The sequence below is a fragment of the Mytilus trossulus genome, chromosome 3 (genome assembly GCF_036588685.1).
Source record: "Mytilus trossulus isolate FHL-02 chromosome 3, PNRI_Mtr1.1.1.hap1, whole genome shotgun sequence".
Taxonomy (NCBI): Eukaryota; Metazoa; Mollusca; class Bivalvia; order Mytilida; family Mytilidae; genus Mytilus; species Mytilus trossulus.
This window is the reverse complement of record NC_086375.1, coordinates 46,138,677-46,210,765: the sequence shown is the minus strand read 5'-3', so window position 1 is coordinate 46,210,765 and position 72,089 is coordinate 46,138,677. Positions and strand designations below refer to the sequence as shown.

At 32.2% G+C, this 72,089-nt stretch overlaps 3 protein-coding genes across 11 annotated transcripts in view; all 3 read left to right on the top strand.

The window, feature by feature from the left end:
- The window catches only part of LOC134711629 (monocarboxylate transporter 12-like), an 11,891-nt gene extending 6,488 nt beyond the window's left edge, over positions 1 to 5,403 (top strand). For 7 of the 8 annotated variants that reach the window (XM_063572355.1, XM_063572357.1, XM_063572351.1 and 4 more), the window contains 3 exons: positions 1,692 to 1,835; positions 2,641 to 3,507; positions 4,097 to 5,403. In XM_063572355.1, the coding sequence (XP_063428425.1) occupies positions 1,692 to 1,835; positions 2,641 to 3,507; positions 4,097 to 4,602 (1,517 nt within the window). In that variant the 3' untranslated portion in view covers positions 4,603 to 5,403. Of the gene's footprint in view, positions 1 to 240; positions 273 to 1,691; positions 1,836 to 2,640; positions 3,508 to 4,096 lie in introns of all 8 variants that reach the window. The other variant, XM_063572359.1, reaches the window with a different exon arrangement.
- Positions 5,404 to 18,578: 13,175 nt separating this feature from the next.
- On the top strand, positions 18,579 to 36,726 carry LOC134709475 (monocarboxylate transporter 9-like). Of its 2 annotated transcripts, none has more exons than XM_063569632.1 (4): positions 18,579 to 18,839; positions 30,513 to 30,656; positions 31,967 to 32,797; positions 34,081 to 36,726. In XM_063569632.1, exons 1-4 carry the CDS (start codon positions 18,647 to 18,649, stop codon positions 34,356 to 34,358), a joined length of 1,446 nt encoding a protein of 481 aa, XP_063425702.1. In that variant the 5' UTR covers positions 18,579 to 18,646; the 3' UTR covers positions 34,359 to 36,726. The 2 variants fall into 2 exon arrangements, with proteins under 2 accessions (XP_063425702.1, XP_063425703.1); XM_063569633.1 differs by lacking the exon at positions 18,579 to 18,839 and adding an exon at positions 21,687 to 21,810.
- Positions 36,727 to 68,360: 31,634 nt separating this feature from the next.
- Positions 68,361 to 72,089, top strand: part of LOC134710823 (monocarboxylate transporter 9-like) — a 15,529-nt gene continuing 11,800 nt past the window's right edge. Inside the window, exon 1 of the mRNA XM_063571220.1 lies at positions 68,361 to 68,553. Coding sequence (XP_063427290.1) covers positions 68,361 to 68,553 — 193 coding nt within the window. The remainder of the gene's footprint in view (positions 68,554 to 72,089) is intronic.

The following is a 72,089-nucleotide window of genomic DNA, read 5'->3' as shown; positions in this document are numbered from 1 at the left end:
ACCACTACAAGAAGAAGACATTTACGGATGTTATAAATCAATACTTATTCTTGTTCGTTCTTACCATGGATTTATTTTTGGGGTCGAAACCGCTTCGAATGAATAAACAAATCTAAGTGCTAGTGATTTTCTATTACTTGTTTTTTCAAAATTTATTTTAAAATTTTGACATCCTAAATTTTTCGCTTGACTATATTTGATGAATCAAACTCATCTTTGCCTGTCAATATTTTGTTTCAGTTGATAAATACGATGGTATAAGATCCGACAAGGTGAGTCAAATATAGGCTTATTTTTCATTATCTTGACTTGTATCATTTCGATGAAAAAGGTATACATAGATAATTCATTTCTTTTTACGGTTGTCTGATTTTCTTTAAAGAAATTATCCATAAAATGTATATAAATAGTCCCAAACTTACCAATACTGTAATTATAACTTGTTCTTGATAACCATTACAGATAGAGTTTTCTTTTTTTTTATCTTTAAATAATCTTCAATTTTCCATTTCTGTAAGATAATTCAAAGTGTGAACTACAATGTTTAATGAGCTATAAAAAGATAAATTTCGTTTCATCTAAACATAATTATGAATCACGGTTTGATATAACCGTTATCTAAAATATGTACTAGCTATGTGGATCTTCTTTTTTATATTAATCCAACTGTTTAATTGTTGAATTCATGTTCGTTCATTGAAATTAAACGATAGAACAACTACATATATATCTACCAAGTGTTTCGTCACAGAGTTCTTGTTAAACTTAAAATAAATTATAGCACATATACAGCTAGGTCAGTTTTAACCTTAGCTTACACTTTTCCCTTTTTGATGCACTTTGAGCTGAGTCCATTTCACATCATTTTTGTTTTAAACAAATCCCTTTGAAAATTGTTATGCTTCAATTTAATTATGCCATGTTGAATATTTTGATCTGCCTTTTTTCTTTTGACATTGATGATGTCTGCTCTTAAGTATTATAAGAAGGTGTTTTTTTTTAAATTCATCTTGTGTAAAGTAATTTTTTTCTTAGTTTAACATCAAAAAGCAATAATTCAATAAGATTTCATGAAAGTTTGCATGTTTATTTAGTTTGGAATTCAAATTAAAACAAATCATCAAAAATACTTTAATCAGCATTATGCAACAGATGGAGGAATAACCAATATGAAAAAAGTGTGACAGTTGAAGTTATCCCTTTTTTCTTTAAATAATTTGCATTTTCTTCCCGTTAAATATTTTAAAACATTGACTTTCTACTTTATAACTACCGATAAAAGTAATTTAGAATTTTATCTTCTTTTGCCAGATTTAGGTTAAAGATAGTACGATAGAAAATATGTTTTCTTACAAGTAGCTTAATAATTTCTTTTGATTTGGGGTAGCGCTTCTTCCGTGACAGTTTTTCAGTGTATTCGTTAACTGTTATATGTTAGCTAATGTATTTCAGTTTTCCACTTTCAGCAATTCATCACTCGCAGATAACTCTTGCTTACGCGCATTCTAACTTTGTAGCGGAGTGTTCGACAGTTAATATTACTTGTTCTCTTTCGATTTTATAATTGAAAGCTGTAGAAGAAAGAAATGCGAGAGAGCTGGTTGGATCATGATGATTAAATTGACACAAAATGGCAAGGCGAAGATGTTCTATAATGTTACAGAGTCCTATGTTCATATATTTCTTTTCAGGTCCATTATCTGGATACCTGATTGAAAGATTTGGTGAACGGAAGGTTGCTATTGCCGGAAGTCTGATTGCAGCTATTGGAATGACGTCATCTGCTTTTGTCAATTCCGTTCCAGCACTTCTCCTGACTTACGGCATAATTTCAGGTAAAAACAAATGTTGGACACCAGATGTAAAAAATCACCACACGATTTAGTGATCACTTGCGTACTAAATAGTAACTGTTATCCGTAAAGAAGTTCAGCTACTTATTCAAATCTGTTCTGGCTTTTCCTTGTTTATATGATATTAACTGGTATGTAGCACAGTGAGGTATATAAAATAGAAGATGTGGTATAATTGCCTATGAGACAACTCTCCACAAGAGACCCAAATGACACAGAAATTTAACAACAATATGTCACCGTACGGCCTTCAACAATGAGCAAAGCCCATACCGCATAGTCAGCTATAAAAGGCCCCGAAATGACAATGTAAAACAATTCAAACGAAAAAACTAACGGCCTAATTTATGTACATAAAATGAACGAAAAACCATTATGTAACACATAAACAAACGACAACCACTGAATATCAGACTCCTGATATTCACATTTCATGGTTATCTACACAGATATATTTAGACATATTTTAGCTATTATACCGTAAATGTTATGCAAAATACTATGACACAAATATTTTATTTTCTTTTACTTCTCAGACAGACATTTACATCCTTTTTCTGTGTCAAACGATAATATTCATCGAAATATCAAAGTTGTTATATGTTCTTGTAATTTAAACATTATCATAATGCTTTGTTAACCTTGAATAATGTACTTGTTCACACAGGTAGTGTTTGCCTAATGCTCTTAAAAATTACGTAAACAGTAACTCGGGCTGTTGACCAATTAATTTCATGTACACTGGATCTAGCTAATTTAGTGTTGTAGATATTGAATATGTTTACAGGCATTGGATGCGGAATAGCGTTTATGCCAGGAAGTGTAGCAGTGGCTAAATACTTCAAAAACCATCGAAACATAGCAATGGCGATTGCTTCCGCAGGAGGCGGAGTAGGTAGTTTTGCATTCCCACCGATTATCGAAATGTTAAATGAATATTATACCTGGCGTGGTATGTTTTTGATTCTTGGTGGTGTAACACTCAATATATGTGTATTTGGATTATTAATGCGGCCTTTAAGGCACGAGATCAGCCCAGAACAAAAGTCTCAAGAGAGTGGATATTCCTCGGACAAATCAGAATATAATAAGTTACAACAGAGCAATGTTAGCAAGAATCTCAAGACAGTACCTTTGAATGGAGAAAGTGAAAACTTCGAACGGATTGGACTTCTTGACAAACATTTTTATCTGAAAATTCCATCGTTTTACATCCTCATAATCAATACTTTTATGTATCAGTTTGGTGCATCAATTATCCTAGGTCACCTTCAAGCTTATGCTGTTTTTCAGCAAGGATTTACTAAGCCAAATGCTGCCATTTTATATACAATTTCCGGTGTTATGGTTCTTGTAATTAAACTTCTACATGGTGTTTTAGCAAATATGACCCATGTAAAATTATTTAGACCGATTTATCAATATATATTCTTCTATGCGCTAGGTGGGATAGCAACAATATGTTTGATTATAAATTCTCGCTACGGAGTATACTTTTACAGTGCGATATTTGGAATGAGTTATGCAGCATGTGGAGGCTCCCTTATCCCAGCTTTAATCATTGACATTTCTGGCGTAGAAACATTTGGTGTTACATATGGAATTGTGCTTCTCGGTTTAGCATTTGGACAGTTAACTGGAGCTCCTGTAGCAGGTACGTTTTGTATCTAAATGCACCTTCACTAATTAGTTTGAGAAACATGTTTTGTAGGTGTGTCAATATGGGACGGAAGATACCAGAGGTCAAACTCATAGATTGAAAATAAACTGACAATGCCATGGCTAAAAACAAAAAGACAAACAGACAAATAATAGTACAGAAGACACACCATAGAAAACTAAAGACTAAGCAACACGAACCCCACCAAAAACGGGGGGTGATTTCAGGTGTTCCGGAAGTGTCACATGTGTATGTTCCACCTCCTTCTGTTGGCGAGGCACTCATTACAAAAAGAATACTTGTATAAACAACTTAAGCATACATAACGCGTCGTTAAACAGTTTAAAAACGTAGGCTTACCCGTCATATACATGAACAAAAGAACGTTAAAAGTAGCAGAGAAAATGACAACCTTCGAAGTTTACATATCCTTTCAATCAATATCAAATGGGGCTATATTAAATCACCTTATATAAGTATTACAGAATAAAAACTACTATTCGAAAAAAACTTTGAAGATATAAATAACACATTCGTTAGACTTTTGTTTTTGTTTAAATCTTTAATCAATTAATTGTTGCAGGTATTTTATATGAACACCAGAAAACATATGATACTGCCTTCATCCTTGCTGGTTCTATGATGATAGCAAGTGCCTTAATAATGATTTATCCTCTGAAAACTGATCTCAACCCTTCAAAACTAAATAAACAAAATAAAAATAACATAGAAATAAATATTGAAGAAATTGATTCAATAAACGACGAGGTGCTTACCGTTTTTGATCCAATATCAATGTCCGACGTTAAGGGAAGCAGAACTAGTCTTCATAGTGGAAACATAGACAATTTGTACAGCACAGGGAACTTTTATCACAGTTCTAATGGTTTACATCGAATCAATCGACTAAGTGACAGTTTGGAATCTATAGAAGTTGGACCAAGATCATCAAGTTTTAGTGTTCATAGGCATACAGCTCGGCCATACAGTGGAAATACACAACAACCAAGTAGACTTCTGAATGCTTTAAGACAGGAAGGTCAACCCCACTACCATCCAATACTGTCACCACTTGCAATAGAGCGATAATTTAAATGCTTATGAAAAAATTTTCATGGAAAAACAACCAATAGTTAACTATCAGCATGGTGTTAAACTATGATTATATATAATAATAAGTTAGAGAATATCATAATAGGTAAATTCTTTAAATATTTAACATGGCGTTATACTTTTAACAAATTGAATCTTTCATATATGGATGGTTTTGCATACATGAAGGTTAAACTGATCTACAAAGGGAACTTGTATTTCTTATAGGTCAAAAAAACTTAATCTGATAAAAATAATTTGTTATTATTTGTGTGTATGTACGAAGATTGCTTCATGCACGGAGCCCCCCTCAGTGATATTGCTTGCCTTCAATTAGTGGAGAATAAATGCTTTTTTCCCCGGTGAAGAATCCCAATTTGAAAAAAATGGCTTAAAATTATTCCCAAAAAGACAACTTTTGTCCCAAACAGTGCAGTCTCAGTAGTAATTGCGTATGAATACAAACTGAAAAAAACTCATTTAAACATTTTTCATGCTGAAAATGACTTGATGTGCAGATATCAGGGTCTATTTATGAATCATCACTGACAAAATGAGGTCTTATTTTAAAGTAGAGTTTGACTCTTGAAAATAGGTCTGTAAATTGAAGTTTCAGTCAAATTCATAATTTATATTACATTTCCCCATTTGATGAAAATGACGCATATTTTTCCAATAAAAAAGGATAGAAAACAAAACCAATATCACTGGCCCTATCACCTAATGATTAACAGAAAAAATAGTTTACACTTACGGGTGTATGATATAGAATAGTGAATTTCGCGCATTTTGAATGGTCATCATGATCAACGTAGCGTAAACAACACAAACACATTTAAATGTGTTAACTGCTCTTGCGACTGTGTCTTTTGCCAATAAGGCCAGAAAAAAGTCTTGATTGATTGGAAAAGTTCCGACGCTTGAACACTTGCATCTATAGGTAAAATATAAAATGGATGCATATTGCGACACAAACTTGAAATGAAGATAAAAACATCTTACAGTGTTAAAAAATGCAAATACTGTGAGACATATTAAGGTAGTTTTTTTTTTTTTTTTCGAAATGGTTTTATTTTTCAATATTGATAATTTATAAACATACAAACTTAATTTGTTATAAGAATTTATATTAGAAGAGTACGTTAAAGTACTAATAACATATCTTTTTGTGATTTTTTATGCCCCACCATAGACGACAGGAACATTTACCTATGTTACAAAAAGGAAAGAAATTAGCAAACAATACTACATCTAATGCATTCATCGAATCATTTGAAAACAATAAAATCACAAAAATACTGAACTCCGAGGAAAATTCATAAGAGAAAGTCCGTAATCAAATTCAAAAAAAAAAGCTGAAACGAATGGATAACAACTGTTATATTCCTGACTTGGTAAAGGCATTTTCTTATGTAGAGCATGATGGATTTGACCTGGTTTTAAAGCTAGTTAAACCTATCAGTTGTATGACAGTCGTATCAAACTCCATTATAATGACAACAATATGTGAACAAAACAAACAGACATAAAAGGTCCAAATGTCAACATTGTAGTACTAGTATAATCAAGATAATAAATTTTTTTTATGGACAATTAAACATGGATCAATTTTTGATTTGTCAGATGTTTCCTCGTCTTATAATAGTTTTGTACCTTGACAGAGCAGAACAGTGCAAATTGTTTGGTTTCCGGATGGACAATATCTTGTGTAAATCTCAACGAAATAATTCAAATTTGAAAATGATGTCAGGAAAAACTGATCACAGACTAGTTTTACATTAATCCGGTTTCACTTGCTTCTACCCGAGTTATATTTCGCGATCAAGCTGAAATAACTCTTTAAAACATCCGCCAAGTTTTTTGAAACTTTGAATATGTTAAGATACCACTGATCAGGACCGATTGGACATATGTTTATCCAATGGTATGCTCCTGAACATAGCAGATCAATAACGTCAATTGGTTTCCTACATATCTGAAGGAAGAAAAAAGTGACTTTCATAGACACGGATTAAACAAAAAATGCATAAATTTGTTCGACCCTATTATTAAAAGATAATCTTTTCAAGTTGACGTCCTCTCTAAAGGAATATTGTAAAGTAAATTCAAGTTTGCAAAAACATAAATTATTCGAAATACTAAGGATTTTCTTATCCCTGGCGTAAAGTATCTAAGCCGTATTTGGCACAAAGTTTTGGAATTGTGGCTCCTCAATACTCTTCAACTTCATACTCGTTTGGTTCTAACTATTTTGATCTGAGCGTCACTGATGAGTATAATGTAGACGAAACGTGCGTCTGGCGTATCTAAAAGCCTGGTACATTTGATAACTATTTACGCCACTGAGTCCATGCCACTGCTGGTGGACTTTTCGTCCCCGAGGGTGCGTCCGTTTGTCCGTTCGTTCTTTAGTCTGTCCCGCGTAAGGTAAACGTAGTTTTTTTAAGTTGAAGTCCGAACAATTTGAAACTTAGTACATATGTATTTATGCTATCATCTTTTTAATTTTAATGCCAAATAAGAGTTTTTATCCAAATTTCACGGTTTACTGAACATAGAAAATGATAACGCAAGTGGGGCATTCGTGCACTATGAACACATTCTTGTTATCAGATGACTGCAATATATACAACATATAAACATATAATAGTCTTTGAAGTCATTTTTTTTTCTTGGGGGGGGGATTTGTGGATTTTGGCTTGCAGATACTGTCACAAAAAGATCGCCATACACATGAAGACAACTACAAAAACAAGACTTTTTGTCAGTACAAACTTTATCGTTTATTTACTAAAGTATTCAACCAAAATATTTATACAATGTGAACAAAAGACTTCAATTGATAGAAAGTGTCCACAATAAGTCTGTATATCCTTTTATTATACTAGTTACAAGAACGGTAAACATTCCCTATTGGCGTTACTACGCTGGTTATTATATCAGACGTAATTAAATGGATTATAAAGTATCATGATTCTGACACATAAAATAAGAAGTGTTAGAAAACAAGAATGTGTCCATAGAACACGGGTGCCCCACTCGCAATATCATTTTCTATGTTTAGTGTACCGTGAAATTGTGATCAAAACTTTAATTTGGCATTAAAATGAGAAAGTTCATATCAAATGGCGCATGTGTACTAAGTTTCGAGTTGATTGCACTTCAACCTCAACAAAAACTACCTTGATCATAAACTTTAACCTGAAACTTGCACTATCAATTTTTATGTTCAGTGGACCGTGAAATTGAATCATAACTCTAATTTGGCATTACTATTAGAAAGATCATATGATTGGGCACATGTGTACTAAGTTTCAAGTTGATTGGACTTCAACTTCATCAAAACTACCTTGACCAAAAACTTTAACATGAAGTGGGACGAAAGAACGAACGAACGAACGTACAGACCAAAAACATAACGCCCCTATCCTATCGTAGGTGGGGCATAAATATAAACACGTTTATGCCCAAAATGCAGCTACATATAGCTAAGATAATCTATGCCTGAGGTAGAAAAGCCTTAGTATTTCAAAAATTCAAAACTTTGTAAACAGTTAATTTACAAATATAACCATATCAATGATAATTCATGTCAACAAAAAAGGTAAAATGGCAAAATTGTAGCTCGTGCGATTAGAGGACACATGCTTGTTGACACTGCCATCATCTGCGTTCTTTTATTTAAAAAAAAATCAACTTTGATTTCCCAGAATCAGAAGAAAATGAAGAAGAAAATATAAATGATAATTTTGACTTATCTTGTCTGAGGCAGCCGATGTATTTACAAAATTGAAAGGAACACTGTCCATACCTTCTGCATGTGATAGTGCTGTATTTTCAAAGCAACAACGAAACAAAGCTCAGACCACTTGAAGATATGAAGAAAAATCGAACCTCTAAATTATGGCTTCAGTATACAGAAATGATTCAGATCCTTAGACAGTTTATCAAAGCAGAATAGACTGGGATAGAGAATTGCATTTAAAAAGTTATGCTACCATACTTGACTGCCTCTGGTCACAACTTATATACTTAATCTGCATAGGTGTGTCTAATGATGATGCAACAACTTGAAACAGATCATCCGGAAGATTTTACCGCTTTCAAAGATAGCCATCATGCAATGAGAAGTATGGCAGATATTGAGCAGGATTGTTCCCAGATCTTACGATTGAACAAGTGCTAATGTGGAGTGTTAATACAGCAAGAGGACTGACAAGAGGACGTGGAATGTGTGAACGTCAGAGATCCCTGTCACTTTTGTTAATGCCCGCTGGTGCAGACATGACTCAAACCTATTTAAAAGAACACTGGAGTAGGTAAAACAAGAAGTGGTCAGCACATGGAAGAATCAACTGCACGTCAAAAACGAGACAGATAAGACAATATTTCAATTCTTACATTTATAAAAGAAAGCAGTCCATTCACGTGAGACAGTTTACTGCGAAATATTGACGTTGGTATGTGGGGCGTGTTTGTAACATACGCCTGGTGTAGTTTTAGTGCTCCGTGAACGTATAGAAAGCATCCATGGCGTATCAAAAACGTATTCTTACATTCAACGAAACTTGCTCTGACATTAGTGATGGCATATGTCCGTGAATTCGAATATTCAAGTGCATGTATATAATGGTATGAAAGGTTTAGCAGTGTTCAGTTTGGCACTTGCTTTAATGGATTTCCTAGAGAGAATCAGTAGGGTGTATCTTCTATCAATGGCTCTACAACATGAAGATCAAATTCACCAATATTACAAGGTTTCAGAAGGGATCGAATAAGTCAGCGAAAACTTCTATGGCAGCAGTCGTGGTATCATGGAGAAAGCACTTCGCATTGTATGATCAAATATTCCTTGAACTTAGACAAGAAGATCAGAGCCGTTTAAGAAGTTTTATGAGAAGGCCCGTAAAAATGTACGATGAAGTTTTTCAGAGGATCCAGCATAGGGTTTCAACTAGAATACATGGTTCCGGTAGTGTTTTTTTTTGTTATGGCTTAAAAACCTTTGTTTTCTGTCATTACGAATACAGTTCAATAATTAGTCTGCAATAGTTGTGACATCTTTAAATTATCAATAAACAAGTGCAAGCTGAAAGTAACCAAGTACACGATATTGAATCTAGAAAAGTAAATAAAAAACTCATTAACCATCCAATGTAAACAATAATAATTTTAAGTTTAACTGTTCCATTTTGTATATTCAAAAAGAACCGCTAGAGCCTGGTTAAAAATTTCTGCAGTTCTATCGATTTTGCTGATTGGTCGACATTTGAAATTTTGCTGGATAGATCCGAGTAAGAACTTATCTGTAGTTTCCAGGAAAGTATGCAATGAAACTATTGATGAAACTCCTCAAAATGGTCCAGAGGAATGTGAAGCAATTGCTGCTGAGCAGATCGCATTTCCATATTGCTGTGGAGCGTTGAATGGAAAGCATAAAGAAACACCTCGTGCAAGTCCATTATAACACAACTATAAGGGATTTTTTTCACATAGTCATGTTTTCTGTTTCATGTGGGCAAATGTAGAAAAACAAGGATATTCTGTTTTTGTCTTTATTTTCAAAGCCGACATGTTACATTATTCAATAAGAAGGGGTTATCTCTATACCATGCACCAAGCTCATTTTGAAATCATGGTTTCTTGATACTGCAATCTCTCTTGTTTTAACGTGGTTTCGGTTTCTTGATTAAACAACTGTTTGTACTGGATGATTTTCTACATATTCGTGGTCAGTTTCGGATGACGGTTGTTTTTTCTGAATGACATGTAGATTATCAGGACTGTTGGGACTACTAGGTACGTTTCCTGAACTAATAGGACGACTTGAATGTGGAAGACTTGGTAGACTGATTTCTTGAATCTAGTTTTTAGTATTCTCTTGTTCCCGACATTCTTATCATCCAACGACGAAGACCACGACCAAAAACTGATTTTCATCTGCGTCTACCGTTGGTGTGGCATTTCGAAATAAATTGTTATGAAAAAGGCGAGAACACAAGATCATGTATATTCAGGAGTATTACAAACAACCCATAATTACACGTCCCGGACTGACCAAAAGCACAGACAATCGGCCCAGGTACGAGTTTAACCTTCGTAGCGTGCATCTCATGTACATTAGACAAAAGCCGAATATACGCCAACACGTGTTACTTTAACGCTCGAAAAACGCACATGTACGGTTCTCGTACTCCATAAACACGCTTAATGGAGATTTATTTCCCCGAGGGTATCACAAGCCCAGTAGTCAGCACTTTTTGTGCTGACATGAATTGCCATTGATATGGTTATATTTATAATTTAACTGTTTATATATTTTTGAATTTTTTAAAATTCTAAGGCTTTTCTACCTCAGGAATAGATTACCTTAGCTGTATTTGGCAAAACATTAAGGAATTTTGGTTCTCAATGCTCTTCAACTTCATAATGTATATGGCCCTTTTTAACTTTTTTGGATTCTAGCGTCACTGATGAGTCTTGTAGACGAAACGCGCGTCTGGCGTATATACTAAATTAAGTCCTGGTATCTATGATGAGTTTATTTACAACCACTGGGTCAATGCCACTGCTGGTGGAGATTTATTTCCCCGAGGGTATCACAAGCCAAATAGTCAGCACTTTTTGTGCTGACCTGAATTGTCATTGATATGGTTATATTTATAAATTAACTGTTTACAAATGTTTGAACCTTTTGAAATACTAAGGCTTTTCTACCTCAGACATAGATTACCTTAGCTGTATTTGGCAAAACATTTAGGAATTTTGGTTCTCAATGCTCTTCAACTTCGCTATATATTTGGCCTTTTTATCTTTTTTGGATTCGAGCGTCACTGATGAGTCTTGTAGACGAAAAGCGCGTCTGGCGTATTTACTAAATTTAGTCCTGGTATCTATGATGAGTTTATTTAATACTCGTTTTGCTCACGATACAGGTATGATTGACAAGTTGAATGCGTTCAAAGTCACTAGTGTATATATATATATATATTGGCAATATACTTTGTTTGTTGCCACGCCCGCTGTTCGTCTGTGCTATACGCTCATGTGTGACGCCAGTATTATGTAGACGAAACACGCGTCCTGCGTATCAAATTATAAGTACATTTGATAACTATTGAAACAGGGTCAATTGCAATCAAGTTTCAGAAATTGAATATGAGTATGATTTAATCGACAACATAGGATTAGACATATTACGAAAAGGTATATTCACGACGCTGAGGTTGACAAATTACATTTTAAATGTGGGGTTGTGTCAAAACACAAAAAAGATTACATGTTTATACATTGAATGTAATTTAAAAACCTGCATTGAATCTTTTGGAGGAAATTCCGTATGGAACGAATATTCAATAACATTTTTACCATAAGAAATATGAGAAATAGATAGCAATGCAAAAAGTGAGAGAAAGGGGGGCGTTCCTGTAAGTGCAGTAGATGTGTGGGGCAACGGAGACACGGGGTACATACGTCTGTGAATTCTTCGGCGAGCCCTTAACAGGTCTTTCAAATAATCTGGTATTTTAATAATCTATTTTATACCTACTCGTGAATAAGTTTCTTAAAGTAATTTTTATAAAGTTATGAAAAGCAAACAGAGGAGTGTATGTATTTCGATCCACTTGTTTACCACCTATTTTTTTATTTAACGGAGTCTATTTTAAAACACCTTAAGCATGATTTTATTTTACAATTTCAACTTGAAACATGTTGCATTATAGTTTTAGAAAATTTACTCGCGATCATATAGCTTCGATAAACATTTATTTTTTCCCTTTATTTCCTTATAACTTAATTTGAACAGTTACAGCTCAATTTGTATTTTCTTTATAAGGGGTTTCTTCCGTTTGTGATTTATTGATGATTGGTTGCTTTACATCCAGTGGCAAATATTTCATGAGCGTTCAAAACGGTAAGAGGTTTGTGTAATACATGCCCCATTACTCACCGGTTGAACATCCCTGCAGCGTTTCAAATGCATATTAATTAAGGGCATACGATACAGTTACAGGGAAGGTAATGACGTTGCTAACGTAAATTGTTATTTTCGCGACGTCAAACTGTGAGATATCGGAAAAAAGATGCATTTTCGACTGATTTTCATCATTCAAACTTATTTAATTTGAAAACGAGTTCATGGACCCCTATTTTTCAAAACGGCATTTTGTTTCATTTTGCAGGGAGATTATGTGACCCAAATTTTATAAAACTGTAAATAGAGGATTTTTTTTAATTTAGATAAACATGCAGTAAAAAAATACGTTTTTTCCTCAATTCATGAACATTTGATAAATATGAGTTATTTCTGAATATAAAATTGCATATTTTTTTTATAAATACAGAAATTACTGATTATTTAACAAAAAACAATTTGTGTTTATCTTTTATAACAAAAAAGTTATGTCTTTCTTTCGAAAAATAAATTACGGCCACAAATCTGAATTTTGAGCAAATATTCAAAATTTCGACCTCATTTTACTCAAAAAGTAGCACATGAAGGTATATTTTTTATAACATATTTGATTTAATCAGGTAAAAAATTGCCTTTATGCAAATTTTCATGAACTTGTAAATACAGGATCAAAACTGTATCGTATGCCCTCCTTAAGGGCATACGATACAGTCACAGGGGAGGTAATGACGTTGCTAACGTAAAGTGTTATTTTCGCGACGTCAAAATGTGACACATCGGGAAAAGATGCATTTTTCAACTGAATTTTATCATTCAAACTGATTTAATTTGAAAACAAATGCATGGACCCCTATTTTTTAAAATATCAATTTGTTTCATTTTGCAAGGAGATTATGTGACCCGAATTTTTAAAACTATAAAAAAAAAAATTATTATAAATTTTGATAAACATGCAGCAAAAAATGACGTGTTTTCCTCTATTCATGAACATTTGATAAATATGAGTCATTTCTGAATAAAAAAAAATTCATGATACTTATTAAATACAGAAATTACCGATTATTTTACAAATAAACAATTTGTGTTTATTTTTTAAAACAAAAAAGTTATGTCTTTCTTCCATAAAAGAAAATACGGACAAAAATCTGAATTTTGATCAAATATACAAAATTTCGACCTCATTTTACTCAAAAAGTAGCTCATGAAGGTATATTTTTTATTGTATATTTGATTGAATCAGGTAAAAAAATAGCCTATATGCAAATTTTTATCAACTTGTAAATACAGTTTCAAAACTGTATCGTATGCCCTTAAAGTGTAAATGCAAACACCACTTTATGCAAATATTTTGTATTTTATAACTCTTGAAACTTTTTGTGGAAATTTGACAACCGTTTCATTAAAAAATTACGATAGTAAAATTAACACCGATGATCGATGGGTCTTTTCTCTATTTAAGATAACAATGCTAGGGGTTCTCTAAAAATATTTATGGCGTTTTTTATATCAAATCTGTTGGATGTGTACCTATTACTACTCTACGGAGGTACCCTTTTTCAGGGAGGGGAGGGGGCAAGGATTCAATTTGAAGAAAAGGCAGGACAGGAGTTTTGAGATGAAAAGAAAATGGCAGAATGAGCAACTTCACACAAAATAGGCAGGATGACAATTCATGTCAAACAAGGATGAATAAACTAATAAAAAGTTTAAAAGGAAAAGGAGAATTTGAGAGGAGAATGGACTTTTTCAGGAACTGTAATACAACAATAAAACTAATAACTATTTAGCTTAATATGAATGTATTATCAATCTATAATCGAATGAACTTGTATAACTCTCAGCCCCCCCCCTTTTTCTAGTCCACCTACTCCTGCACGAACACACTTCTCGTGTCTTATGATAGCCAGAAATGATATCACAAAAGCAATTACCATCATAAGAAGTTACATAATGATGTTCTATGTGATTTGAATTTACCAAGACGCACAAGATTTAAATTTTACCTGTTTAAAATATAATCAACGTTTTGACACCGTCCCTTAATTTAAAGTATAATTTGTCAACCTCAGCGTCGAGAATATACCTTTTCGTAACATGTCTATTAGCATGATTATAATGAAAATGTTGTTACATATATAGTAACATTGATTGTCTCAAATCCGGAGAACCTGTCGTGTGTGAGATCACCCCCAGTTTTTGGTTGGGTTCATATTGCCCAGTGTTTATGTTTCGTTGTTGTGTTTTGTGTACTATTGATTGTCTGTTTGTCTTTTCCGACATGGTGTTGTCAGTTTATTTTGTGATTTTGGTTAGTTGCATGATGACAAACTTAAGCAAGCTCGCTGAAATCATCTTTTTCTTTGAAACACTTTGCCGCTAAAGAATACAAAACAACAATCCATCCTCTTTTAGTTAAGAATTTCCTCCAGACAGGGTTCGGGAATACAAGCCTGGTTTTTATGCCGTGCTTGATAAACGTTTTTTCTGTCTTTTACATTTTTTTGCCTAGGCGTTCTGATTAGCGTTCCTTCGACTTCAGAATTGTATTGTTCCCTTTGTATCTTCCGCCTCCTCGATAGTTGAATAGATGCTATCAAATCAATCAAGTATACTCACGTACACTCTCTAGTTTTTATATCCCACGCAACGAAGTTGTAAAGGGTATAATGTTTTAACCCGTCCGTCAGTCCTGTTCTTGTCATCGCAACTCCTCTGAAACCACACAACAGTTTTTCTCAAGTAGTTACGCCCCTTTAAACTTATTTGCCAAAATAAACTACTGCAACAGTTTGTCATCGCAACTTCTCTGAAACCACACAACCGAATTTCAAGAAACTTTGTTTACAGTTAGGACATACTATGTAGATGTGTATATCGACAAGAAATTATGATTCAATTTTTTTTCTGTTGCATGTAGTAAAGCCTAAATATAACAATCCACGTCGAAAAACATAGTTTCATGAAGGACCATGAACAGACCTTCAATTCAAAAATGCTGGAGATCAATTAAACTAAAACAAACGTCTAGACTTATGAGGAATACATATCGTTTTAACATTGTTGGTACTATATAAATATCATGGCCTTCACTTCAATTATAACAGACGTATAAATCAGAACTTAATATGTTGTCTATTTAATTATCATCACGTTTACTTTAAAATGTTAAATTACATCATTATTACGTGTGTTATCGTACGGTTACCGTGTTTGTTAACTTAATATTTCAATGACAGATTAAAGTTAATGCGATGTGTGGCGTAATAATTAGCTTTAGGAAGTTACAATATATCAAATAGAATGGAATTTATGTAATCATAACACAGTTTTCCATTATGCAGTGAAACCGACCACCTTTCCATTTTAGGATGTGGTCGGCTTTTTTTAATTATTATTATGTTCTGTTCCGTACCGTAAAAAATAAATTCTTATCGCACCAATTGCAAGCTGATTTGAAAGGTTGCTTGACTACTCCATAGGCTTGCTTACATGCAAAACAGCTGATATTTGAAAATAAAAAAATTCTACATAGAAAGTTCATGTCATGTATGTTGAAATTCTCACCATACATTATATTTTTGGATTGTTTCTCACACTTTTAACCAACTTTATTGTCTATATATATGACGTTGTTAGCCAATTTTGTTTAGCGTTTTGATAAAATCCTTTCGAAAATGTTTTCATTAATCGATTAGGTTCTTAAAAGGCGAATTCATTTAATTGCATGATGTTTTGAATTACAGAATATTCAACATTGGAGAGGTCGATAACTCGACGACTCAAGTTCATTGTCGTTTTCAGTTTCAGGCAAACCATATCATAGTTGTCAAATAATACGAGACATTTTGATTTTGGTTCTGTTGTAAGGCATTTTAATTGTGACTTTTTTTTAAGTTTTGACGTCATATTCATTGTAAACAAAAGAACGCTATCATCAGGTAACCTTTTTTCCATATCAAAGAATGATTAAAAATGATATTGGTATTGAGGTCCTTCATATATTTTACAAGACTAATAAATATATATTTTACTTAGTTTTAAAATAGTACTAGTTAGTACTTTCATTATCAAATTATATTTATAGACCATATCGCGGACGTGAAAGAAAGCACTGTAAAGAAAGGTTTATGCTTAAATTTAAATAAGAAAATGGTTATATAACAGGAATATCAAATTAAGAATATCAGTATTAATCTCTTTTGCGTCGAGGATTGAAGACGTTCTAACCGTTTTCACCGTGACAGTTGTTTTGGGAAATGTTGTGTCTTTGAATGCAAAAGACTGAATGTAAGTCTGTGACTATATTTACTATGGAACTTTAATAAATAAAATGACAATATAGTGTAAGATATAACTTGTCTTTATGGGAGGGAATGTGTTCAATGCATGTACGTGTTTATAATATTCTTATCAATACTACATTTCGTTTTCACGTCCCATATCAACATTGCCGATTCTCCAGTTAAGTCTCTGAACTGTGCCGATTACCATCGTAAAGTAATTTTAATGTATGGACAGTTATCCCTAGGTATAAACAAATACTTCCGAGACTCATTCTTTGTACTTTAAACAGTTTTGTAGAAACATTGTGGTGCATAGAAGTTCTTGCAAGCATTTATATTGGTCAGCTAGTAAACCCAACTCAATCATTATCCGGGGACGACCATCACGACATGCCAAGTTACTTTCATTTTCATGGGAGGGAAGCACTGATCAACTATTACAAGATATTTCATTTTACATTTTGATTAGATGCATTCAATAGTCTTCCACCAAATTGACCATTACTCCGACGAAGCGGAATATACTTCGACATCTTGAAAATATTGTTTCTGGTGTACGGGAGATAACTCTCATGGCAACAAACGTCGATTTTTTTCTCTTTCAGCTAAAGACGTTCGCTTACATACCACTCACCTTAACGTTGGAAATATGATTAATCGATAAAATCAAATAAAGGTACACATTATGGTATAGAGACATAATCACATGAAATCCAACTTAAAACAGACCGACTATAAATACATCACTAGCCATGCGAAAACACACACAATCTAAATGGCAAAATAAGGATTAAGGCATTATCAGTAAAATTACAGAACTAATAACGATGGATCTGTAGCATATCGCAGTTATAAACCAAAATAATTTACTGGTTACCGAAAAAGTAAAGCAGTTTTCATTTTATTGGTGTTTATCCACAGAACTGAAGAAATTACATAAACTTTAATAGGGAGACTGGGATGTGTCGACAGTTGAAACGAAACCTGCTATGTATGCATCACCCGCAATGTGAATTCAAAGTCAACAAAAATAACCTCATCGGTCAAGTTTCAGACTGGAAAACTATGTTGTTAACCAAATATTTAAGACCGCTAGTGAGTTAAATCACAGACATATTGATGTTTTTGTTTTTGAGAAAGATCTGTATGAAGTCTGCTTCGAGTGAAAACGTAAACAAGAAGTGCAGTTGTGGTATACAATGAGTTCCCATTCTATTATCATCCAAGCAAACTCAAAAAATATATTCTCCATCGCATTATTGTTTTAATATAACGGAATTCGATGAGACTGTCAACAAAGTGAGAGGTTTAGCGATATAAAACCCGGTTTAAATCCACCATTTTCTACATTTGAAAATGCCTGTATCTAGTCAGGAATATGACAGTTCTTGTCCATTCGTTTTTGATGTGTTTTGTCATTTGATTGTGCCATGTGATTATGGACTTTCCGCTTAGATTTTCCTCTGAGTTCAGTATTTTTTTTTATTTTACTTTTTCAATAAGTCTATCATTTTGATACTTTCAGTTTCGCTATACTTTTTATTGGATTTTGTGTTCTCTTTCACAATGTCAAATTTTGCGTGACCTTTAACAAGATATTTGTATCTATCTTTCCCTTAAAGTACAGTCAAGACTGACACTTTCAGACATAAACCTTATGTCGAAACCGTATGTTGTGTAGTGAGGCCATTCGCTTTTCTATCTATGACATATTAAATATATATGAAACGCGAATTTCAAAATGATTAATCCTTGTCCTACTTGTAAAAGGAGTGCGTAGATCATTCTGATTGCAATTAATGCAGTGACTAAACACTTAAAGCAGACTTTGTGCATTTTAGATATGAGGAGAGGAAAAGTTGATAGTTGTTGGGGATGGATGATAGTGGCAGCCGCTGCATTAAACAGAATAATAATATATGGTATATCGCACTCAGCTGGTGTAGTTTATGTTGTCATCCTGGAAGTTTTTAATGAAGGGAGCGGAATAACATCATGGATATCTTCTCTCATCACTGCCGTTATATTTTTTACTTGTAAGTATTTGTCTAAACACTTGTCTCTTATTTTACCCATTCATTAGACCTTCGAATAAACCTATAACTAAGTTAGTTTGACCATTTTCCTAAATCAAATATGCCGTGACCAGGAGGTCAACAGTATGCGGTGTACAGTCGATATGAAATATAAAAGATCTACTCTAAGTATTCTCGCTATACCATCAGTATTGCGACTTTATAAAATTCACATTGAAAACAATATTTAATTGACAACCGCGATGATTCCAACATCAAATTGAGTGCATCCATACATCAAACGCTGTAGTTTTACATCGACAACATATTGGCATATTAACAAACAGACGGTTTTCCAATGGGCACTCAATATGATTTTTTTAAAAGTAGAAGGTTTGCTTAACAAATCATTTGGTCTCTTTAGAAGAGTGTCTCATTGGCATTTTTAAAAGGGACAAAACACCCACTGTTACTTGATTTAATCATTAAAAATTCAATTGATAATTAGATAGGCTCAAAAAACGAAAAAAGTGTAATGGCTGTATGTTAAAATTTAATGACTATTTAAACTATACATTAGTTGTGATGGAATTTTGTATTACAATGCTGTATATTGGTAACACAAATATTGATTTAAATTTAATCGACATATGAAGCTCTGTCCATTTGACAAAAAAAAAACCACTTCCATCATCAAGCAGTTTGTTTATTTTCGATATATTTTTTAACTTTTGTTTCACTTTCAATGTTTAGATTATTTTCTTTTAATAAAAAAGGAACACGCATAATTCATGCGCTATTCATATCTAGCTAAGTGGTTAAATTGAAGTTCACATGAATACAGATTCATTGAGGTCGAATTATTTAAAAGCAAGTGAATAATTCATCATCGATATTTCTCAGCTTATTTTGACAAAATTGAAACATACTGGCTGCTAAGAGCGAATCATTGGTTCACTATTTCACTTTTATTAATGATTGAACAGCATAAAAACCATGTGTTAGATTTGTTATATATCTAGAAACTAGTGCCCCTTTAATAAATTATACTATATAACATGTTTATTGTTTGATAGCACAAGAGATTAAATAAATTTTTTAAAAAATGGACAAACAATTAGCATGATAGATAAGTTTTATTTTTAGAAAAAAAATTGTGTAAACTACAATATTTATAGAGTTAAAGTAGTTATTTACATTATATATATTATTGCATGGAAAATTTTAGTTCTTGACAAAGTCAGATTTCAAGTACATATTATAGTATTCATGGAAAACAAAATGTGTACACATTGTAAAAAAACAAAATTGGAATTAAATCACTAAAAATAATTAAGGTTCTATATGATATTTGATATCCAAGTAAGTTAAAATTTGAACTAAAATTTTCCTATCCCCCCGAATATCCATGATTATAAAAATCCTACAAATAATATTGAATCCACAGTAGTACATAGATAGTATACAATATAATATGATATTTTTGATGGTGTGAACATGTGTTAATTTATTTGTTCGCTAGGCCTGGTTCACATGTATACTTATAATGCATCATGGGGTATTTTTAAAAAGGTTTATAGTTATATAATGCAATAATAATAATAACACGTGTTCACACACTTCCAAGAAAGTTTGATTTCATGTTTGCAATTTACTCAATGTACTTAATATACTAGTCTGAACGGTGCCTCCAAAGTTCTCGGTCGACGTTTCATTATCTCAATTGTCCTATGGCCTTATCACCGACATTTATTCTGTAGTACAAGTAATTTTACATTTTAAATTAAGATTTGACTGGATGAAAGCTTGTGTTCAAATCTGAATGAGAAGAAAGCTTGACAAGATTGCAAATATATATTATTCAAATTATCCAGAAAATCATGTATGCTGACTTTATTTACTAACGAATATTTTTGTGGGATAATTTGAAGACTTAACTTTGTTGAATGACAAAACTGCTCATTTGCAAACTTCCGAGAAAAAAAAATGACAGTATCATGTATTTGTTTCTTGATCCACTTCAGGAAATTATCGCTTCTAGAAAAAACTACGTATTTGTTTCAAATTTCAGATTCCCTAATACAGAGAGGGGTAAGGAACGGCTCTCATCTTTAACGTAAGGGTCAATCTTTAGTTTTATGATAATTGAAAACAATTTTGGCTGCAGCTGACAAAACTAATTTAAGTTCGAAAATCAGCAAGATAAATACAGACAACAGAAGTATACACGTGTTCAAAAGTCGTAAATCGATTTAGAGGAAACAAATCCAAGTTCAAACTAAAACCGAAGGAAACACGCCAACTATTAGAGATAACAAGGGAACTACTGGACCACTGAATTGCAACTAAAACATACGCCAACATACATAGAAACGAACTATTAGATAATAACTGCCATATTCCCGATTTGGTACAGAAAATTTTACGAAACAAATATGTATTTATGGTTTGTTTTCATTGTACACAAAATTTATGCGAAATTGTGTCATAATTAAAAAAAAATTAAATTCATAACTATCTAACATGTTAAGGATCTGTTTATAACAATTCGTAACCTCTCTTAAAGCGAGACATCTTAGATCGTTCACTTTAATAAACATAACAGTCAAGGTTAACCAACGATGTGACCTCAGTCTATTTATTAAAGTTATGAAGTATAATTTTGTGTAAAAGTACAACTCAATTACATGAAACACCTTCACAGGAAAAATGTTATATCTGAGATTTATTGAGGAGGCATAGTATCTGACATAACGTGGTCTATCTTATAGCTAGGACATCTAAGTTCATTAACCCGACTTACTTTGTTAATTTTCGGTAAACCAATTATTTCATCTCAGCCTATTTATTGACCTTTTTTATGGAACAAGCTTCCTAAAATGGCAGCTGAAATTATCGAGTAACCAATCATAATTGATTGTTCGACTTTGTTATCTGGATAATTGACTGATTTTTGTTCTCAATTGGAATAAACTTAAAAGGAGTAGGTCCGGTAAGTGCCGATTGTTGCCTCTTTCAGGTTCAGCTGACGAATGATTTTGGACACTTTTTAAACGATAAGTGTCTATTTAAATGATTCGACAAGTGTATGTGCAAGATTTTAACTGATTAAATCATTAAAAACGCTCCGATTCAAGCTTAAATATGAAATATCTATCGTAAAAAAACGTCACTTTTCAGATGATTTTGTCAAAAATGAAAGTGGCCGCATCCGTGTTCATCCTCAACCTTTATATATGTTATGTATTATCATCAGGTACAACTTACATTTCAATATTTTGAATGAACACGAATGCGGCCACATTCATTTAATAAGACGGATAACTAAAATGCTAAAATTTTGAAGATTTTAGTAATTTAGCATGATTTAATGATGCTTGTACCCGATATATGTGCGTTATATTGTCAAAAACAACCCATATTCATGTAGCAGAAGCATTCATAGCTAAAATATTACATTTTCACAATTTTGTAAAACTGCTATATTTTGGGGCCAAAAAGGGATCTTATTGAACCTACTCCTTTGTCTTTGACTGTTGAAAAATATAACTCGAATTGAATTGGGTTCAAAGTCCCCTTTTCCAGTTAAAAATATTTGACTACTAATGAGTACATCACCGAAAACCTACTGGTTATCTATCGATTGATATTAGATTTGAATTTTGTATTTATTAATTCACCAATTATTATGTAATGCATCGTTTGTATACTGTAAGAAATTGGTTACAAGGATAAGACGAGTTGCAAGTTCACGTTTTGAATAACACATGAAGACTTGGTTCAATTCTGTTTCAGCTTGTTTTTTGTCATTGATGTTTTTCAATAACAATGGATCACATGAAACTGAATGGTGTAAACTTTCCAATAAGAAATGTATCAAGTTTAAGTATAATCTGCATTATGGGTTGTTGCTACTGCTGACGGCAGTTTCCTCCTCGATGATAAATGTTTCACCGACCAAGTGGTCATAACTATTGTGTTGACATGAATTGTTATTGATATGGAAATAATTAAAGATTTCAACTATTTAGGAAACTTTGAATTTTTTCGAAATATTTAGGATTTTCTACCTTAAAAAGATATAACTGATATTGTCAGTACTTTTCGGAATTGTGGGTCATCAGTGCTCTTTAAATTTGAACTTTATGTGACATTTATATTTTCGGATACGAGCGTCTCTGGATAACAAATCAAATCTGATGGAATTCCATCGACTATAAGAGGAAAATAACGAAACAACAGAAACACTGAAGTGCAACAAAAACAAATGCCAATGCAACAAACATTAAAAAGAACTATTAAATAATAACTGCCATATTTCTGACTTGATAAAGAAAACAATAGTTAGTTGAACCTGGTTGTGTGGCTACCCAAACATTGCGCTTTAATAATGGCAAAGTTAGAAATATAGCTAATTGACAACATTACATGACAGTAATACAGTACAAAAAAATACAACAGCACAGAGAAATACATTAATAAATCATATAATAGTACATTTCGACATGGTTACTACAAAAAAAACTAAAATTAATTTACTTCAGTACTCAAAAACAGCATAATGGAAGTACGAACTGTTTGTCACACGAATGTAACAAAGCCATTAAAGGTTACCTCACTTTTAAATTTGTAAAACCTTGGATTTAATTCGGGATTATGTTTGCAATGGTTTTATTTGATGTATCTTTTAACAAGTACAAGAATATAAATATAGAATTGTGTAATCAACTATATTATCTAACTTTGTCGGTTTTCTTCTTAATAAAACTGTAAAACAAATGAACCAAATCCTGTGCATATAGTTGTCTTACACTAAAATCATGTAAATTAACTGGTTGATTAATTATCTCTACATTTACATACATGTGCGAATAAAAATGATAAAAAATAGAAATATAAATAAATTTTCTCCGTTTCGTCTAATAATATTTATAAATCAAAATTTCGTAATATTATCTATTTAAGGGATATTAGCTGTCGTACTATTAATATTCGCTGATTTGACTTCAATTCTTATATCTGGTTTAAAACATACTCAAACGTATATCAAGTTTATAGTCTATTATAAACGATTTACTAGCCATAGGATTGATAATATGTGTCAACATATTGGGTCTATTTCATATCTAGACGCCATCTAAGTAAACATCGTGGTAGCATCCGAAGACGACAAGCGGTCACACAACCAGATAGCACATACATATATAAATAGATAGAGAACTCGTGTAATTTGATTTTTCGAGATATGTTTGAATTTATGTTAAAGGTACCCATTTTGAAACTCGAAATCCCTGCTACAAAAAAGGAGCACGGCACATAATAATTTTGCCAGCGGCTGATCAGGCCAATTCAAGCTGAAATATCAGTATGATAAAACAAATATTATTTATGATTTGTTATTCAGTATGAAAAAATAAATGCAACTTTGGACATTAACAATTTAAAATTCATAAATATCATGTCAAGGATCTTCTTATAACACTTCGTGACCTCTCTTAAATCTAGACATCTTAGATCGTTCACTTTAATAAACATAGAAGTCAAAGGTTAACCAGTGATGTGACCTCAGTCTATTTATTTAAGTTGTGAAATTTAACTCTGTGTAAGAGTACAATTCAATTACATGAAACACCTTAACAGGAAAACATGTTATATCTGTGATTTATTGAGTAGGCCAAGGATCTGACATAACGTGGTCTATCTTATAGCTAGAACATCTAAGTTCACTAACCCGACTTATTTTTGTAATTTTCGGTAAAACAATTATTTGATCTCAGCCTATTTATTTACCTTTTTTATGGAACAAGCTTCGTAAATAGGCAGCAGAAATAATCGAGTAACTAATCATAATTGATTGTTCGACTTTGTTCTTAAAAGTTTTATCTGGATGAATGACAGGTTTTTTCCCCTTTCAATTGAAAGTAGTTTAAAATGTGTCTTTGTCTGTTGAAAATTATTACTCGAGTTGATTGGAGTTTGAATAAAGGCAACAGTAGTATACCGCTGTTAAAAACTCGTAAATCGATGGACAAAAAACAAAATCGGGGAAACAAACTAAAACTGAGGGAAATGCATTAAATATAAAAGGAGAACAACGACACAACATTAAAATGCAACACACACAGAAACAGACTAAATCCTTTCTTCCAGTTATACTAATATATAACTTCTCGTTTGTAAATCCCCGAAAACCTACATACTACCTATCAATTGATATTAAATTTGGATTTCGTATCTATGGATTTAATTATTTATAATGTAATTAGAACACACCCGCTAGATAGCGGGTACTTAGAGCTCGGTTGAAAGTATGTAAAATGTTTTATGATAGATATTTGTTAAGGATTTTATGCCTAGAGAATTTTAGAAAAGGTACCAAACTGAGTCATAAGCACTTGAAGACAGGACAACTATTTTACGCCCTCTCCCATTTTTCCAAAGTCCTTGATTTAGTTTTTGCTCTCTGTGAAATCCCATGATTTTTGGCGTTTCTGTATACTATATCGAATAAAGTGTATTTGTTATTAACTATCAATTCTAAGTTTCTTCCCAACGGCAATAACTGCTACATTATATATAGAATCTCTATATATTATAGAATTATAACATGCAGAATAATCCGAAAATAAATTATCCTGTCCCCAAGTAGTTATGGAAAATTATGTTTAAAGAGGGGAGTATATCGGGATATCTGCACGAAAAACGCGAAAAAAAACCCATTTCACGACGAACGAACAATTTTCTTGCAACGTTGATCTTTTTATCGATTTCACGATATACGGTGAATAACGAACTTTTTTTTTTTACATCTGTCATGAAATAAAAGGTGGCAAAACACATTGCACGAAAATAACCCTTTACCCCCATTTTTAACGTTTTAAATCGGAAGTCTTGGATATTACTTACAATTCGGCCGGATGACGGAAAGAATATCCCGATGCTTTTTTCTTCGTTTTTCTCCAAAAATAACCCAAACTGAATAATCACAAGAATGGATGTCAAATGCGACTATGAATCTATAGGGCACATATTCATGAGGATTAATTTATTTGGGAAGGAAGAGAAGCGACACACAAAATGAGGTCTTCTCGTTTAAAAGTATAGATACATCGTTTCTACTTCAGGCATATATTACCTTAGCTGTATTTGGCCAAACTTTTAGGAATTTTGGTACTCAATGCTCTTCAACTTCGTACTTTGTTAGGCTTTTTTTTTAAACTTTTTTAGATTCGAGCGTAACTGATGAGTCTTTTGTAGACGAAACGCTCGTCCAGCGTATATACAAAATTTAGTCCTGGTATTTATGATGAGTTTATTGTATACTGTAAGATATTGGCCACAAGATTGGGAACAGTTGAAAGATCACGTTTGGAATAACACTTTGGAGACATGATTCGATTCTGTTTCAGCTTTTTAAGCATTCCTGTTTCGCAATAAAAATGGATCACATGGAGTTCATGGAGTTGAACGATGTAAACTTTCCAATAAGAACTGAATCGAGTTTTCGTATGGTATACGTTGTGAGTCGATGCTATCGCTGATGGAGATTTTCTCCTCGACTGTAAAGATATAACTGACCCAGTAGTCATTATTTTTGAATTGGCGTGAATTGTCATTTATATGGACAAAAATTATAGATCTCAATTGTTTCCAAACTTTTTCAAAGTATTAAGAATGTTCTACCCTAGCCATATACTACCTAAGCTGATATTGTCAAGGCCTTTAGGTATTTTGATTCTTCAGTGCTCTTTAAATTTGACATTTATGTAACATTGTTGTGTACTTTTAAGGAATAGTATGTTCTTTGGATTGTTCTAGGTAATTTAATAGTGATTTGAACGTGCTGATATTTAGAGCATAAAAAAGAGACTCAACTCCAAAGAAATTTAAAACGAAGTCTCTTAAAAAAAGCCAAAAGCAAGGGCTCAAACATTTAAAAACAAAAGCAAGTCAACTATCACATTCCAGACTTTCTACAGACATTTCCTTATGTTGAAAATGGTGCGTAAAACCTGGTTTTATAGCTAATTAAACCATTTCATTAGAAAACTCGATAATATTGAGAACAATCCGCTAGCAACACAAACAGACGTAATTGATAAGTATATAAAAAATCGGGGTTCAGTAGTGAACATTGTATTATAATCTTTATGACTTACAAAATAAAACTACGAAAACACGTAATGGCATGTAGACACCCTGAAGATAACACACATTAGTGAAGAGGTTTTTGAGAAAAAATTGTAAATAGTCATAGTATTATACATTGGGAAACCGAGTTAATTTCATCTCAATTGATGGTTTATTAAGTGTCAAAAAACATATTTTTTCTAAATAAGGCTTTAACATAAAAATGTCTGCACCAGACAAACAACGTCTCTTTATAATTGACTAAATGTCTAATAAGCTTTTATTTAGTGAACGTAGATAAAGGAAACAATAGGATACCGCTGTTCATAATTCATAAATCGTTTGAGAAAAAACTCATTACTTATATAACACGTGAAAGTTCAGCTTATTATCAAACTGCAATTTCGCTTATGATTAATAAAATGTTTGATTTTTTTTCGCTTTATCAACTCACTCAATTAATGATTAATCTGATAAGTAAAAAAGAGACCAAAATACAAAAACAGCAATTAAAAACCAACAAAATCCAATCGATTCTATGTTCTTGTATGGTACAGGCAAATACAGATTGTGGTAGGGTAAAAGCATGTTTGTGAGTGCTCAACTCTTCCAAAAAAACCTGTAACACAAGTTTTGTAACACAACAAGAACACACTGTTAACAAAAAAGTTAAGAAACGATGAGAATTCCAACAAAAAATTACTGAAACACAAAAGACTCAAGAACTTATCATAACGTATTCCTTGTTACTTGTACTTGGCGTTTGTTTTAGCTTGAAAAAAATTTCAATGCATAAACCATGGTCGCTTACACTAATAACTGTTAAGAACATGTAAAGTACAATTCAAATGGAGTTTTCACAGTATTCATTTTTAACTAACTCTCTTTACGTATTTATTGTCTAAAGGTAATAGGATATTTTTATACATATGTTCAAGTTAACCAAAATAACAATTTCTTTCCTATCACCTAATATATTTATGAATCAAGTTTTCTAAATATTATTATTTAATGGGATTCAGCTGTAAAATTCATGTTCACTGATTTGACTTAAATCTTGTATTTGATTTTTACATACCAGCATTATATCATATTTATGGAAAGTTTAAAATAAACAATTTACAATGCAAAGGAAATATATATCAACATTTAAAATCTGTTTTAGTCTAGACGGGATCTAATTGACAATTGTAGTGACCTCCAAAGACTACCAACAGTCACGTTTATACATTAATATAGATATAACTTGATAGCAAAATAGTATAATCGGAATTTTCTTGGTCTGTTTGATATCATATTATAGATTTTAAATATATGTTAAACATCGTTTTACATGCATATGAATGTGTTTGTAGATCAGTCAATCAAACGGTTTACCTTTTTTTATTTTCAAAATTGACATTCTTTTGCTTTCAATAACTGAACACGCGTAACTTATGCGTAACCCATTTATATCAAAGGGGTTAAATTTATGTTTACTAGAATACGAATTCAATGAGTTTTTCACTTGAAAGTGACTAATTCCTCAGCAATGTTTCTTACGCTATTTTGACAAAATTGAACCACCAAACTGGCATCTAAAAGCAAATCAGTATTTCACTATTTTACTTTCATTATTTATTTTTAATAAAAATGTCATTTTCATTATTTATAAATGTCTCGTAGCTACTGCCTCTTTGAAAATGTATATTATAAAGAATAAATCCTACAATACGTGATTTTTTTCTGAAAATACAAGAAGGGGGTTATAGCAATTATGTACAAGGTGTGCTTTCTTGTGCGTCTAGCGTATCAAATTATAAGCCTGGTACCTTTGTTAACTATTCATAGCAATCCAAATAAATAAAGGCAACCCCAATATTCTTATTGCTAACTTTACAAATTTCATAGAAATTATACAACAACATCCCATTGACATTGACATTTAGAAAACTTGTTATCGAGATGATACTATATATCAGAGCTAAAAGTCAACGTAATTTGCCTTATAGAAGGCGGCTGCTTACACTGCAACAAATGGTTGTAATAGGTAAAATTAAATTGAGGTCGACAATACCGGGAATATACAATTATTTCACGGACGTTGTCGTGACTTAAATTGATTAAGTGTTTTCAAATGTAAGTGTAAAAAAAAATTATAAAAATATCCGAGGAAAATTCGAAACGGACAGTTCCTAAGTAAATTAAGTTTTATGTACCCTTCTGTAGCAATTTTCGTATGAATTTTTTAAACATGAATTGTATCAAAACTACAGATATAATGAATAATAGATACAGGCCATTTTGAACATATTCTAAGGGGTAACTTGATGCAAAGCATTAATATTTACTGTTGCATTGCATTTAAAAGAAAAAGAGTACTTTGTGGCAAATAAACCAAGATTTTTATAGAAAATCCACAGCCTTTAATAAAGAGATTTTTGTTATAAAATTTGAAACAAAGATTACTCACTTGCTTTTCTATGATGTGCTAGTGTTTATTTTTTACAAAAAGTTCTAACTAACCTGTAAATTCCAAAATACCTCGTGCAGAGTAACTTAAGTCGAGCGCACCCTAAAAGGTGTACTTGATTTGGTCCATATATTTTTATTTGTTCTAACCAATAACTACATTAATAAACTTGTTTTAAGGAAATCAATGCTAGCACTGCATGCAATAATCCTATATCTATCGGTCCTCAAATTGCCAAATATGATAGAACAAGGATAAAGGCTGTAGATTTTCCATAAAATTTCCATATGTTTAGAATTGAAGCAACAGAAGGGTACATAATCCTTAAACGCTTTAAACGAATGATGTTCACATTGATTGTTTTCTTGTGAGCATAATTATGTGATATAATTGCAAATGAAACAACATTCAATATAGGTGTAATACCACCATTGATTTTTCCCTATTAGTCTTTGTTAAATTGGCACTTTTAAAAAAATTGTACAGTATTTACCTTTATTTCAACCAAAGAAATACTTTGCATGTATAAAGTTTAATTCTTTCCAGTGATACAGTGAAAATTTCACACTACATTTCATTGCATATAAGAAAGTAACCAACATGGGAAGTAAACAACCCAATTTTTACACTGTTATTAACTGGTTACCTGCTTTGGTAACTATGTAACCTTAACGTTCCAAAATATTTTAAAAGACCATCAAATAAAAAAAAGAATGATGCTTTCAGACTTCCAACATACATATTTACGACTCAGAAAAATTTAAGTGCATTGAAATGCAGGGTTAATTTTCTACAACTTTCAAATTCAAGGGAATATTTTTTTAGGCCTACTTTCGTATACAACCGGATGCGACGTACCATGATTTGGTGGTATTACACCTATAAGATTAAATAATGAAAAGAGATTATATATATGGCATTCAATAATAAATAAAATTCATACTGTTTAGCCAATTAGCAAATGTTAAGCATTCAAAACGGAAAACTTATATTGTATCGCATTTTTCTTTTTGTAATAGAGCTACCTCCGTTTTTATGCTTTTTTTTCTCAGTTTATTATCTTCAATCAAAAATTTAATAACAGAATCTTGTGTTAATATATCTTGTAACAGGTCCATTATCCGGATACCTGATAGAAAAATTTGACGAAAGAAAGGTTGCCATTACTGGAAGTCTGATTGCAGGTATCGGCATGATGTCCTCTGCTTTTGTCACTTCCGTTCCAGCTCTTATTTTAACTTACGGCATAGTTTCAGGTAAAAAAGATTATATTGTAGGCAGCTTACATAATTGTTCAAAACAATGAATTTAACACAATAACTACTGCTTCGTTTAATTTTATTTTCAAGGCTTTCCAACTTCGTATTTGGCCTTCGAACTGTTATAAATTGTGCGCATGTTTAATGTATAAAAACACGCGTGTGTTGTACCTTAGTATAAACCAAGTACCTTTTGTTAGTTTTCCTGGCACATAACACTTTAATATTCTTATACTTATATCAGATTTGATACAATATGCTGCATAAATCGACTAGTAAACGGTGGTAGATGGCTTTCACACAAAATCGAAAAGATGAGGCGAACAAAAATGTCAGATTCCTGCATGTTATAAAATGTTAGCAAGAATTTGTTTTTCTCTAAACATGTCTGTCCGCGTCTCCATCCATATCAACATTACACTTCGAACTATTTGTAATTCATTTATGAGTTCGAAAGTCATAACATTTGTAAGTGGAATTGGACAACACAAAACAGATCCTAATTTTAAAAGAAGAAATACAAAAGTATGCTCATGAGTCGAAATTTTACCGCATAATACATTTAATGAGTTTGACCTTACCTGACGGGTAATTTCGTCATACTTAAAATAAACAAAATGCATGGACTTGTCGAATTTAAAGTCTCGATTCTAACTCAAGTTGCCGATATCCACACTAACGATACCAACTTTACTGCAACAGATGCGCAAATAATCTTATAACTTCAAAATCACTCCGCTCAAATTAATATGATGTATCATGTTGTTTCAACTTTATTCTGTGATTTTCTGTCTTCTTAAAATTTGGTTAAATCGGATATCCGTTAATTATACTGGCGAAATCTAGTTATTGACATGACAAAATCGCGACAAAATAAATTCTCCGGGATTTTAAAAATTGCGCTTCTGAATGGTTCGACCGTATAATTAATAGCTAAACTAAATACATCTAGTTACATAAATAAAAACATTGTCAGGTATAATAGAAAATACTTCTCATCTGTTAATACAGCAGTAACATAACGTAGCAATGTCACAATACTGCCCATTAGCATGTGTTCGTGGATCTTTACAAGGATTAAAATACAGAATTGCATATCTTCAAATATCTCGAAAACAAAATCTTTCTTCGATTACCTATATTGTCACAATGTTTAATAATGTGTGAAATGTGTACCAAAGTTCCTTTTAAGTTTAAGGTACTTGTTGAAATAGGTGAAATGATTGACTATAAAGTAAAATGTTATTGAAAAAATAATTGGGTCCCTGTAACGATTCGATTGTTAATGAATGTAATGTATATTATAGGTGTAGGATGCGGGCTAGCATTTATGCCAGGAAGTGTTGCAGTGGCTAAATACTTCACAAACCATCGACACCTAGCATTGGCGATAGCATCTTCTGGTGGAGGAATTGGCAGTTTTGCATTCCCACCATTTATTCAAATGTTAAATGAATATTATACATGGCGGGGTATGTTTTTGATTCTTGGTGGAATAACTCTCAATATATGTGTATTTGGATTAATACTCCGCCCATTGGCAAAGAAGATCAGCCTAAAGAAAAGTAATAAAAAATCGAAAAATAATAAGTTACAACAGAGCTTGGATAGTAAAAATATAAAAACCAAAATGATGAACGAAGAAAGAGATAGATTCCTGGAAAGACATTTTTATTTGAAAATTCCATCGTTTTACGTCCTTATGGCCAATAGTTTTATGTATCAATTTGGTGCATCTATCATATTAGGTCACCTGCAAGCTTATGCTGTTTATCATCTAGATTTTACTACACAAAATGCTGCAATATTGTATACAATTTCCGGTGTGATGGTTCTTGTTTTTAAACTTCTACATGGTGTATTTGCAAATATAAGCCATGTTAAAATATTTCGGCCTATTTATCAATACATATTTTTCTATGCAATAGGAGGAATAGCAACAATATGTTTGACTTTTGATTCCAGTTACGGTGTTTACTTTTCCAGTGCAGTATTTGGAATGAGTTATGCAGCATGTGGTGGTTCACTTATACCAGCTATAGTCATTGACATCACAGGCGTAGAATCATTTGGTGTTGCATATGGAATTGTGCTGTTCTGTCTATCAATTGGACAGTTAATTGGTGCTCCGATTGCAGGTAAGTGGGATTTTGTTTTTTACGAAAATAGACGGACATCAGACAGGCTGTTTCTCAAAACATAACCGTTATAAACATTTCTTTGAAGATATCAGTAATACACACAAGTATTTGAAGGTAAACAAAAGATATCAGTAACGCACAAACAAGTATTTGAAGCTAAATTAAGGATATCAGTAACACACATAAGTATTTGAAGCTCAATTAAGGGCATACGATACAGTTTTGATCCTGTATTTACAAGTTCGTGAAAATTTGCAAATAGGCTATTTTTTACCTGATTAAATCAAATATGTAATAAAAAAAAAATACTTTCATGTGCTACTTTTTGTGTAAAATGAGGTCGAAATTTTGTATATTTGCTCAAAATTCAGATTTGTGGCCTGATTTCTTTTTCGAAAGAAAGACATAACGTTTTTGATATAAAAGATAAACACAAATGTTTATTGTTAAATAATCGGTAATTTGTGTACTTTATAAGTATTCTTAAAAATATGCATTTCTTATTCAGAAAAAAATATTTATCAAATGTTCATGAATTGAGGCAAATACGTCATTTTTTGCTGCATGTTTATCAACATTTTTAAAAATCCTCTATTTACAGTTTTATAAAATTTGGGTCACATAATCTCCCTGCAAAATGAAACAATTGCTGTTTTGAAAAATAGGGGTCCATGAACAAGTTTTCAAACTAAATCAGTTTGAATGATAAACATAAGTCGAAAAATGCATCTTTTCCCGATTTGTCATAGTTTTAACATTTTACGTTAGCAACGTCATTACCTCCCCTCTAACTGTATCGTATGCCCTTAAAGATATCAGTAACACACACAAGTATTTAAAGCTAAATTATACAACAAGAAGAAATCATACATTTTGACGAACGCCGCAATTCGTATGGGAGTCTTCAGATTGCACTAGGCTCGATGCCAAAAACATGAGATACAAAGCAAAAGATGAATCAAGAAGACACTTATTCTTAAAACAAGATTGTTCACGAAATGACAAGGTAAGCCTCTGACGAGATATGGTGAGATAATCAAATCAATATTAAGGGAGATAAAATTAATCATCTTTGAAATAAAACAAACCAACATTTAACTATATTGAACGTAGATAAAAGTAATTCATTAAATCAGATACTGAAGACCAAAAACAACTTTTTAGAGAAAAACTATACAATTATACTAACATGAACATTTCAAGCTTTAACCGACAGTCAGCTCAATAACATATTTATAAAGTAATTTTTCACTTTTTATATCTTTTAATAATTGTTGCAGGACTTTTATATGAATACCAAAAAACATATGATGCCGCTTTCGTGCTAGCAGGAACAACGATGATAGCAAGTGCCATCATAATGATATATCCGTTGAGAACTGATCTTAATCCTCCGAAACTAAGTAAACAAGTTGAAATTAATATAGAAATCGATTTGAAAAATAATGTGAAGCGTACGGATTTTGATCCCATATCCGTATCTTCGTATAGGAAAGTAGAAGAAGGCTCCAAGTACAATAAAAGACAGTTTACATTATGCAAGGACTTATTCCCGTAGTTCAAATGTTGACATCGAAAACAACACCAGAGTTACTGTCTGGAATCATTAGAAATTTAGCCAAGATCCTCAAGTTAAGTGTCAAAAACAGTTTAAATAAACAGTAATGCAGAAGTTTTACAGTGGTTTGAGATTGATCAACCACTCATCATTCACTCAACACTTCCATAGAAGGTTAATTTTTATATATAGTAAGATGTTTGTTGTGGTAATAATATTTGGTAAACTGATCTAACTAGTTCTTTCATAAGGAGAGTAACTCTTTATATGAATAACATTGCTTTTAGTGATACAGTTTTGGCATACGTTATGAAAAAAAGGATTAGACATGAAACATGTATATCAGAGGTTTTTTTCTATGAATGGCATTGTTTTCAGAGAAAAAAATGGAATAAATAATGGTTTAAAGCAGACTATTTTAAAGGTAAACGACATGTAAATCATCCGAAAGAATCTAATGAAAGGAGGTTGCTGTTACAATGTACTTAACGTCTTATTTCAATTTAAAATATTAAATTTGTGTAGACAACTAAGATCTGATGAAATGTGTTATGGATCATGTTTCGCTGCATTAAAGAGGCAGTTATTGTGTGCGAGACATATGTGTGGAAGACATATTTTGGTTTCTATGAAACCAGTTTCTTTTTTTTAATGATCACTTTAATATGTATTATTTAAATACAACTAATGTCTTATGTCATCTTTGCATAGAATATTTTAAGTATTGCTTACAATTGTCTCCAGATATTTTTTAACACTTTTCGACTAGAAACAAGTCATAAATGGAGCTATTTTGATCTTCATGTTCATTGTTACACTAAACTATAGAATGCTTCGAGAAAAAAAAAGACTAAACGAAAATCAAAAAGCAGAACTATATTTATGACTTATTGTGTTATTATTTGCAACTTATTCTTATTAAATGTGTTAAAGTCTATAAGACATATTTACGAAATGTTTATATAGAGGATGCTAAGCGATTATGACAGAAAAGCTGCTCGCTTTTGTAGTAAATAAATGGTGATTTTGATAACTGTAAACCTGTACTTATCTTATTCAATGCATGTAACAGCTTGCACAGTTATAATTGTAATATGTAGTATAATTATGATATCATGATATATATATATAGATTATTACATTGATACAAGTGGATTATCGGATTTATCCTATCGAGATATTTAAAATATATAATTTAACTATCGATATTGGATAAATCCGATAATCCACGCGTTACTTTGTAATAATCTGTTTCTCTAATGATTAAAAGATAAATTTCCTTCTTTTCTAAACCGAAATCCCCTTCGAGTGTCTTCCTCTTTCCACGAAGTTGTCAATTTCATTAACACCTGTTAGAACATTTTGATCATTTCAGGGAGCTGAGAAAGGTTATGACCCTTTGACTCAGCCAATCATCTTCTGAGATCACCGGCAACCACACGTTGATTAAATTTTTTTATACAATGTGTTCGGAAAGGGATATATTTCCATAACATTAGAGAAATATTTATATAGAAAGAGAAATTTTACTGTTTCCTATGTTGTTGTGTTGTTAATGGCTACCATTCAAGTCACTTTATGTCTTTTATTTAAAAAAAAATATATTGATACTATTAAGGTGGCTCTGGCCTATTCGAAGTTTCTATCAGAAGTGGTATATTTTTGGTTATTTCACCATTTAAATAAAATGAATCAAATTGGTAAAAAAAAATTGGGGGTCACGGATTATTTAAGCTCAAAAGTTTACTTTAAAACAGGTATGTAAAAGGGTCCATTTTTCAATGAAATGATTTGGAAAATAGAGGTGTTGACATTTTTTTATCGGAAATTAAAAAAAAAGTTCCATGACAATTGGTCCAAAACTGTAATATAAAAAGCTGGCATATAGCTTCAAAAAATGAGCAAAAAAAAAAACGTAGATCACCGATAAGGAAAAAAAATTATTTTGCCTTAAAACCCAAACTTTGGTGGGAAAATGGTGAAAATTGGTGAAATGTCATTTTGACCCTTTAACAAATACGGATAATAACGAAAATATTCTATTAGTCAAATAACTACAATGATTTAACATTTATATTTAAAAAAATGATATTGGATTTATGACAAATACTTTCATGCGTGAAATTATACGCAGTCGATTAGTCCAGAGCCACCTTAAGATCTAGTAACAATGATCGAAATAGGGATCATACAAATATTGTTGTTTGCATTCTTAGTTTAATGATATCTTTATTAGTGCTCAACAGAACATATCTGCTTTACAATAATAGAAAACTTGTAATTATTCCATCCAACTAAGGATTTTTTGAAAGTTTTTAAGGTCACATTATATGTCCTATATAGCAAGTGATATTTTTCAATAAAAATCTTTGGCGTTTTCCATAATTTATTTTATTTACAATTACTATGTTTTTCTTGTTTTAAATGAAAGCATAATATTAAATTTAGTTTACCAGAAAACTACGTATTGATCAACTGGAACCTCATCAAATTTTGGGGCGATTATAGTTATCTGTGCCCCCAAGGAGGTTGGTATTTTCCCGAATCTAACAAACTGTTATACGTAAATGTTACAGTGAAACATACGATATGCATATGCAGTTTATGATATACCCCGAAAAATACTGAGTTTAAAAGTATTGGCAAATGTAAACCAAATGATTAGTTCATTTTGAACAAATGAGATGACGGCGTCAGTTTAAGTAATATTTTCCTAATGCCCGGGTTTCTTCTTCAGAAATATTTGTTACAGCTTGGTTGTGCTTAGATGAATTGGTTAGATTGGGGTTTACACTAGTTTACTGTTGTATGGTTGGGTTCGTAAACAACCCTGCATTATAAGGACAGTTATACACTTTGTACTGATATGATTGCAATATCTAACAACAATCAAGGTAAAAGTATATCTTTTAAAGGACCTTGTCCAGTTTTTGATGCATTTGAAGCAGTGGCTTTTTGGGAATCAAATCAAGGTTTACCTACCGTTAATAATTATATTTACAATTAAGAAAATGTGGATTGATGCTTACAACTGGGACCGCACTACAAACAATTTTCACATACATCACAAATTGTCAGAGGAGCAGATTTTTTCCAAGCAACGCACACAAAATGCGCACCAAATTAGCATTGACGCCTTATATTATGAAATTTCAATTTTGCGCAACAGTACGCAAACAGAATGCTGCATGTCATGCATGTCAAGAGGAACTGAAAGGTGTCCTTTGAAAAAAAAAACAGTTTTCGGTTTCTATCTTCAATGATGCAAGACCTGTGAGAGATATTAATGACTTAATTTTTTTTTTAAACCTGTACCATAATATTAACAATTGCATGTCAGTCCATGGTCGTCAATATTGAGCAAAACCTATTCTCCTAGTATCATAAAATGTGAATAAAAACAAAAGGAAAACAAACGCTCGGATTTATTTTACAAGTAAAAAAGAGACCAAAACACAAAAACAGCAATTAACAACCAACAAAATCTAATCGATTATATGTTCTTGTGTGGTACAGGCAAATACAGACTGTGGTAGGGTGAAAGCATGTTTGTGAGTGCTCAACTCTTCCCAAAACCTGTAACACAAGTTTTGTAACACAACCAGAACACACTGTTAACAAAATAGTTTAAAAACAACAAAAAATTACTGAAACACAAAAGACTCAAGAACTGATCATACCGTATTCCTAGTTACTTGCACTTGGCGTTTGTTTTAGCTTGAAAAAAATCCAATGCATAAACCATGGTCGCTTACACTAATAACCGTTAATAATGTATCTAAATGTCTAATTCAGATAGAATTAAAGCTTAAACACACGAAACGAATGATGATCATATTGATTGTTTTCTTGTGAGCATAATAATGTGATATAATTGCAAATGAGACAACTTTCAATATAAGATTAAATAATGATAAGAGATTATATATATGGCATTCAATAATAAACAAAAGCCATACCGTTTAGCCAACTATAACTGGTCCCAATATAACAAATGTTAAGCATTCAAAACGGAAAACATATACTGTATTGCTTTATATTGTTTTCTTTTTGTAATAGAGCTACCTCCGTTTTAATGCTTTTTTTCTTAGTTTATTATCATCAATCAGCCTTGATGTACTCAAGCTGAACGACTGCAAAATGAGAATGATGATTTATTAATCACAACTTTTTGTTTCCTGCCACAAAGATAACTCTCAAACCAGTTAAGTAAATTACCATGTATTCCGTAAGCTTTCATTTTATGCAAGAGCCCTCTATGCCAAACCTTGTCAAAAGCTCTTGAAAAATCGCAAAAGACAAAATAATTTATTTCCTTCTTTTCTAGTGAGTTAAGAATACAATTATACATTTCTAGTAGCTGATGTACAGTTGAGTATTTGGCAAAAATCCAGACTGATATTCATAAATTACCTTATTCATATGTGATGATTATATACATGTTTAAAAACAATTCGTTCCATGATTTTACCTACACAGCTTATTAAAGAGATTGGCCTATAGTTTGAAGGTAATGACGAATCACCTTTTTTAAAAATAGCAATAACATTTGCAATCTTCCAGCTAGAAGGATACTTACATTGTTCAATAGGTTTTAAATCAAAACTTAAAAATAACCATCGCGATACTTATGAAAACTAACGGCTTAATTATGAAAAGTAAGCCGATACTTGTTTATCGATGAATATACATTTTGTATGGGCTTACTTTTAAAAAGAAGCCATTACCTTCCAGCCGTATCTAGATAAATTATTAAAAGTAAGCCGATAGAAAGATTTAAAACACATTGCTGTTTGATAGTCCGTTTGATGTCTTATACTTCTCCTTTAAAATTAATCTTGAAATTACTGCTTCTGATTGGCATATTTACGTCAAGTCAAACCGAGAAGAAAACGCACATACATGAAAAACACATTCATACTTGACCAAACATGCATTCAGTTGAAAGTCAGTTTTAACTTCTTTTTTTTTTCATTTTTTTTTCAAAAACTTTGTCAAGCAAATCACTTATTAGTCTTACACACGAGTAATAGTTGTATAATTCTTAAGTTACATTGATTTAATATAAGCATAAAACGCCAAACTAAATGTTCTGTTGCATGTAACGAAGCCATAATATTATAACCCTAGTCTTAAATCAAAGTTACATGTACAAAACTTCAAAAATGCCGGAGTTAAATTTTACTAAGACAACCGTCTAAACTTAGATGGTATACTTAGCATTTTAATACTGTTTGAACCTTATATATCTCATAGCCTTCATGATTATATCATACACATATAAATTAAAACTTGATACGTTGTCTGTTTAATTATCACTGTGTTTATTTCAAAATGCTAAATTACAGCTTTAATACGTGTGTTATCGTACTGTTAACTTGTTTATATACTTTATATTTCAATGACAGACTAAACTTTATTTCGATGTGAGCCGTCATAAATTTTATGATGTTGCAATTTATTAAGTTGAAGGAAATTTATGTAATGTTATTTTAATATTTCATATACATGAATATAACATGAATGAACCGATAATGATAGTTTTGTGATCTTTGTTTTAGATATTGTTTCTTTATTTCAAAACGCCAAGATTAGTGGGAAGGATAAAACTTTTACAATACATAACATTTGTGTTATTATATCTTACACTTTTAACATATTTTATTATGTAGGACGTTGTGGGCAATCCTTAACGTTTTTTGGGAACACTTTTAAAAATATATCCCAGAATCAATTAGAATTGGTTTTGAAAGACTTTGTGTAAGAGGATATACTGATAAATTTAGGCAACAGAGGTTGACGTTGAACATATCATAAATCGACAATAAAAGGTAAAGAAAATAAAACTAGGGAATTTGCACGAACTTCAAAAGAAAAACAGAGCCAACTGCTTCGACAGGGTAGGCACTTCCTCCTATACATGCACTGAGACATGCATTATCCGCCATGCGAATTATCTACAGAACAGATCGAGCTACGGAAGCATAGTTACAAGCAACCACCAACTATTCTTATCATATTTTTATATGGGTGATAATGACTTAAGACCTATGGCCACTTAGTCAGGAGTATTTGAACTTTAACCAATTACAAAATTGATATGGTCTTTACTTTTGCCAAGATTAACCTGGCTTTACCCTGTTGGCACATAAACATCACACCCAACATCATGACAGCGGTTAAAAAGCAACTTGTCGAAATCAATTTTATTTTGAACCAGTAGTCCACAGCTTCCACAATAAAGTACATTATCTTTTGTTGTTGATGTAACTGTGTCCTATAACAATTACAATGTCATTATATAAATTACATTGTTTCGACTACAATCGCACGCCAATCCTTATCATAAAGGACAGTTGATTGGATAAAAGTGATGGATTGCCACGCCTATATTAAACTGAGGTCCTATGAACTTAGCCTGGCGTCCTGACCCTTATCTAATACTTCGTCTACTGTCGAGCAGTGGGCCAGGATCCCAGGCTACTGTGAACTGACTTCAGATAGCTGTCAATATGAGAGAAAATATTTCAGATATATTAAGACATTTAGTTGGGAACCAGTATTCGATATTTGAAAAAAATATATATCGATATCTCTAATTGTTTCAGTATAAAAAGTGTTGAGTAACGAACATGAATTGTAGATTAAGTTTGTGAAGTCGTATACAGTCCCTTTTTTGTAGTTATTCCACATAAAGAAAAACCTGCAGTTTTGTGATTTAATAAGAATTGCAAATAATTAACAAATTCAAATTCTCATACAGGATGATTTTCCTTTTTTCCTCAACATTGCCTGCTGAAGAGAGTGAGAGAGGGGTAGGAAGGATGTCATCCCGAATTACCGAGAGAAAAAAAAAAGCTTAATACCGAAATCCCGAAAAAAAATAAAGCATTTTATGCCGAATACCGAAAAATTAATTGATTCCCGAGTCCCAATAAGTGTAAATCCGGAATTCACAATAAAATATAGGCCCAACCCGACGTCCCGAAAAAATCTGTCTGAGTTCAGTTTATATAAATTTTCACAGATTAAAATCAAACAAAAATAGTTTACACAAATTCGTCGTTAATTGATATAGTATAGTATAAAATAAATAGCAAATGAAATGCATAAAATAAGTATGTCATGGGTCACGCACGGACTGTCTTACTTTATAGGGATGCTAATGCGGCAAAACAAAGATAAGATATATTTTAACCACCCACTGCACAACATAACTTAGATTAACCTAAATACATTGACCTATCTTGTCGACTTTATATCATTTTCCTTAATACAATTCAAGGTTCATTTGAAGATTTCCTATCTACTCGCCACATACTTTCCCCGAATGTAAATTAAAACAGAACTGTCTAAATGTTCACTTAATAATCTCCTCTTTCAATTAGGTTTATTATTTTTTATAATATACTGGATTTCTATATGTAACTTTTCGTGTCTAGCATACAGCTTTATTCAGATCTACGAGCACTTAATGGTGGTTGAACAAAATCATCAAAGATAACAGGTTTATAAATTATGGTTGACCCGACGACTTATATTAATGTGTCATATGTCGCTGCGTTTTCTTCATGGGTCATTTTGTGTCATATTTAATTAAGCATCCGAAACATTTAACATTGTTGGTCCCTCAATCTCATGATCCAACACACTCATATTTTAGGAATCTTTTACTACTAGTAGAAAAAGTACATATTTAGTGATGAGTGCCACTGACATGATTTATAATATATAGTTCTTGAAAATTCTCTATTGATAAATTTTGAAATTCACACCACCTCTACCTAAATTGATCTTAGATGGATTTATACATCATTGTTTTCAAATTTTTGTGTTCGAGCGTTTCTATTTACAGAAATCAAAAATGGTGCTTTGAAAGAACCAATAAGTGTTATTTTCAATTAAAAACTAACCGGTATATTCATCTAGTATTCAAAAAATTACTGTATATATATATATATATGATTATGTTTTTCTACTTACTGTGGAAAGAGACCTATTGTATTTGGTCTAATTATTATTATTTTTTTCTTCTTCTGCTAAACGCTTTTTTTGCGGTACAAAATTGATTCGCAAGATGTCGATTAGATATTTTGGATATTACATCGAACGAGTATTGCACTTTTAAAACTCATGTTTTTAGCTGAAAACTTTTTTATTGTAAGAGTTATCTCCCCAAACACTGTTTTCCTTGTGATTGTATCTCCTCCGTAACCAAAAAAGATTACGACACAATTTCTTTTTTCCTTTTTGTTCATTACATCTCCAGAAATTTTTTACTGATTTTTCTTCTTAATAAGGTTTGGATTTTTTTGGCCTCGAGCATCACTGAAAAGACATTGCCTGTCGAAATGCACATCTGGTGCAGAACAATTGGTACCGTTTATGTTATTAAGCGATTCAGTTTAATCTTATAGGAGTTATCTACCTTTACCAAATAAATTTGTCGTTATGTTTTTGTAGCTCATAAACCATTATCTGTATAGACCTTGAGTCTTATTATTTGAGGTCCTTGGACCCTAACTAAGAAAATGAGATCAAGGTCAAAGGTAAAGGTCATGTTCTTAATTTTGACATTTGCTTGTGTTTTTTGTATTTTCTCCGACACTTTTTAAGATATATATGAAAAAACTAGTGCAAAATGTTTGCTTTATTGTGATGAAGATATGATACATTAGATCTGAAACAATCCTATGGCATCTTATAGGAGTTATTGCCCATGAAATGTTTTATTTAAGGGTAAATTAGTTATAACTTCAAATTGGTACATGAAAAGCCATAAGATCTTTTGCAAAATGTTGGATGACATATGACCTTGAAAAATGTCAACCGGAAGTGATATTGTGTGAACTGGAAGTAGTCATTTTTGCATTTATTTCATGAAAAAGTACCTGGAACCTGTATATTTTTTTGAATGGGCATCCGTTAACCTATCATTCGAGACCGAAAGTAGCATATCATCTCCCTTTTAGAAGCATAAGTATAAACAAACTATATAAATTGATGGTAAAGCTATCATATGTTACCGGAAGTGACCGTCAATAAACCAGAAGTAGCCAATTTTCTCCCTTTTTGCAGGCAAAAGTATAAACCATATATTTTTGGAATCAGTGTAAACACAGCAATCATATGAGACCGGGCATGACCTTTTTAAACCGGAAGTTGATAATTATCTGCCTTATTGCAAGCAAAAGTATACAGAAACCATATATTTATTGAATCAGTCTAAAGAAACCTATGATTGGACGCCAACAGTAACTTTGAGTAAACCGGAAGTAGCTTCTTATCATTTATTTTAGGACAGACCTTCAATTGTTCTCTGAGCAATTGGGTTTTAATATATATATTAATATCAAGATCCAATTTACATCTGGTGATCATTTTATTTGGCAATCGTCAATAGCAGTAAGCAGGGTTTAAGAACATCCGTTGTTCGACCTGTTAGTCAAATGCGTTTTTTTATATATACTTTTTCACTTTTTTGGTCTTTTGGAAAATGTTGTTTGTGCTGTATTTAGACCCCTCTACCAAGAAATCTGTTTTACATGCACACGTATAAAATTTGCGGTTTTTATCCAACGCAATCATAATTATATATATATATAATATGCATAGATAATCATCCTCACGATGTTAGAGTAGATCTGATTCTTTACTTCCTTCCCGACTGGGGCCGAAACCTGTACTTTTTACTTCTCACTTCTACGGCAACACTTCTAGCATTGCCCAGACTTCTTATCCCTTGATACATATATATAACCCCGTTTACACTTGTAAAAAGATTGATCTTTCTTGAGATCTTAAAAAGACTGATCTTTCGTCTAATGTAAACGGGAAAGATTGATCTTCAATCGGACTTTAAAAGCCCACCCCCAGAGGTGGTTTTAAAAAGATCGATCTTATTTGAATCGATCTTTCTTCAAGTTTAAACGCTTAGATCGCTCGCGATCGAGCTTTCTTCAAGTAAATGTTATATTTAGATATGAAAATAAATCTGCTCATGTTCGGCGGCAAAATCACACGTGTTTATAAAACGATGGTGTGGATAAGAACAGAAAATATTGATACCGCCGTTTTTGGATCATTCTTCTGAATCGATAAATTCGATTTCTTTGCTGCAAATCATCTTCGTCAAACGCATTGACCTTTCATTTTTTTAAGTGATAGTCTTCTCACATTTCTTTGTTTAATGACTTGTGACGTGCAAACCAAAGAGATACTTAATAACTGCATTCGAAATTTCAATGATCCAAATATTTCTAACTCTGCTTTTGCAATGTCCGTGCGAGATGCACAAGTTATCATACTAGCTTGTGATTGTATCTCCTCCGTAACCAAAAAAGATTACGACACACTTTCTTTTTTCCTTTTTGTTCGTTACATCTTCCGAAATTTTAACTGATTTATCTTTTTAATAAGGTTTGGATTGTTTTGGCCTCGAGCATCACTGAAGAGACATTGACTGTCGAAATGCGCATCTGGTGCAGAAAAATTGGTACCGTTTATGTTATTAAGCGATTCAGTTAAATCTTATAAGAGTTATCTACCTTTACCAAATAAATTTGTCGTTATATTTTTGTAGCTCATAAACCATTATCCGTATAGACCTTGAGTCTTATTATTTGAGGTCCTTGGACCCTAACTAAGAAAATGAGATCAAGGTCAAAGGTAAAGGTCATGTTCTTGATTTTGACATTTGCTTGTGTTTTGTATTTTCTCCGACACTTTTTAAGATATATATGAAAAAACTAGTGAAAAATGTTTGCTTTATTGTGATGAAGATATGATACATTAGGTCTGAAACAGTACCTGGAACCTGTATATTTTTTTGAATGGGCATCAATTAAGCTATCATTCTGACTGCACACCAACGTCAGTAAAAGAAACTTATCATTCATATATTCAATCGACTGCCGTATGAAAACAAATAAAATTAAAAACCAATTGTTCAGAGAACAATTGTAGGTCTTTCCACTAGAAAAGATCTATTTTGATATTGAAATATTAAAAATCAGTTTAAAATGTTAGTTCCTATGGCTGTATGATGTATTTATATGAATTTAAAGCAAAGGTCAAAATTTAGAACGTCATATTAACCTATGACCTTGACCTCAATTTCAAGTTCACAAACCAAGGACCTTAAATCAAAAGACCCAAGGTCTTTAATATGTTTGGTTTATTAGTAATATCACTTTATTGAATTCTAAATGTAAGATGGGCAAAAACTCCTATTTATTGTCTGCGCACCCTTTCAATCAAAATATACAAGTAAGGACATGTCGCAACTAACAATTTATGAAAAATTATTTGTCGATATGTCATAAGGTATTTGAAGATAAATGAAAATAAGCCAAAATCAAAATTTAGAATATGACCTTGACCTTTGACCTTGACCTCATTTTTATTATTTTCGACCAAGGACCCCAAATCTAAAGACCCTATGTCTTTATCACTTATGGTTTACCATTTAGAAATGCATATCACTTAATTTAAGGGAAAAGGGGGAATAACTCTCATATGGAGTCTCCGTAGAGCTTCGGTCCAAATGAATATCCTAATCCTTAAGATGTAACGAGCAATTTGGTAAAATAAATTTGTCGTAATCTTTAACGGTTGCGAAGGAGTAGTGGCCACAAGAAAAACAGTGTTTGGGGAGATAACTCTTACAATGTTAAGTATTTTGTTACGCAGTTGTAAATTTTAAAGCGTATAAATTATACGATACCATATTCCAAATATCTAAGCGACATCTTTTGAAACATCAATACTACGCAAGAAAAAAAATTAGGCGGAAGAAAAAAAAAAAAAATAATAATAATAATAATCAGAACAAATTCAATAGGTCTTTCCACGGAAAGGTGGAAAGACCTAAAAATAATAATAATAATAATCAGAACAAAAACAATAGGTCTTTCATCCGAAAGGTGAAAGACCTAATAATAGGGGAAAAATGGAGTTGTTGTTCGTTTGACGTTGATAGGATAGATAGCAAACAAGCTACATTCATTTGTTAGTGGAGGGTTAAAAAAAAGAGGGGGGGGGGGCAAAAGGGGGTCTTGGGGAGATTTTTTTTTTATATATATAAACGGAACAGAATGGTTAAAAAGGCCATTTTACAATATAAATCAATTGCTTTTGAAAAGCAATTGTGCATGGTCTTTCCCCCTTTGAAATTGATTTTATTGGGAGGGGGGTGGGGGGGGGGGTTGTTAATTTGTTTGTTCGTTTGTTTGTTTCGGTATGGGGTCTATATTATTGTGTTACCGGAGAAGTTTCATGTTTAGTTTGGAAAGTTTTTATTTTATTTTAGGTACAGCGCGCGCGCCAGATTGACGAGACATCACGTGACACGGGTTTATAATAACGAAAACTTAGTCTTTTTATTTCTTTTTAGGTCGGGACGTTGAACAGACAACATGTATAGAGATGGAATTTACACAATGTAATTTCTTTTGTCATTGTAGGAAATTGACATCTTGATGACAGTTCACGGGCAGTGCATGTTTTGGATTTAATTGATCCGGTGTAACTTTAAAACACATTTATTGATTATTTTCTGTGTTGTACATTTTTCAGCACCTGTTTGTAACACAGATTAGTATTTCAATCTCGGAGCGGACATTTTATTGTAGGTTTTTACTCAGATCACGGACCTAGCAAGCGATTTTTACGGCATTGCCATTTCTTTTCTCCAGGAAAAGCTTTAAAAGATATCTGCATCAAGTTTTTTTATAAACTTTTAGTACATGTATGCCCTGCTGACTGCAAATTTTGAGGTCGATTGTACTCGTAGTTTCAGAGTACATGTGGATTTTTTTTTTCAGAAGTGACGCAAGAACAATATCAAATTTCAATTTTTCATGAAACATGATTGCTTGATCATGATTGATTGATTGATTGATTGATTGTTTGATTGATTGATTGATTGATTAGTTGGTTGGTTGGTTGGTTGGTTGGTTGGTTAGTTAAACACATTGGATAGGGTCAATTGAAACAGCGAAAAAGAAACAAAGAAGATCTTGAACCTTATAATAAACACATGAGACGGAAACATGATTGATTGATCATGATCATTATTGGTTGATTGATCATGATCATGATTGGTTGATTGATCATGATCATGATCATGATTGATTGATTGATTGATTGATTGGTTGGTTCGTTGGTTGGCAAACACATAAAACTCTTCAAGTAGTGCCCAAAATCACATATGTACATGACCTTGACCTTTGACATTGTGACCTTTGTCAAGGTCATTGCTTCACAATGTCATTGCAAAAGACCTTATGGGTCAAGGACATTTGGTTAAAAGTTTTGCCTAAAAATGGCTGTATATAAACCATTAATGGGGATTATGTCCCTTACACAATGGTAAAATCAATACAGTCATAATGTAACAAAGTTGCCCCTTGGAGTACCAAGCATTTTTCACTATCTAAATTTTCTGTATCTATAACAATTCTAAAGTTATAGGGAAATCAAAGACAAATAAAAATTTAAAATACGACCTTGACCTTTGACCTTGACCTAAATTTCATTTTTTTGGACCAAGGATCTCAAATCAAAAGACCCTTGGTCCCTATCACTTATGGTTTTCCAGTTTAAAATACTTTTAAAAATTTCAAATACAAAAGGGGGAATAACTCTCATATGGAATCTCTATACGGCTTCGGTCCAAATGAATATCCTAATCCTGAAGAAGTAACGAGCAATTTGGTAAAATAAATTTGTCGTACTTTTTTACGGTTGCGAAGGAGTAGTGGCCACAAGAAAAACAGTGTTTGGGGAGATAACTCTTACAACGTAAAGTATTTTGTTACGCAGTTGTAAAATTTTAAAGCGTATAAACTATACGACATCATATTCCAAATTTCTAAGCGACATGTTTTGAAACATCAATATTACGCAAGAAAAAAATTTAGGCGGAAGAAAAAAAAAAAAAAAAATAATAATAATTAAAAACCAATTGTTCAGAGAACAATTGTAGGTCTTTCCACTAGTAAAGATCTATTTTGATATTGAAATATTAAAAATCAGTTTAAAATGTTAGTTCCTATGGCTTTATGATGTATTTATATGAATTTAAAGCAAAGGTCAAAATCTAGAACGTCATATCAACCTATGACCTTGACCTCAATTTCAAGTTCACAAACCAAGGACCTTAAATCAAAAGACCCAAGGTCTTTAATATGTTTGGTTTATTAATAATATCAAGGTATTTGAAAATAAATGAAAATAAGCCAAAATCAAAATTTAGAATATGACCTTGACCTTTGACCTTTTCAATTTCAAGTTCACAAACCAAGGACCTTAAATCAAAAGACCCAAGGTCTTTAATATGTTTGGTTTATTAGTAATATCAAGGTATTTGAAAATAAATGAAAATAAGCCAAAATCAAAATTTAGAATATGACCTTGACCTTTGACCTTGACCTCATTTTTATTTTTTTGGACCAAGGACCTCAAATCTAAAGACCCTATGTCTTTAACACTTATGGTTTACCATTTGTAAATGCATATCACTTAATTAAATGGAAAAGGGGGAATAACTCTCATATGGAGTCTCCATAAAGCTTCGGTCCAAATGAATATCCTAATCCTGAAGATGTAACTAGCAATTTGGTAAAATAATTTTGTCGTAATCTTTTACGGTTGCGAAGGAGTAGTGGCCACAAGAAAAACAGTGTTTGGGGAGATAACTCTTATAACGTAAAGTATTTTGTTACACAGTTGTAAATTTTTAAAGCGTATAAACTATACGATACCATATTCCAAATATCTAAGCGACATCTTTTGAAACATCAATAATACGCAAGTAAAAAAATTAGGCGGAAGAAAAAAAAAAAAAAAAATAATAATAATAATAATCAGAACAAATTCAATAGGTCTTTCCACGGAAAGGTGGAAAGACCTAATTAAAAACCAATTGTTCAGAGAACAATTGTAGGTCTTTCCACTAGTAAAGATCTATTTTGATATTGAAATATGAAAAATCAGTTTAAAATGTTGGTTCCTATGACTTTATGATGTATTTATATGAATTTAAAGCAAAGGTCAAAATCTAGAACTTCGTAATAACCTATGACCTTGACCTCAACTTCAAGGTCATAAACCAAGGACCTTAAATCAAAAGTCGCTATGTCTTTAATATGTTTGGTTAAAGAGTAATACCACTTTACGTGTAGTTCTAGATGTAAGATGGACAAAAACTCCCATTTATTGTATGCGCACCCTTTCAACCAAAATATACAAGTAAGGACATGTCGCAACTAACAATTTATGAAAAATTATTTGTCAATATGTCATACGGTATTTGAAAAGAAGTGAAAATAAGCCAAAATCAAAATTTAGAATATGACCTTGACCTTTGACCTTGACCTCATTTTCATTTTTTGGGACCAAGGACCTTAAATCTGAAGACCCTAGATCTCTATCACTTATGGTTTACCAGTTAGAAATGCATATCACTTGAATCAAATGAAAAAGGGGGAATAACTCTCATATGGAGTCTCCGTAAAGCTTCGGTCCAAATGAATATCCTAATCCCTAAGATGTAACGAGCAATTTGGTAAAATAAATTTGTCGTAATCTTTTACGGTTGCGAAGGAGTAGTGGCCACAAGAAAAACAGTGTTTGGGGAGATAACTCTTACAACGTAAAGTATTTGGTTACACAGTTGTCAGTTTTAAATGCGCATACGCATTACGATATCATATTCCAAATATCTAAGCGACATCTTTTGAAACATCAATACTACGCAAGAAAAAATTTAGGCGGAAGAAAAAAAAAAAAAAAAAAAATAATAATTAAAAACCAATTGTTCAGAGAACAATTGAAGGTCTTTCCACTAGTAAAGTTCTATTTTGATATTGAAATATGAAAAATCAGTTTAAAATGTTAGTTCCTATGGCTTTAGGATGTATTAATATGAATTTAAAGCAAAGGTCAAAATCTAGAACGTCCTTTAACCTATGACCTTGACCTCAATTTTAAGGTCACAAACCAAGGACCTTAAATCAAAAGACCCTAGGTCTTTAATATGTTTGGTTAATGAGTAATATCACTTGACGCGTTATTTTAAATGTAAGATGGGCAAAAATTCCCATTTATTGTCTGCGCACCCTTTCAACCAGAATATACAAGTAAGGACATGTCGCAACTTACAATTTATGATAATTATTGGTCGATATGTCATAACGTATTTGAAAATAAGTGAAAATAAGCCAAAATCAAAATTTAGAATATGACCTTGACCTTTGACCTTGACCTCATTTTCATTTTTTTGGACCAAGGACCTCAAATCTGAGGACCCTAGGTCTCTATCACTTATGGTTTACCAGTTAGAAATGCATATCACTTGAATCAAATGAAAAAGGGGGAATAACTCTCATATGGAGTCTCCGTAAAGCTTCGGTCCAAATGAATATCTTAATCCCTCAGATGTAACGAGCAATTTGGTAAAATAAATTTGTCGTAATCTTTTACGGTTGCGAAGGAGTAGTGGCCACAAGAAAAACAGTGTTTGGGGAGATAACTCTTACAACGTAAAGTATTTGGTTACGCAGTTGTCAGTTTTAAAAGCGCATACGCATTACAATATCATATTCCAAATATCTAAGCGACATCTTTTGAAACATCAATACTACGCAAGAAAAAATTTAGGCGGAAGAAAAAAAAAAAAAAAAAAAATAATAATAATCAGAACAAATACAATAGGTCTTTCCACGGAAAAGTGGAAAGACCTAATAATCAGAACAAATACAATAGGTCTTTCCACGGAAAAGTGGAAAGACCTAATAATAATCAGAACAAAAACAATAGGTCTTTCATCCGAAAGGTGAAAGACCTAATAATAGGGGAAAAATGGAGTTGTTGTTCGTTTGACGTTGATAGGATAGATAGCAAACAAGCTACATTCATTTGTTAGTGGAGGGTTAAAAAAAAGAGGGGGGGGGGCAAAAGGGGGTCTTGGGGAGATTTTTTTTTTTATATATATAAACGGAACAGAATGGTTAAAAAGGCCATTTTACAATATAAATCAATTGCTTTTGAAAAGCAATTGTGCATGGTCTTTCCCCCTTTGAAATTGATTTTATTGGGAGGGGGGTGGGGGGGGGGGTTGTTAATTTGTTTGTTCGTTTGTTTGTTTCGGTATGGGGTCTATATTATTGTGTTACCGGAGAAGTTTCATGTTTAGTTTGGAAAGTTTTTATTTTATTTTAGGTACAGCGCGCGCGCCAGATTGACGAGACATCACGTGACACGGGTTTATAATAACGAAAACTTAGTCTTTTTATTTCTTTTTAGGTCGGGACGTTGAACAGACAACATGTATAGAGATGGAATTTACACAATGTAATTTCTTTTGTCATTGTAGGAAATTGACATCTTGATGACAGTTCACGGGCAGTGCATGTTTTGGATTTAATTGATCCGGTGTAACTTTAAAACACATTTATTGATTATTTTCTGTGTTGTACATTTTTCAGCACCTGTTTGTAACACAGATTAGTATTTCAATCTCGGAGCGGACATTTTATTGTAGGTTTTTACTCAGATCACGGACCTAGCAAGCGATTTTTACGGCATTGCCATTTCTTTTCTCCAGGAAAAGCTTTAAAAGATATCTGCATCAAGTTTTTTTATAAACTTTTAGTACATGTATGCCCTGCTGACTGCAAATTTTGAGGTCGATTGTACTCGTAGTTTCAGAGTACATGTGGATTTTTTTTTTCAGAAGTGACGCAAGAACAATATCAAATTTCAATTTTTCATGAAACATGATTGCTTGATCATGATTGATTGATTGATTGATTGATTGTTTGATTGATTGATTGATTGATTAGTTGGTTGGTTGGTTGGTTGGTTGGTTGGTTAGTTAAACACATTGGATAGGGTCAATTGAAACAGCGAAAAAGAAACAAAGAAGATCTTGAACCTTATAATAAACACATGAGACGGAAACATGATTGATTGATCATGATCATTATTGGTTGATTGATCATGATCATGATTGGTTGATTGATCATGATCATGATCATGATTGATTGATTGATTGATTGATTGGTTGGTTCGTTGGTTGGCAAACACATAAAACTCTTCAAGTAGTGCCCAAAATCACATATGTACATGACCTTGACCTTTGACATTGTGACCTTTGTCAAGGTCATTGCTTCACAATGTCATTGCAAAAGACCTTATGGGTCAAGGACATTTGGTTAAAAGTTTTGCCTAAAAATGGCTGTATATAAACCATTAATGGGGATTATGTCCCTTACACAATGGTAAAATCAATACAGTCATAATGTAACAAAGTTGCCCCTTGGAGTACCAAGCATTTTTCACTATCTAAATTTTCTGTATCTATAACAATTCTAAAGTTATAGGGAAATCAAAGACAAATAAAAATTTAAAATACGACCTTGACCTTTGACCTTGACCTAAATTTCATTTTTTTGGACCAAGGATCTCAAATCAAAAGACCCTTGGTCCCTATCACTTATGGTTTTCCAGTTTAAAATACTTTTAAAAATTTCAAATACAAAAGGGGGAATAACTCTCATATGGAATCTCTATACGGCTTCGGTCCAAATGAATATCCTAATCCTGAAGAAGTAACGAGCAATTTGGTAAAATAAATTTGTCGTACTTTTTTACGGTTGCGAAGGAGTAGTGGCCACAAGAAAAACAGTGTTTGGGGAGATAACTCTTACAACGTAAAGTATTTTGTTACGCAGTTGTAAAATTTTAAAGCGTATAAACTATACGACATCATATTCCAAATTTCTAAGCGACATGTTTTGAAACATCAATATTACGCAAGAAAAAAATTTAGGCGGAAGAAAAAAAAAAAAAAAAATAATAATAATTAAAAACCAATTGTTCAGAGAACAATTGTAGGTCTTTCCACTAGTAAAGATCTATTTTGATATTGAAATATTAAAAATCAGTTTAAAATGTTAGTTCCTATGGCTTTATGATGTATTTATATGAATTTAAAGCAAAGGTCAAAATCTAGAACGTCATATCAACCTATGACCTTGACCTCAATTTCAAGTTCACAAACCAAGGACCTTAAATCAAAAGACCCAAGGTCTTTAATATGTTTGGTTTATTAATAATATCAAGGTATTTGAAAATAAATGAAAATAAGCCAAAATCAAAATTTAGAATATGACCTTGACCTTTGACCTTTTCAATTTCAAGTTCACAAACCAAGGACCTTAAATCAAAAGACCCAAGGTCTTTAATATGTTTGGTTTATTAGTAATATCAAGGTATTTGAAAATAAATGAAAATAAGCCAAAATCAAAATTTAGAATATGACCTTGACCTTTGACCTTGACCTCATTTTTATTTTTTTGGACCAAGGACCTCAAATCTAAAGACCCTATGTCTTTAACACTTATGGTTTACCATTTGTAAATGCATATCACTTAATTAAATGGAAAAGGGGGAATAACTCTCATATGGAGTCTCCATAAAGCTTCGGTCCAAATGAATATCCTAATCCTGAAGATGTAACTAGCAATTTGGTAAAATAATTTTGTCGTAATCTTTTACGGTTGCGAAGGAGTAGTGGCCACAAGAAAAACAGTGTTTGGGGAGATAACTCTTATAACGTAAAGTATTTTGTTACACAGTTGTAAATTTTTAAAGCGTATAAACTATACGATACCATATTCCAAATATCTAAGCGACATCTTTTGAAACATCAATAATACGCAAGTAAAAAAATTAGGCGGAAGAAAAAAAAAAAAAAAAATAATAATAATAATAATCAGAACAAATTCAATAGGTCTTTCCACGGAAAGGTGGAAAGACCTAATTAAAAACCAATTGTTCAGAGAACAATTGTAGGTCTTTCCACTAGTAAAGATCTATTTTGATATTGAAATATGAAAAATCAGTTTAAAATGTTGGTTCCTATGACTTTATGATGTATTTATATGAATTTAAAGCAAAGGTCAAAATCTAGAACTTCGTAATAACCTATGACCTTGACCTCAACTTCAAGGTCATAAACCAAGGACCTTAAATCAAAAGTCGCTATGTCTTTAATATGTTTGGTTAAAGAGTAATACCACTTTACGTGTAGTTCTAGATGTAAGATGGACAAAAACTCCCATTTATTGTATGCGCACCCTTTCAACCAAAATATACAAGTAAGGACATGTCGCAACTAACAATTTATGAAAAATTATTTGTCAATATGTCATACGGTATTTGAAAAGAAGTGAAAATAAGCCAAAATCAAAATTTAGAATATGACCTTGACCTTTGACCTTGACCTCATTTTCATTTTTTGGGACCAAGGACCTTAAATCTGAAGACCCTAGATCTCTATCACTTATGGTTTACCAGTTAGAAATGCATATCACTTGAATCAAATGAAAAAGGGGGAATAACTCTCATATGGAGTCTCCGTAAAGCTTCGGTCCAAATGAATATCCTAATCCCTAAGATGTAACGAGCAATTTGGTAAAATAAATTTGTCGTAATCTTTTACGGTTGCGAAGGAGTAGTGGCCACAAGAAAAACAGTGTTTGGGGAGATAACTCTTACAACGTAAAGTATTTGGTTACACAGTTGTCAGTTTTAAATGCGCATACGCATTACGATATCATATTCCAAATATCTAAGCGACATCTTTTGAAACATCAATACTACGCAAGAAAAAATTTAGGCGGAAGAAAAAAAAAAAAAAAAAAAATAATAATAATCAGAACAAATACAATAGGTCTTTCCACGGAAAAGTGGAAAGACCTAATAATAATCAGAACAAAAACAATAGGTCTTTCATCCGAAAGGTGAAAGACCTAATAATAGGGGAAAAATGGAGTTGTTGTTCGTTTGACGTTGATAGGATAGATAGCAAACAAGCTACATTCATTTGTTAGTGGAGGGTTAAAAAAAAGAGGGGGGGGGGCAAAAGGGGGTCTTGGGGAGATTTTTTTTTTTATATATATAAACGGAACAGAATGGTTAAAAAGGCCATTTTACAATATAAATCAATTGCTTTTGAAAAGCAATTGTGCATGGTCTTTCCCCCTTTGAAATTGATTTTATTGGGAGGGGGGTGGGGGGGGGGGGGTTGTTAATTTGTTTGTTCGTTTGTTTGTTTCGGTATGGGGTCTATATTATTGTGTTACCGGAGAAGTTTCATGTTTAGTTTGGAAAGTTTTTATTTTATTTTAGGTACAGCGCGCGCGCCAGATTGACGAGACATCACGTGACACGGGTTTATAATAACGAAAACTTAGTCTTTTTATTTCTTTTTAGGTCGGGACGTTGAACAGACAACATGTATAGAGATGGAATTTACACAATGTAATTTCTTTTGTCATTGTAGGAAATTGACATCTTGATGACAGTTCACGGGCAGTGCATGTTTTGGATTTAATTGATCCGGTGTAACTTTAAAACACATTTATTGATTATTTTCTGTGTTGTACATTTTTCAGCACCTGTTTGTAACACAGATTAGTATTTCAATCTCGGAGCGGACATTTTATTGTAGGTTTTTACTCAGATCACGGACCTAGCAAGCGATTTTTACGGCATTGCCATTTCTTTTCTCCAGGAAAAGCTTTAAAAGATATCTGCATCAAGTTTTTTTATAAACTTTTAGTACATGTATGCCCTGCTGACTGCAAATTTTGAGGTCGATTGTACTCGTAGTTTCAGAGTACATGTGGATTTTTTTTTTCAGAAGTGACGCAAGAACAATATCAAATTTCAATTTTTCATGAAACATGATTGCTTGATCATGATTGATTGATTGATTGATTGATTGTTTGATTGATTGATTGATTGATTAGTTGGTTGGTTGGTTGGTTGGTTGGTTGGTTAGTTAAACACATTGGATAGGGTCAATTGAAACAGCGAAAAAGAAACAAAGAAGATCTTGAACCTTATAATAAACACATGAGACGGAAACATGATTGATTGATCATGATCATTATTGGTTGATTGATCATGATCATGATTGGTTGATTGATCATGATCATGATCATGATTGATTGATTGATTGATTGATTGGTTGGTTCGTTGGTTGGCAAACACATAAAACTCTTCAAGTAGTGCCCAAAATCACATATGTACATGACCTTGACCTTTGACATTGTGACCTTTGTCAAGGTCATTGCTTCACAATGTCATTGCAAAAGACCTTATGGGTCAAGGACATTTGGTTAAAAGTTTTGCCTAAAAATGGCTGTATATAAACCATTAATGGGGATTATGTCCCTTACACAATGGTAAAATCAATACAGTCATAATGTAACAAAGTTGCCCCTTGGAGTACCAAGCATTTTTCACTATCTAAATTTTCTGTATCTATAACAATTCTAAAGTTATAGGGAAATCAAAGACAAATAAAAATTTAAAATACGACCTTGACCTTTGACCTTGACCTAAATTTCATTTTTTTGGACCAAGGATCTCAAATCAAAAGACCCTTGGTCCCTATCACTTATGGTTTTCCAGTTTAAAATACTTTTAAAAATTTCAAATACAAAAGGGGGAATAACTCTCATATGGAATCTCTATACGGCTTCGGTCCAAATGAATATCCTAATCCTGAAGAAGTAACGAGCAATTTGGTAAAATAAATTTGTCGTACTTTTTTACGGTTGCGAAGGAGTAGTGGCCACAAGAAAAACAGTGTTTGGGGAGATAACTCTTACAACGTAAAGTATTTTGTTACGCAGTTGTAAAATTTTAAAGCGTATAAACTATACGACATCATATTCCAAATTTCTAAGCGACATGTTTTGAAACATCAATATTACGCAAGAAAAAAATTTAGGCGGAAGAAAAAAAAAAAAAAAAATAATAATAATTAAAAACCAATTGTTCAGAGAACAATTGTAGGTCTTTCCACTAGTAAAGATCTATTTTGATATTGAAATATTAAAAATCAGTTTAAAATGTTAGTTCCTATGGCTTTATGATGTATTTATATGAATTTAAAGCAAAGGTCAAAATCTAGAACGTCATATCAACCTATGACCTTGACCTCAATTTCAAGTTCACAAACCAAGGACCTTAAATCAAAAGACCCAAGGTCTTTAATATGTTTGGTTTATTAATAATATCAAGGTATTTGAAAATAAATGAAAATAAGCCAAAATCAAAATTTAGAATATGACCTTGACCTTTGACCTTTTCAATTTCAAGTTCACAAACCAAGGACCTTAAATCAAAAGACCCAAGGTCTTTAATATGTTTGGTTTATTAGTAATATCAAGGTATTTGAAAATAAATGAAAATAAGCCAAAATCAAAATTTAGAATATGACCTTGACCTTTGACCTTGACCTCATTTTTATTTTTTTGGACCAAGGACCTCAAATCTAAAGACCCTATGTCTTTAACACTTATGGTTTACCATTTGTAAATGCATATCACTTAATTAAATGGAAAAGGGGGAATAACTCTCATATGGAGTCTCCATAAAGCTTCGGTCCAAATGAATATCCTAATCCTGAAGATGTAACTAGCAATTTGGTAAAATAATTTTGTCGTAATCTTTTACGGTTGCGAAGGAGTAGTGGCCACAAGAAAAACAGTGTTTGGGGAGATAACTCTTATAACGTAAAGTATTTTGTTACACAGTTGTAAATTTTTAAAGCGTATAAACTATACGATACCATATTCCAAATATCTAAGCGACATCTTTTGAAACATCAATAATACGCAAGTAAAAAAATTAGGCGGAAGAAAAAAAAAAAAAAAAATAATAATAATAATAATCAGAACAAATTCAATAGGTCTTTCCACGGAAAGGTGGAAAGACCTAATTAAAAACCAATTGTTCAGAGAACAATTGTAGGTCTTTCCACTAGTAAAGATCTATTTTGATATTGAAATATGAAAAATCAGTTTAAAATGTTGGTTCCTATGACTTTATGATGTATTTATATGAATTTAAAGCAAAGGTCAAAATCTAGAACTTCGTAATAACCTATGACCTTGACCTCAACTTCAAGGTCATAAACCAAGGACCTTAAATCAAAAGTCGCTATGTCTTTAATATGTTTGGTTAAAGAGTAATACCACTTTACGTGTAGTTCTAGATGTAAGATGGACAAAAACTCCCATTTATTGTATGCGCACCCTTTCAACCAAAATATACAAGTAAGGACATGTCGCAACTAACAATTTATGAAAAATTATTTGTCAATATGTCATACGGTATTTGAAAAGAAGTGAAAATAAGCCAAAATCAAAATTTAGAATATGACCTTGACCTTTGACCTTGACCTCATTTTCATTTTTTGGGACCAAGGACCTTAAATCTGAAGACCCTAGATCTCTATCACTTATGGTTTACCAGTTAGAAATGCATATCACTTGAATCAAATGAAAAAGGGGGAATAACTCTCATATGGAGTCTCCGTAAAGCTTCGGTCCAAATGAATATCCTAATCCCTAAGATGTAACGAGCAATTTGGTAAAATAAATTTGTCGTAATCTTTTACGGTTGCGAAGGAGTAGTGGCCACAAGAAAAACAGTGTTTGGGGAGATAACTCTTACAACGTAAAGTATTTGGTTACACAGTTGTCAGTTTTAAATGCGCATACGCATTACGATATCATATTCCAAATATCTAAGCGACATCTTTTGAAACATCAATACTACGCAAGAAAAAATTTAGGCGGAAGAAAAAAAAAAAAAAAAAAATAATAATAATCAGAACAAATACAATAGGTCTTTCCACGGAAAAGTGGAAAGACCTAATAATAATCAGAACAAAAACAATAGGTCTTTCATCCGAAAGGTGAAAGACCTAATAATAGGGGAAAAATGGAGTTGTTGTTCGTTTGACGTTGATAGGATAGATAGCAAACAAGCTACATTCATTTGTTAGTGGAGGGTTAAAAAAAAGAGGGGGGGGGGCAAAAGGGGGTCTTGGGGAGATTTTTTTTTTTATATATATAAACGGAACAGAATGGTTAAAAAGGCCATTTTACAATATAAATCAATTGCTTTTGAAAAGCAATTGTGCATGGTCTTTCCCCCTTTGAAATTGATTTTATTGGGAGGGGGGTGGGGGGGGGGGGGTTGTTAATTTGTTTGTTCGTTTGTTTGTTTCGGTATGGGGTCTATATTATTGTGTTACCGGAGAAGTTTCATGTTTAGTTTGGAAAGTTTTTATTTTATTTTAGGTACAGCGCGCGCGCCAGATTGACGAGACATCACGTGACACGGGTTTATAATAACGAAAACTTAGTCTTTTTATTTCTTTTTAGGTCGGGACGTTGAACAGACAACATGTATAGAGATGGAATTTACACAATGTAATTTCTTTTGTCATTGTAGGAAATTGACATCTTGATGACAGTTCACGGGCAGTGCATGTTTTGGATTTAATTGATCCGGTGTAACTTTAAAACACATTTATTGATTATTTTCTGTGTTGTACATTTTTCAGCACCTGTTTGTAACACAGATTAGTATTTCAATCTCGGAGCGGACATTTTATTGTAGGTTTTTACTCAGATCACGGACCTAGCAAGCGATTTTTACGGCATTGCCATTTCTTTTCTCCAGGAAAAGCTTTAAAAGATATCTGCATCAAGTTTTTTTATAAACTTTTAGTACATGTATGCCCTGCTGACTGCAAATTTTGAGGTCGATTGTACTCGTAGTTTCAGAGTACATGTGGATTTTTTTTTTCAGAAGTGACGCAAGAACAATATCAAATTTCAATTTTTCATGAAACATGATTGCTTGATCATGATTGATTGATTGATTGATTGATTGTTTGATTGATTGATTGATTGATTAGTTGGTTGGTTGGTTGGTTGGTTGGTTGGTTAGTTAAACACATTGGATAGGGTCAATTGAAACAGCGAAAAAGAAACAAAGAAGATCTTGAACCTTATAATAAACACATGAGACGGAAACATGATTGATTGATCATGATCATTATTGGTTGATTGATCATGATCATGATTGGTTGATTGATCATGATCATGATCATGATTGATTGATTGATTGATTGATTGGTTGGTTCGTTGGTTGGCAAACACATAAAACTCTTCAAGTAGTGCCCAAAATCACATATGTACATGACCTTGACCTTTGACATTGTGACCTTTGTCAAGGTCATTGCTTCACAATGTCATTGCAAAAGACCTTATGGGTCAAGGACATTTGGTTAAAAGTTTTGCCTAAAAATGGCTGTATATAAACCATTAATGGGGATTATGTCCCTTACACAATGGTAAAATCAATACAGTCATAATGTAACAAAGTTGCCCCTTGGAGTACCAAGCATTTTTCACTATCTAAATTTTCTGTATCTATAACAATTCTAAAGTTATAGGGAAATCAAAGACAAATAAAAATTTAAAATACGACCTTGACCTTTGACCTTGACCTAAATTTCATTTTTTTGGACCAAGGATCTCAAATCAAAAGACCCTTGGTCCCTATCACTTATGGTTTTCCAGTTTAAAATACTTTTAAAAATTTCAAATACAAAAGGGGGAATAACTCTCATATGGAATCTCTATACGGCTTCGGTCCAAATGAATATCCTAATCCTGAAGAAGTAACGAGCAATTTGGTAAAATAAATTTGTCGTACTTTTTTACGGTTGCGAAGGAGTAGTGGCCACAAGAAAAACAGTGTTTGGGGAGATAACTCTTACAACGTAAAGTATTTTGTTACGCAGTTGTAAAATTTTAAAGCGTATAAACTATACGACATCATATTCCAAATTTCTAAGCGACATGTTTTGAAACATCAATATTACGCAAGAAAAAAATTTAGGCGGAAGAAAAAAAAAAAAAAAAATAATAATAATTAAAAACCAATTGTTCAGAGAACAATTGTAGGTCTTTCCACTAGTAAAGATCTATTTTGATATTGAAATATTAAAAATCAGTTTAAAATGTTAGTTCCTATGGCTTTATGATGTATTTATATGAATTTAAAGCAAAGGTCAAAATCTAGAACGTCATATCAACCTATGACCTTGACCTCAATTTCAAGTTCACAAACCAAGGACCTTAAATCAAAAGACCCAAGGTCTTTAATATGTTTGGTTTATTAATAATATCAAGGTATTTGAAAATAAATGAAAATAAGCCAAAATCAAAATTTAGAATATGACCTTGACCTTTGACCTTTTCAATTTCAAGTTCACAAACCAAGGACCTTAAATCAAAAGACCCAAGGTCTTTAATATGTTTGGTTTATTAGTAATATCAAGGTATTTGAAAATAAATGAAAATAAGCCAAAATCAAAATTTAGAATATGACCTTGACCTTTGACCTTGACCTCATTTTTATTTTTTTGGACCAAGGACCTCAAATCTAAAGACCCTATGTCTTTAACACTTATGGTTTACCATTTGTAAATGCATATCACTTAATTAAATGGAAAAGGGGGAATAACTCTCATATGGAGTCTCCATAAAGCTTCGGTCCAAATGAATATCCTAATCCTGAAGATGTAACTAGCAATTTGGTAAAATAATTTTGTCGTAATCTTTTACGGTTGCGAAGGAGTAGTGGCCACAAGAAAAACAGTGTTTGGGGAGATAACTCTTATAACGTAAAGTATTTTGTTACACAGTTGTAAATTTTTAAAGCGTATAAACTATACGATACCATATTCCAAATATCTAAGCGACATCTTTTGAAACATCAATAATACGCAAGTAAAAAAATTAGGCGGAAGAAAAAAAAAAAAAAAAATAATAATAATAATAATCAGAACAAATTCAATAGGTCTTTCCACGGAAAGGTGGAAAGACCTAATTAAAAACCAATTGTTCAGAGAACAATTGTAGGTCTTTCCACTAGTAAAGATCTATTTTGATATTGAAATATGAAAAATCAGTTTAAAATGTTGGTTCCTATGACTTTATGATGTATTTATATGAATTTAAAGCAAAGGTCAAAATCTAGAACTTCGTAATAACCTATGACCTTGACCTCAACTTCAAGGTCATAAACCAAGGACCTTAAATCAAAAGTCGCTATGTCTTTAATATGTTTGGTTAAAGAGTAATACCACTTTACGTGTAGTTCTAGATGTAAGATGGACAAAAACTCCCATTTATTGTATGCGCACCCTTTCAACCAAAATATACAAGTAAGGACATGTCGCAACTAACAATTTATGAAAAATTATTTGTCAATATGTCATACGGTATTTGAAAAGAAGTGAAAATAAGCCAAAATCAAAATTTAGAATATGACCTTGACCTTTGACCTTGACCTCATTTTCATTTTTTGGGACCAAGGACCTTAAATCTGAAGACCCTAGATCTCTATCACTTATGGTTTACCAGTTAGAAATGCATATCACTTGAATCAAATGAAAAAGGGGGAATAACTCTCATATGGAGTCTCCGTAAAGCTTCGGTCCAAATGAATATCCTAATCCCTAAGATGTAACGAGCAATTTGGTAAAATAAATTTGTCGTAATCTTTTACGGTTGCGAAGGAGTAGTGGCCACAAGAAAAACAGTGTTTGGGGAGATAACTCTTACAACGTAAAGTATTTGGTTACACAGTTGTCAGTTTTAAATGCGCATACGCATTACGATATCATATTCCAAATATCTAAGCGACATCTTTTGAAACATCAATACTACGCAAGAAAAAATTTAGGCGGAAGAAAAAAAAAAAAAAAAAAATAATAATAATCAGAACAAATACAATAGGTCTTTCCACGGAAAAGTGGAAAGACCTAATAATAATCAGAACAAAAACAATAGGTCTTTCATCCGAAAGGTGAAAGACCTAATAATAGGGGAAAAATGGAGTTGTTGTTCGTTTGACGTTGATAGGATAGATAGCAAACAAGCTACATTCATTTGTTAGTGGAGGGTTAAAAAAAAGAGGGGGGGGGGGCAAAAGGGGGTCTTGGGGAGATTTTTTTTTTTATATATATAAACGGAACAGAATGGTTAAAAAGGCCATTTTACAATATAAATCAATTGCTTTTGAAAAGCAATTGTGCATGGTCTTTCCCCCTTTGAAATTGATTTTATTGGGAGGGGGGTGGGGGGGGGGGGGGTTGTTAATTTGTTTGTTCGTTTGTTTGTTTCGGTATGGGGTCTATATTATTGTGTTACCGGAGAAGTTTCATGTTTAGTTTGGAAAGTTTTTATTTTATTTTAGGTACAGCGCGCGCGCCAGATTGACGAGACATCACGTGACACGGGTTTATAATAACGAAAACTTAGTCTTTTTATTTCTTTTTAGGTCGGGACGTTGAACAGACAACATGTATAGAGATGGAATTTACACAATGTAATTTCTTTTGTCATTGTAGGAAATTGACATCTTGATGACAGTTCACGGGCAGTGCATGTTTTGGATTTAATTGATCCGGTGTAACTTTAAAACACATTTATTGATTATTTTCTGTGTTGTACATTTTTCAGCACCTGTTTGTAACACAGATTAGTATTTCAATCTCGGAGCGGACATTTTATTGTAGGTTTTTACTCAGATCACGGACCTAGCAAGCGATTTTTACGGCATTGCCATTTCTTTTCTCCAGGAAAAGCTTTAAAAGATATCTGCATCAAGTTTTTTTATAAACTTTTAGTACATGTATGCCCTGCTGACTGCAAATTTTGAGGTCGATTGTACTCGTAGTTTCAGAGTACATGTGGATTTTTTTTTTCAGAAGTGACGCAAGAACAATATCAAATTTCAATTTTTCATGAAACATGATTGCTTGATCATGATTGATTGATTGATTGATTGATTGTTTGATTGATTGATTGATTGATTAGTTGGTTGGTTGGTTGGTTGGTTGGTTGGTTAGTTAAACACATTGGATAGGGTCAATTGAAACAGCGAAAAAGAAACAAAGAAGATCTTGAACCTTATAATAAACACATGAGACGGAAACATGATTGATTGATCATGATCATTATTGGTTGATTGATCATGATCATGATTGGTTGATTGATCATGATCATGATCATGATTGATTGATTGATTGATTGATTGGTTGGTTCGTTGGTTGGCAAACACATAAAACTCTTCAAGTAGTGCCCAAAATCACATATGTACATGACCTTGACCTTTGACATTGTGACCTTTGTCAAGGTCATTGCTTCACAATGTCATTGCAAAAGACCTTATGGGTCAAGGACATTTGGTTAAAAGTTTTGCCTAAAAATGGCTGTATATAAACCATTAATGGGGATTATGTCCCTTACACAATGGTAAAATCAATACAGTCATAATGTAACAAAGTTGCCCCTTGGAGTACCAAGCATTTTTCACTATCTAAATTTTCTGTATCTATAACAATTCTAAAGTTATAGGGAAATCAAAGACAAATAAAAATTTAAAATACGACCTTGACCTTTGACCTTGACCTAAATTTCATTTTTTTGGACCAAGGATCTCAAATCAAAAGACCCTTGGTCCCTATCACTTATGGTTTTCCAGTTTAAAATACTTTTAAAAATTTCAAATACAAAAGGGGGAATAACTCTCATATGGAATCTCTATACGGCTTCGGTCCAAATGAATATCCTAATCCTGAAGAAGTAACGAGCAATTTGGTAAAATAAATTTGTCGTACTTTTTTACGGTTGCGAAGGAGTAGTGGCCACAAGAAAAACAGTGTTTGGGGAGATAACTCTTACAACGTAAAGTATTTTGTTACGCAGTTGTAAAATTTTAAAGCGTATAAACTATACGACATCATATTCCAAATTTCTAAGCGACATGTTTTGAAACATCAATATTACGCAAGAAAAAAATTTAGGCGGAAGAAAAAAAAAAAAAAAAATAATAATAATAATAATCAGAACAAAAACAATAGGTCTTTCATCCGAAAGGTGAAAGACCTAATTATGTAGTCTGTGACAGATTTAGAAAGGGTTAAACAAGTCTTTATTTACGACTTAATATAAAAATAAGGAGATGTGGTATGATTGCCAACGAGACAACTATCCAACAAAGTTCAAATAAAGTGGATGTAATTATAAGCAATGTATGTTTATTATAATTGGTCTTTTAATTTCTCTTTTAACTTTCACCAAGGTCCAAAAGCAATCTTTTCATTTAAATTGCGTCAACATTATTTATATTAATATTTGAACTTAACCATAGAAACATAAATTGACATCGTCTTTGACCTTTGACCCCTATGAAAGTACAAAAAGACCACAAGGGATTAATTTGCTCTTTTATTAAATTGAAATAACTAATGAAATTTTTCTGTAATATTTGACCAAAATACTGACTATAAAAATGTATTAGACAAACTGTACATTGATTGCTATTATAAAAAGATGGTAAATATGTTTTCTTATTAAATTAAGGCGAGGGTAGTTTACCGATGTTAAACTCTCGTATATCTGTTCCAGACCATATGAGTATTTGGACCGTACGCGTACGGACTGTATGCATATACTCGTACGGTCCGACCATACGCGTACTGTCGAACCATATAGTGAATATACTCATATGGTTTAGGACGAACTGGACCATATATGTATTTGGACCGTATGGGTTAATTTTAGACAAATATTTATCAAAATCTTTTATTGAATTTTACAAATTAATATTATTACAATTAGATGACTAAAGTGAAATAGTGAACATTCAATCCATTGAAATTAAATTTTTATCTGATTGTCAATCTGAATTTTAGTGTAATACTCTCGCCTAGGGCATAAGGAACGTCAGATTTTTTTTACATCTACATGTTTTGTACATGCATATTCCTTTGCCAGCAAGAGAAAAGCTTGTTTGTTTTGCAACACCCGATGCAATGCAAATCCTTCTGTTTTCCAACGTGGGAGTTTTGCGTGTCAAAAGTTCTATTTCACCCATATGATAATAAGAGTTTAATATGCCAAATTCATATGATAGTTTGTACAAACTTGCATCTTTACCAATAATAGCATCAATCCTATAGTCCGTTTGACTTCTATAAATCTTCAGAAAATAATTCTTAAATGTGCTTTTTTACAAATGAACATTCTTTTTCTTGATGTATGTTAGTGTATGATATATACGAACTCTGACTATGAATATCATAATTTTTGGCCAATAATCAAAAAAATTACCCATTAGGTCTCTTTGATATTTCTATTTTTTTCTATATAAAATACTTGATGGAGTGAGTATGAATAGTGTAAGAGCCTTCTATTCAAAACAAAATTATAAGACATGTGCTTTGAATGTCTGTTTCATTGTACCATGTGACTTAACTCATTTAAATATAAAAGGACACTATACATGTTATGAAAAATGACCATCATCTACGTTTTTTATAACTGGTTTTTATTTGATTTTATAAATGAACTTGCATGTATCTACAAAGATGTTATTTGTGGGAAAAATGTTATAATCAAATGTTTTATTTATTTTTTATTCCTTACCAAATCTTATTTTTTGTTACCTTAATTTGGTTTTATATTTATATATATCTTATAATAGAAAACAAGCAAGCTTTTCATGCTTAAAGCATGATGACAGTATTAACAAAATGGAGTACCAATGTGTTTTTGCAGATTACATTTAATTTTTATTTTTTTCTTGAAAAAAAAATACAGCTTATGACTTTCAAAATATGAAAATAAATTAGATAAAATATAACATTAAAGACCTTTATTGAGGTAAAGGGGGACTTTTTTTTTATATTTTTTTTAATTATGCATTATCTTCCTTACTTATATGTAAAGAAAGAAATTAAAATGCCTCAAAAAATTCAAAAGAAAAAAGGATATAATTCTGAAAGTGTTCAATTATTTTCTTGCAGAGTAAATGCGGGGAGCTCCGTTTCATTCATGGCATAATACCACAAAAAGAACTGCCCACTGTTTGAAAGTAAGTGAAAGCTTTAGAAAAGAAATATGCTTGGATCAGAAGAAATTTTGAAGTCAAAAAGTGTGTCAACCACACCAGGCGAAGTGAGCGACTATGTCGCCTTAGGACTCCCCACTCTTCGCTCTTGAGAAGCTTCAGGAAGAAGTTTATGTCGCCCTCGATTTTCAATAAAATTTCCCAATGTCGACTCGTGATTTTTTTTGTCATTTATGTCAAGGAACAAGAAAAATAACTTGATTTTGCGATGGTTGTTTATTGTCCGCCAGTTTTTCGTTCAGGATTTGGTGTTACAGACTGCTGCATGTGCTTTGTTTTAGCTAAAGGTCCTTTAAACAATATTTTGATGAATACATAACATTAATACGCCAAAGGACGGCACTATTTTACTCCTAAAGTCGTATATTTTTGTAAACTATTAAGTACAAATTTTTCGCAGCGTCTCGCACCGTATTTGTTTTCGATTTACAAGTACTTATTCAATTTTAGATAATGAAAAAAAAAACTTTTTCGATGTTACTTTTTGTGATTTTGTCATGTTTTAACACTCGTGAAGTGTTCTAGAATCATTTATATGCATTACCACTGAATATGTTATATGCATTACCACTGAATATGTTATATGCATTTTCAATTCTGAGAAACAGCCTTTTCCGTGAAAATACCGAACAATCGCACACGATTTGAAATTAACAAAGTTTTACTATACGTTTTCAATGGTTTTCAGTGATGAACAGCTTTTCTTTCTGAAATCCTATTAAAAATAATTTAAAGAACATGTATATTTTTTAATTATAATCATAACAATGAAAGACAGTGAAACCGTATTCAAGATATTTTAACTCACTTATCAATTGATCTTTGGTCTTCACTTCTCCCTGTTTGGCTGCAGGGAGAAGTCACTTATCCATATAATTCTGAAGGGTGGTGACCCCTTTAACAAGGAATTTGTTTCTACGTTTCCCTAACGTGTATGAATACAGACATAAACCTTATGTCGTGTATTGAGGTCGTTCGCTCTACTACTTATTACATTCTAAATACATATAAAAAGCGGATTTCAAAATGATTAATACTCGCTTACTTGTAAAAGGAGCACGTAGATCATTATGATTGCAATTAATGAACATTTAGACTACTAACAACACGGTAAGCAGACTGTGTATTTTAGTTATGAGGAAAGGAACAATTGATAGTTGTTGGGGATGGATGATAGTGGCAGCCGCTGCATTAAACAGAATAGTAATATATGGGATATCACACTCAGCTGGTGTTGTTTATGTTGTCATTTTGGAAGTTTTTAACGAAGGGACTGGGATTACATCATGGATATCTTCCCTCATCACTGCCGTTATATTTTTTACTTGTAAGTATTTGTCCAAACACTCATTCATTTTACACATGCCTTAAACCTACTCGTCTAGATGTTCGACTAAATCTCATACTAAAACTCTTTCTACCATTTTATTAAATCCAATATGGCCTTCGAAAATACTGTGAACAGGTTAACTGAATCAACGATGTCAATCAGATATGGATTTTTTTAATGATCTACTATCATTAGTTTCGCAACTTTATCAAAACTTCCATTGAAAAATTCATATTTAGTGAAGAACCGCGATGATTCCAACATTAAAATGAGTCAAGACGATACATTAAACGCTGTAATCTTTAATCGATAACTTATTGATATATTAACAAAAACAACTGGCACTAATCGTCAACTTGAAAAAGGATAATATCTAAACTAAAAGGTTTGCTGCACAAATAAATCTTTTTCTTGATTATTACACATGAAGTTGAACTACTTTTTTGGGTCTATGACAAATGGGACGATTTCAGCTTTTCAAAAGTCAACTTTCCCTTTCCTAGCAGAAGCATACCATCTGCTCCATGGTGTGGCGTTCACATATCTCAATTGCTCATTACATAGAAACTGTTCATACACAGTTATGAGGGAAACGACCAAACAAAAAGGCGGAAGAAAAGAAGCTTATAATTGCGTGGCAAAAAACGAAAGACGACGAAAAAACAAACAACAGTCTTCAAAACACTGAATGGAAAAATAAACTCTATATATCCGTTCATAAAGGTGTAATACCACCATTGGTTTTCCCTATTAGTCTTTGTTAAATTGGCACTTTTAAAAAAATTGTACAGTATTTACCTTTATTTCAACCAAAGAAATACTTTGCGTGTATAAAGTTTAATCCTTTCCAGTGATACAGTGAAAATTTCACACTACACTTCCTTGCATATAAGAAAGTAACCAACACTGGAAGTAAACAACCCAATTTTTACACTGTTATTTACTGGTTACCTGCTTTAGTAACTATGTAACCTTAACGTTCCAAAATATTTTATAAGACCATCAAATAAAAAAAGAATGATACTTTTAGACTTCCAACATACATATTTACGACTCAGAAAAATTTAACTGCATTGAAATGCAGGGTTAATTTTCTACAACTGTCAAATTCAAGGGAATATTTTTTTTAGGCCTACTTTCGTATGCAACCGGATGCGACGTACCATGATTTGGTGGTATTACACCTAAAATGGCCTTATGTTAAAATGTAAAGACTATCAAAAGAATATATATATATATGTGAAAATGGTATATATATTTGACCTGCTAGTCAAATGCGTTTTGTTAAAATATACTTTTTCACTTTTTGGTCTTTTTGAAAATGTTGTTTGTGCTGTATTTAGACCCCTCTACCAAGAAATTTGTTTTGCATGCGCACGTATAAAAATTGCGGTTTTTATCCAACGCAACCATAGGTTTGAACGTTGTTTTCAATTTAGACTTATTTATATTATTTCGTTTGGGCTTGTATTATATTTGCCTTCCGGTTTATATAATCCGTTCATCATATTTCGACTCTTCAAAATTCAAGAGTCAATCATAAATTGAAGTAAATGATATGACCTTCCAAATACCGTTTCGATTCCTAACATCACTGAAGAGACATTAATTGTCGAAATCCCGATATGGTGTACCAATTTTTGCACCTCACGTTTGCGGTATACCATCTTTTTCGTAAGTTTATTGTTTTCTGTTTGGTATTAAATTAATAATTAAGATCCATTTTATTACATCTGGTGAACCGTTTATTTGGCAATCACCATGGCAGTCAGCAGGGTTTAAGAACATCCGTTATTTGACTTGCTTGTCAAATGCGTTTTGTTAAAGTATACTTTTTCACTTTTTGGTCTTTTGGAAAATGTTGTTTGTGCTGTATTTATATCGGTTGTGTTTGCATTTTGTATAACGATGTATTCCAATGATATAACAAATAGGGATTGTTTTATTTTTATCAACATATGTAGCTCTCTTCATTTGCATAAAAAAAACACTTCCATTTTAATGCAAATATTCTGTTATGGGGATTTTAATGTAACAAAATTATGGGGTCAAATGTCTACCCATTCGAAAATCGGAGACTGATTTGTGTCAAGTCAAAGACTATTTATCCTAAAGAATTTGTTCTTGATTTATATCGGTTGTGTTTGCATTTTGTATAACGATGTATTCCAATGATATAACAAATAGGGATTGTTTTATTTTTATCAACATATGTAGCTCTCTTCATTTGCATAAAAAAAACACTTCCATGTTAATGCAAATATTCTGTTATGGGGATTTTAATGTAACAAAATTATGGGGTCAAATGTCTACCCATTCGAAAATCGGAGAACTGATTTGTGTCATGTCAAAGACTATTTATCCTAAAGAATTTGTTCTTGATTCAAAAGATTTTCTATACCTTAGAAAGGAGACTAAACAAGGAAAATGGAATATTTTAGTGTACTAGATAAACAAAATAGCCATATTAAATATGAACATAAAAACAAAATCAACAAAATTGAATATGAGACAAATCTGTAAAAAAGCTATCTCACATTACCTATCACATCTTCAACTGTCATTGATGTTAGAGCTTTAAACGGAGAAAGCAACTACTTAACTGGCATTTAAGCATTGACATACATTTTACATAAACAATTTCTTTTCTGTATTTCAATTCAAAGTCTATATCTACCAGTACATGCAGTTTGTTTGTTTTGCACGTTCTTATAGTCTCCCCCTAAATAAACTTTGAAGGAATAGTATATGTACCTTTGATAACTATATCTGTACTATTAAACGAGAAGACCTCATTTTGTGTGTCGCTTCTCTTCCTCCCACAATAAATCAATCATCATGCCTTTGTGTCCTATAGGTACCATGCATAGTCGCATTTATCATCCGTTCTTATGACTATTCAGTTGGGTTATTTTGGGAGAAAAACGAAAATTAAGGTGTCCGAATATTGCTTCCGTCATCAAACCGACTTTCATGTCACACATGACTTCCGATTTTAACATTGAGAACCAATCGTATGATAGATAACAAAAATGAAAAATAAACAAGCCAATCAAAGCGTTGTCCATATCGTGGTTTTTATATCTTAAGAACTACTACTATTATACTTCGGTTTTAACCTACACATAATTTTCATAAGTTTTCGGACGGGGAAAGGACAATTATTTTGCGTTTATCTGCATGTACACTATGATTAATATACTATTATAATATATAGAGACTCTCTATACAATATAGCAGTGAGTTTCCGTCATCATACCGACTTTTAAGTCAGACATGACTACCGGTTTTAACAGTCACAACCAATCGTATGATAGATAAACAAACAACGACAAATAAATAAACCAATCAGAGTGTTGTCCATATCGTGGTTTTTATATCGTAAGAACCACTACTATTATACCTCGGTTTAAACTTACACACAATTTTCATATCTACTCGGACGGGCACAAGACAATTATTTCACGTTTATCTGCATCGCCCCCATGCATACTATGACGAATATAGTACTATAATATATAGAGACTCTCTAT

What these genes read in the sequence shown, in the direction of transcription:
- LOC134709475 (XM_063569632.1), top strand. Translation starts at nt 18,647, where the DNA reads ATGAGGAGAGGAAAAGTTGATAGTTGTTGGGGATGGATGATAGTGGCA. An exon ending in TGCCGTTATATTTTTTACTT is followed by an intron (nt 18,840 to 30,512) that starts GTAAGTATTTGT and finishes ATCTTGTAACAG; the next exon opens with GTCCATTATCCGGATACCTG. An exon ending in AACTTACGGCATAGTTTCAG is followed by an intron (nt 30,657 to 31,966) that starts GTAAAAAAGATT and finishes TGTATATTATAG; the next exon opens with GTGTAGGATGCGGGCTAGCA.